The 52,040-nt window shown below is 40.5% G+C and overlaps 1 protein-coding gene across 3 annotated transcripts; it reads left to right on the top strand.

The window, feature by feature from the left end:
• The first annotated feature begins 7,120 nt into the window (after window positions 1-7,120).
• LOC149278770 (ankyrin repeat domain-containing protein 6-like) lies at window positions 7,121-41,319 on the top strand. 3 transcript variants are annotated; one of them, XM_089501754.1, is made up of 15 exons: window positions 7,121-7,240; window positions 11,830-11,928; window positions 13,086-13,184; window positions 14,416-14,514; window positions 15,825-15,923; window positions 18,254-18,352; window positions 18,710-18,808; window positions 20,505-20,582; window positions 21,411-21,515; window positions 23,534-23,671; window positions 31,423-31,608; window positions 36,251-36,403; window positions 39,642-39,755; window positions 39,966-40,284; window positions 40,784-41,319. In XM_089501754.1, the coding sequence occupies exons 1-15, from the start codon at window positions 7,121-7,123 to the stop codon at window positions 41,317-41,319; spliced, it is 2,343 nt and encodes a 780-aa protein (XP_089357880.1). The 3 variants fall into 3 exon arrangements, with proteins under 3 accessions (XP_089357880.1, XP_089357881.1, XP_089357882.1); XM_089501755.1 differs by having other exon boundaries at window positions 39,966-40,128; window positions 40,805-41,319; XM_089501756.1 differs by lacking the exons at window positions 14,416-14,514; window positions 20,505-20,582 and having other exon boundaries at window positions 39,966-40,128; window positions 40,805-41,319.
• The last annotated feature ends 10,721 nt before the right edge of the window (window positions 41,320-52,040 follow it).

Here is a 52,040-nt window from a genome sequence, read left to right on the forward strand (position 1 = left end):
CAAGTGGTCTTGTGATTGGGTTGCTCGAGCAGTTTATAGATTTCTGCAAACTCAATTTTGTTCCTTGGGAGGCTAGACACCTAGCAACAGCTGATGGGTAGACTAGCACACGTCTGGTGGTTCTGAAGGTTTTCAAAAATGTTTAACAAATGTTAACCTTAGTGGGGTTTTCTTTAGCAACTGCCATGGACATCGAAGCAGCTCACACTGAATGTCCTAAAATGGGATGTGCCAATCCATGCCTTTTCCATCCCACAGATAATTCAGCCTCTCAGAGCATTAACTCTTGCTGTCAGTAGGGCTTTCTGTTTGTGATGAATGAAAAAAGTGATTTTATGTCTCAGTGCCTCACTGTATACCCAGCAGCAATATTTTGAGTGTGTTTCCCCACACATACACACAAATATGATAAACCAAAAAAATTTTAATGTACTAAAGTGCACTTAATTGCAAAAATTCTACTTATATGTTATAAGGTAAGATTTACCCCTTATAATTTATCGTGAAAGGAGCAAGGCCTCTTTTGTATCACAATTCTGCAGTATATATGGAAGAAAACACTGATTAAAATGCAATAGTGTAATACTGTGTCAACTTGATGGTATTATCTGTGTATTTTATGCACTCACATATTCCCAAAGGATTACAGTGATATCTCAAGTAGCAGATATCACCAACTGATGTCCCCAGAGAGTTCACACCACCTCCAACTTCACCCAAAACAAATCCCTTCCAATTAGATAAACAGGGTATAGACAGAAAAGGCCATACCAAATTTCCATAGACATTTTTTTTAAATAATTATAGGACTTTGTATGCAAAGCAAACAATTCTCAGATGTAGAAGTACAAAAGGTCATCAAATATCCATAGAAATCCAAATATTGCACAATACCTGTATCTCTACGTGTCTTTTTTAAAATATGATACGGTCTGATCGAAGCCCCAAAGCCCCTTTGGGGCTTCGATCAGACCGTATCATATTTTAAAAAAGGAAAAAAAACAGACTTTATTTGCAAACTTCTGTATTGTTTAAAAAATGTTAAGATTCAACTTCACGGCATCAAAAATAAATGGTCAACAGGTACTGCATCCACCTCAAAGGATTAGTCAAGTAAATGGATAACAGGCCCCAGACTATTTGTAGATAAATCCTTCAGAGGTAGAAGAATCTGCTCTGTATAAGGAATGCAGAAGTAAAATACTAAAGTAGCCAGAGCTGGGAAACCCCTTGTTTTAATATAATGTCCTCTGCATATGATTCCATATGATTTGGCTCCTGATTTATCTCCTGCTAGATCAGGCAAAGGCTTGCAAACCATTATAACACCATGTGATATATAGGTATCCTACCGTCTTGCAGATAGACATTTGTTTTGTTTAACACGTTGAGCTGCAGGAGTTGGAACATCTTACACATTCGCTGGGGAAACTTATATTTGATATATTTTAACATACACATAACATGATATAGTGGTAAACATACAAACACAAAAAATAGACTTTAACAGAATTATTTCCCCATAAAAGGCAAAATAATTTTCTTAAAGGCTTCCACCTCCTCCTTAGTAAATGAATAAAATATGTGGTCATACATATATGCAGATTACACACTGTCACTATGTTATCCAGAAAATAATAATTATAATTTTCTTTTGATAAGTGTCTTATTTAGGCAGCAGCTAAGACTATGGTTTTGTTACATGCAAACTTTAACATTGTACGAACAATTCCTATACAAATTTAAGTTTCCTAATAAAAAAAATAATTATCCATGTTTTGGCAGGTGTTGCAAAACACAGATTAAAGAAAACAGAAAATATATGTTAAAATAAAAAAAATGCATATAACTTGTTAATGCTCCCTTTCAGAGCCTTTACTGACACTAATTCAACTGTGTAGTTGCAGGACTGTAGTCCCTTTCTGTCAGTGGTCAATGCACAGCATACAGTCCTTTTGGGGGGGGGGGGGAGGGGGCGATTTTTTTTATTACTGTGCATCTGGGTTTATTGGAAAAACACTACTTTTAATAGTATATGAAGTCTTTAATTCTGTAGCAAGTAACTTTCCTAGTAAAATGTGCAAGATCCCCCTTGAAAGACCTTCTTACATGTGCAGACTGAGCCTCATTTCATTGAAGGCCATAAAGTCACCTGGGCTTTCTAAACCAGGCTTGTCAAAATGTGATTAATTGCTAGTAATTTATGTGTGTTTTGCCCCTGGGATTGTTTTCATATATTAACACTTTTTAATTTGAGTTATGTTTTCTGGATGTCTCATGTTTCTTCCCCGTATACCCAGGAAGCAGCTTTCTATTCTAAATCGTGGTATTGTGTTTGGGAAAAAAAGGTTAAATCCAGCTTCTGTTGTGGCATAGCACATTCCAGATTTTTCTGTGACAGCGGGGAAGCTCATTGAATTTATTATTATTACTTAATATTTTATATAGCACCATCATATTCTGTAGCATTGTACAATGGGTAGACAGGACATAACAAGTAGTATTATAACAATGTCACTTACAGAAACAACAGGTGAGGAGAGCCCTGCTCAAACGAGCTTACAATTTAGAGATTCTAAATAATTAATTGTGAGGGAAGATTGTGAGGAATGTGCTAGAATTCAAATTTACTAGAGTCTGTAAGTATGGTTACAATGTGTCCTGAAATTTTAGGAATAGTTTCTAAGATTGTAAACTTTAATGAACAAATTGACTTGCTAAATGAACAAACTTATTCAGAGGGTAAGAATGTGAAAACATGATTTGCTGAAGCATAGAATTTCTAAGCTTAAGGTGGGCCAGAAAACATAATTTATAGATTCATATAAAATGAAAATTTGCAACACGTTATTTAAGGCTAATTCAGATGTTGGGCTGAAGCCCATACAAGCTTGCCTAGAGGCCAGATAATATATTATTAAATTGGTTTTATGTAGATTATGGTTTTCTTATGCCAAGCTCTGCACTCTGTTAAAACTCTCATTTTTTATGGCATGGCAGTTAAGCAGAAGGCTTATTGTCATGACGTCTTGTGATAACCCTTCTTTTTTTTTCCCCATTTACAGTTTCTGCCCATATACTACCTGAAAGTGATTTGATTAATATAATTAGATTCACATCTGGTCCTTTTTTCCTATTTGCCAATTTAGAATATTTTCACTACAAACAGGAACGATGCAACATACTAGTGTATTAGGGGATATTTAGAATAAAGATTGACCAATATGCCAACCTGTTTTTTTTAAGGAGCTACAGAATAGCACAGTAAGCTACTGCATTAAAACCATCCACCTTTGACACTTTAGAGGCCTAACATGTGCATATTTGTGAGGTAGGTCACTTGAAGTCATTCATTAAAATCAGTCCAGTATTTATATTTTGTGAGGTTGTTCACTTGAAGTCTGTAATTAAAATTGGTCCAGTATTTCTTCAATGCCCCCGTTAACTTAAATACACACACATATTAATGCATAAACCCACTGACTCTAACACTATACACTTACACATGCATACACACACACTGTCTTCCCCAGCATGAAAAAACTCTAGACTCACCCCTTATGTAAACACTAACACCCACCTACACCCACATGCTAACACCAAATGTGACACACACTCAAGCTAACATCATAGGCTCACACATGCTAACACCATACACTAATCCACACTCTAATGTCGTTAAGTAATATACACTGAAAGTTTTCATGCTTTGGGGTAAGCTTTATGTTCAGTCCAAGTACTACTCATTCATAATTAGTGGGTAATTGAAATGTCAAAAGTATAATTTTTAATGTAATGCAAACCTGTACAGAAATATAAACAGATATTATAATTGGTTTGTACTATTGGCGTTGACCACTTAAAGGAAAGCTGATCTACGTTACTATCCCTGTTTTATTATTTCAACTCTTTATTACTGATTAGATCATCCTTTATTAATGTTGGAAAGATGTTTTACTTTCTAAATGAGGGTATGAATGACTTATACAAGGCTGGAGTTGCATATATCTTGATCTTACTTAGACCCCCCCCCCATTCTAATGACTTGAACCCCTTTAGCTATATCAGGCACTTGGGTCTGCAGCTTTACCAGGCTAAACCCACTTGACTTGAGTTGATGGGGAGTTCAGCTCAATAGTATTAAGCCTGGCACAATTGTATTTAAAAATCTGTGTAAGTTTTAAAGTGGAACTCGCACAGGTTTGTTTTTGGTGAAGGTATAAATCTGTAGTCAACAGGGTACCTAGTGTTTGTTTAGTTACCTAGTGATCGAGAATTGTCTGTACTAGCTTTCACCACACACCAAATAGGGCAGTGACAGAGGCCTCTTACATGTAGCTGCATATTGATAAACATAAGGCCACAACTTGCAGCCTTTTTACACAAAACTGTCTGGCAAACCCTTTCATTGGACAATATTCGACAACCCTATCACCTTCCTGCTCAAACCTCCAGACCTTAGTCAGGGCACAAATTCATAGTTGCACTTGGCTTTAACCCCCTTACCAGCATGACCAACAATTCCTACAAAGGAGCACTCTACCATTGATTTCATTCTGTGTTGTTACATGGCAAACATCACTGTGTAAAAAAAAGTAAATAAAGGATACCAGGGTGTTAACAGCCTAGAAACATAAACCTGATAGGGTTGTTTATGTGAATTTGTGTCATCAATGTAAACAATGCTGCACAAAACAGATCCCGAAGAAAAGTTAGAACCTTTGTCATCAATGTCTAATCTATCTACAGAGGACCTGGGCTTTAACAAGAAAACTCAATGATTGCCCATTGCCTTCCAGTCCCTGTCAAGTGTTTATAAAACAGCAATGTACACTTGTAGGCATTGCATCTGATTAATTTATTCATGTATGTAACCTGATCAGTGAAAGAGCCACAAGGCAAATTCTTTTTAAGAACATGACAATACCTTGTATTAGTCAGAAAGTATTAGAGGCTAACACTGGTAACACATACCTTCATCAAAAGAAATGACACAGCAGTGTGAACACGAGATCCATGGCTAAAGAAACAGCCTGTCTTTGGTTTTTATTCATTAAAAGGAGATTTGCTAGGAGAGTTGTGGTTTTAACTCTCTCTCAGTTAACTATTCATTATGAGACAATCTCACTGATTTCATTATGAATTATACAGGGCCAGCCAAGCTCTTCCTGCAGCAAGTGATCATCTTGGTTGGCCCTTCTTAATCTATAGTGAAGTCCGGGGCGTACCTAGAGTATTTGGCACCTGGGGTAGAGCCTTATGTGGCACCCACACACACACACTTTAAAACTGCATAGCTTCTATTGTTAGGCAAACATTGACAGGGGTACAGCATAACTGTTATCATTATATACTAAGGCAGACATTGATGGTGGTACAGCATAACACCTATCTCTATATACTGAGGCACACATTGACAGGGGTACAGCATAACTGTTATCATTATATCCTAAGGCAGACATTGATGGTGGTACAGCATACCACATATCACTATATACTAAGGCACACATTGACTGGGGTACAGCATAACACCTATCACTATATACTGAGGCAGACATTGACGGTGGTACAGCATAACTGCTATCATTACATACTGAGGCAAACATTGACGGTGGTACAGCGTAACTGTTATTATATACTGAGACAACCATTGACGGTGGTACAGCATAACTGTTATCATTATATACCGAGGCAAACATTGACAGTGGTACAGGATAACTGTTATTATTATGATATACTGAGAAAAACATTGACGGTGGTACAGCATAACACCTATCACTATACATTGAGCCAGACATTGACAATAATGCAGCATAACCCAGACATTTCACACGCAGTCACACAATCACACAAACACAGTCACATAAACACAGTCACACACATACCTGGTCCTGTGAGCTTGGTGTAAAGGAGGGACTCAACATATGAGGAGAGGCTTCTGAACTTTCAGCCAAACAGCATTGTCCTGGATTGAGGCTGCCCGGGACCTAGGATTTAAACTACCATTGTGGGACTGTCTCGGGCAGACCGGAACAAGTGGTCACCAGAGTGTGCGCTTATCTTGCTTTGTTGCGTGTACATGTTGGTCCTTTCAGCAGCACCCCAGAATGTTTATGCTTTTTAAGTTTAAAAAAAAAAAAATCCCCACTAAATTAAAAATTTAACTTTTTAATAATAGATATCTATAGCTTATTTGTGTCCTATATTCAATCCCTAATAAGTACCCTATTTTACATCTAAACACCAGCAAAACCTAGCACCCTGATATCCTGATCTAAGGAGAGTAGTATATTGGTGAGATGCACTGTGTAAGACAAAAAATCTCTGATCTTCCAATTAGTGGCAGCAAAACTGGCCTAATACTAAGGAGAGGTATTAGGGCTAATATAAAAGCCCCAAAACACATTTTGCTGCTACACGTATCTTCTTCTGGTGGACGCCTCAAAAACTGCACCAAGTTTATTCTTTATGCCAATGCTAATGAAGTCCTTTCCATCATGGACTCGCATTAGTCAGAGGGTCTGTCTGGGTGAGTAAGACCAAGATATGCTATTGTTTGCTACAAGGCGTCAAAGCACACATACACATGAAAAATAATCAACTTTCAGAAAACACATTATATGAAATCTTGAATAATTTTGATATAAAAAGTGAAGCATTATATTAAAAAAACATGTTTCTAATTTGATACTCCTGTTAACTTTCTAGGACTCAATCAAACATGGGTTTTAAAGTGCAGGTCTCTGAGACAAAACTATATAGCTGTCAGGAATGCCCATAATGATATTAATATTTATTATTTTCTGTGGGAAGGAATTGTTGTATTCATGCTGTGTTGCACCAGGAGTGTTTGTAAGCAAATTATTGTTGGTAACTAAAGTGTACTTTGAGCAGAAATGTTCTGAAATAAAATTGTTTACTTGTTAATACAACTTCAGTTTATTAGCAAACAACTTTTTTGTTTATTTTTGTCTGTTTAGGTTCACGAGATGGCCTAGATGATTCCAGTGTCTCTGTTATGATTTTATTATCAAGCATGTACGATCTGGAACCAGATTTATGTGAATAAAGGAGAACACCTGAAATTAAACTTCCCTGAAGGACCTCCCTCTTCTGATTCATGAGCCAGCAGGATGTGGTCGCTGTGCTTTCAGAACGCCTTCTTGTAGCTGCCTACAAAGGCCAAGTTGATAATGTGGTACAACTTATCAACAAAGGTGCCAAGGTAGCCGTTACCAAGGTAACAGGAAAACAAATTTTTTTACAGGGTGGCTGGTCAATATGTTTGTGAAATATACCTATATATCAATCAGTTGTCTTTGAAAACCTATTTGCTGTGCCATGTCATGTCAAGCTGACAGTTGAGTTATTCTGGCTAGCTCTACTCAGATAGCAGAGGGCAACTAAATAGCAAAGCTTATAAAATCTTTGGTACAGTCTACAGTTTAGACACTTTGCCGTGTAGCTACAGTGGAGATTATCAACCAGCTGATATCCCCGACTGGCCCATAGTGCTGTAAAATCACTAGAGGTTTGGACTGTTGTAGCCCAGATCTGTATTGCAGCTCCCACATGGCCTCTTTGCAATGCATTTCCACACAGTCCAGAAAGATACCTTATTTGTGCGGAAAGGCAGATTCAAAATCGGCATTACATGCTAGTTGCCTAAGATTTTCCTACAATATCTACACCTTTTTACAGTAAAAGAACAACACAGACACTGTCAAATTCTGTTTTTAAATATATTTGTATGCAATGCCTGACCTGATATTAAGTCATTGATTAAAAAGATATCAAGCACTTAGTAATGCTAGGCCAAATTATGTCTGCTCTTTGATAACAGTAATGAGGCAAAAGGTGGCAGACGGCATTGATTTTTTTTGTGTGTGGCAGGTCAGGCTTGTCATAAGCAGCAGGACAGTATGTAAAGTTAATACACAGTTATAATTAAATCAGTTTAAAGCATGAATCTTACATACATGGTGGCCAAGGCTTTTCTGAAACTAGTAGGTGTCTATTACTCCAAACAGCTTTCCCAATAATTGATTGAGTGCATGATAAGTACTTACGATTATGTATTGGTTTATATACAGTTGTGATCAAAAGTTTGCATAGCCTTGGAGAATTGGTAATATATGTACCATTTTAAAGAAAACATGAGTGAGCAGGCAAAATACATTTCTTTTATTTCTTATGGGATTTATATTCAACTGTAAGTTATAACAGAATGGTACAATCATAAAACAAAACATGGCAACCAAGAAAGACATGAAATGACCCCATTCTGCATACCCTCAGTTCTTAATAACTTAGCATGAATGACAGCGTGCAGTGTTTTGTAATAGTTGTCTATGAGGCAGCAAATTCTTGCAGCTGCCCTTTCATCATGCCTCCTGAATTGCTCTTTTGAGATCTCCCCAGAGAGGATCGATGATATTAAGGTCAGGAGAATGATGGCCACTCCAGAACCTTCACCTTTTTTCTGCTGTAACCACTGGAGGGTCAACTTGGCCTCGTGCATACGGTCATTGTCGTTCTGGAAGGTCCAAGATTGCCCCATCCGCAGCTTTCGTGCGGAATAATGCAAATTGTTTGCCGGTATTTTCTGATAACATGCTGCATTGATCTTGCCATTAATTTTCACACGATCCCTTGTGCCTTTAGAGCGCACCCCCCAAAAACAAACATCAGTAAGCCACCACCATGCTTCATAGTGGGGATGGTATTCTTTTCATTATAGGCCTTGACGACCCCTCTCCAAACACAGCGCTTATGGTTGTCACCATAATGCTCAATTTGGTCTTGTCACTCCAAATTCCAGTGTGCCAGAAGCTGTGATTCGTGTCAAGTCGTTGTCAGGCATTTTGTAACCAGGGTTTTTTGTGGTATTGGTGCATTAAAGGCTTCTTTCTGGCAAAGTTTGGTGCTATTTTGAAAAAAAAAATATTTTTAAAGAAAAAATACACTTTAGTGTAATGGTAAAACAGCACTTTACCAAATGAACAGGAATATATATGTATTTTAAAATTTTTGGTATCTATGATACAGTTAGTCAGCATATGGTATATACAAACAGAAACTTGGAAAACCAATTTAAAAGCCATTTTAAGGTCCCCCCCTTAATTCATAATGCATCTTATATGCCACTCTGCTCCTCAATATGCTTTCTGCCCCCCAGATATGCCACTCTGCTTCCCAGATATGCCACTCTAACCCCCCCCCACCTTACCAATGATCCCAAGACTCCCTGGTATCTAGGCGGGGCAGCCGGTAGACAACCTCTGCTGCTGCTCGCCACTTCTGCCAGGCCTTCTATGCCGGTGCTCCGTTATAGAAGCCTGGGCGAAAGTGCCGGCAGCAGAGGAGGTTGTGTGTATTGTGCATGTGCAGATGTCCACTGGCTACCCGACAGGAGGATCCAGGTCCCTTGCAGCGCTGCGGGGGACCTGGATCCTAACCCTGCTGCTTGCCCGCAGCTGGACTAAATGATAAAGAAAAGAAACAAAACCACCTGCCCGCAGGTGAGCATCCTTACGCTAAACTCCAAAGGGATATTTGCTCTTTTGGCTGATTGGTTGGAAAATACTGTCTGTCAGTGCCTATTTTATTCTTTGTGGTACTTATTAGTTTGTGGGGGTTTTTTTGTTCTCATCTTCCTTTAATTGTTTAGACATGTTATCTAGCTAGGTGCTAATAGGACTACATGTATATCCTTTATGAAATTATTCCACATAAGGTGGATTTCATGCCCACCTGTAAGCCTTGGCTTTTGAAATAAGGAAAGACACTCTACTACATTTTGCATACGCCACTAGATTTTGCATACCTACATTGTAAACAATGTTTAACACTATAAAACTATAACACTAAAACGTATATACTTTGCTGAAATTTGATGTATTCATGTTTGCACAATTTGAACATGGATAAACACAAACCCATGTATTGTCCTTATGAAGCCACTACTAAACAAGGGTCAAGGGCCTCAGGTATAGATTGAGTAGGTGTTTTGTTGCTTAAGTAGAGCCTGGAGAAAAACAAGCCAAATATTAAGTATACAGAAGGTTTGTTATAGTCTTTTTTTGTCTTACACCCTTAAGAGTGTCCAGGTCAAATAAATGTCACAAGTGTAGAATGAGAATTTAAACTGCAAATGGAGCAAAGTTCCATCTTGAGAGAATTTCTGTGTTTTAAGGCAGGGCTTGACAAATTTGTTTTGAATCTAGGAGCCAGCTAAAAAAGTTAGGAGCCAGGATTTTTTTTTTTAACTAACAAAGTTTTATTTTCAACAACAAAAATGAATGATGCCCCAAGGGAATTCCCCCCTCTCCCTTAAATATAGGTCCACTTTCCTCGAACCCCTAACTTTTTTTTTCAAATACTTACATTTTGGCTTTTCTTTTTTTCCCGCTCTCCTCCGACGTGACTTCCTCTCCCCGTCACGAGGAACTTTGCTGTGACCCGCCCCCTTGAGCGTCACATCTTGAACGGGGCGGGATGAAGAGCCTCACTGAGGCACTGCCACTGAGCAGCTCGGTGTGTGCAAGCCGGCCGCCTAACGGCCACTTTAATTTTATTATGAGACCGGCTTGCACACACCGCGCTGCACCGTGAGCAGGGCCGCACATTGAGGCCGCTGACCTAGGCACCAGGACAAAATTCTCAGTCGCCATTGCGACCTGGCGCCTAGGATTTGTCGAGCCCTGTTTTAAGGTGGGTTTTAAATGAATGGAAAATATCCAGCTCGTTTTTGCCTTAAGTGTAGAATTAATCTAGATGGGAAGTCATTGTTTGAGGAATTACGAATTTACATGAAGCTTGTATCACCCCTTTTTTCTAATCGATCAGCTAATGCTTTAACATGGGTTTTATATTTTGAAAGCGTACCTTCTCGGTGTTGGACTGTACAACAGTACCACCAAAAATACACATAAACTTGGTGTTCTAACCACTTACATTTTCTACATCCTAATAAAGCTGCCATGTAGAATGATACAGTAGCATTTTATAATCAGGTGTATGTCATTTGGCATACATGTAATACATGTGTACGATATTGCAGAAACCATTTCTTGTCAAATCCTCATAAATTATGCATGTGGAAAAATGTTGGCTTGAACCATCTAGGCAGGACCTTGTCACTAAACGAACACAGAATAGTCTTAAGTATTTGTGGTCATTTTTGCCATGATCTAAGTAAACTATATTAAACTTTAATGAAAAAGTCAAGCATATGTTTAGAAATGCACATTTGTGGGGATAAGTAAAGGATCTTTAATTTAATGACAAAGTTATTTATTTTAGTTTTTTTATGGTTAGTTTTTGCATCGTGTTCAATCCTACACTGAGAAAACTGTCTGAATACTTATCTACAGTATAGTTCCGATGGTCAATTCATTAACCAGACTGTATTTTCTATGTTACCTAGGAAAACTAGTTACCTTAGTTTACTACATATAGCTGGAGCGTGACTATTTCTCGTGTTGTTCGTTGTTAAAATGATTAAACTGCCTACATATGAACACCCCACTATGAAAGTCATTTGGCCCAGTGTTGTAGACATGCTATATATACAGTCCTGCTATTTAAATGGCTCCTGCTCTAACCACATTTAATACCACTTAGGTATTTTTTATGATCTAAAAGACTATAAACATATAACTTTTCCTACTAGTCACTTAAAATGTATGGAGTAAATGGAAGTTGTGCATTTATAAAGACAAAGTTTCATTGTTATTTTGGTTGGCTTTGTTAATATTTCAGTTACTTAGCTTGTTATTTGAACTAACGTTCCACCTGTTTAATTGTGTTAATTGCTGTTTTTCACAGCATGGAAGAACCCCATTACATCTTGCCGCTAACAAAGGGCACCTTAACGTAGTCCAGATACTTCTGAAGGCAGGATGTGATCTTGACATTCAAGATGATGTAAGTATCAAAATATTCTAATATTTTCTTCAGAGGAAATGACAAATTATTTAAATGCAAAAAAAAACATATTAAAAATACAAGCCAAAGTGCTTTAATATTATTTGTTGGTGGGACTACATGGGAAAGTAGACTGTACCTTTAATTGGACAGCCACTAAATGGTATTATGTCATCTTTATTTTGCAGACAAAATTCTGAGGAATATTATGTTCTATGTCTTTTAAATGGATAAAAATCAATGCATAGTGTCTTAGCCTAATTACTTATAACCAATTTATTAAGCTTTTGGCAGTGGATTTGTTTAACTTATGTAATACTTTATATCTGCTTGGCATGTTTCCCTCTTGATTAATCAGCTGACTTGTCACATACGCGAGACATAACAGTAAACATTTCTTTATATACTCTGTATTTTGTTCAGGACCTGTAAAGTTATTTTGATACTAAAGTGATTGTAATTTTGTTCCAGTTATTTGCCTGTTTTGCATAACCAGTTTTAGTTGTGGTTCTCATGGATGGTTAGTAGTTTGAAGATCATACTTGATGGGTCCTAGTGATATCTCTTCTCCCCAGCTATTAAAACAATAATTCCCCCAAATTAGCTTTAGATGTTGGCCCATGAGCATCTGAGATTAGAGTCTATTAAAGAAAATTCAAAACATTTGAACAATGGCGGAAGTTGCAAGGGAGATCTCTGATCTCCCCAATTGGCCCATTTACACTATTGTGGCTGTGCAGGACCATAATAGACTGCTTTAAATGGTGCTGCTTCGAGATGTCATATCCTGGCACTCCACAGTGAGGAGAGCATCTCTGGAGGTGGCCGGTGGTGGTGCTACACTAATTCCAATATAGGGCAGTGCCCGAGCTAAATACACCTCCGCAAGTGGATATGGGAGGATTCTGCAAAATCTCTCATGCATTTGCAAGGAGGACCACATAAATATATAAATGGACAACGCATCTGTCAAATGCATATAATGGTTGGATTGGCCCTTTATATGGTTCTCACACATTATTTAACAACATTTAACTTTTTTGTGTCATATTGACACTGATATGATTATCATTTCTATTTAGGAAAGAATATATTTATAATCCACATGCAGTTTTTGTAAGTACAACTTAAAGAAATCTCATATTTTCTTCCTGTAGGGTCATCAGACAGCCCTGCACAGGGCAGCAGTTGTAGGAAACAGTGACATCCTTGCACTGTTGATACAAGAAGGCTGTGCATTGGACCGACAAGATAAGGTATAGAAGTACTACAGTTCTGAGTTCTTAGAACCACCAACCAGCCAGAGAATGTTATATGTTGGAACCGGTCCTGCATAATCCAGTCAGATAAATGTGTCTATATTAAGATTTAATATGCTTAGATTTTTTTTATCTATTTTTGTTTTCTTCTGCTTTTAGAAACGTAATTTTTTACTTTGTTTATTGATACAGATTTTGGGAGATAACACATTTTTCCATTTCCTATTGTAGGTGGTGAGTTTTGGTTAAATTACATCAACTAATCAAAAAGTATCTTCTATAATTATTTGTTCCACATGAACAATTCTATTTCCATTTGTAGTGAACAGTGTTTGGATACAATGGAAATGGCATTTAGCTGGGGACCCAGGAGTGAGTTTGTTTGCATTCTTTAACATAACGTAAAAATTCGAGCCCTGCAGATTGGCTCTGTGGGAAATACCGTCATGACATGGTGCTGATGTATTAAATTCTCAGCAGCCAGAGGAGAATGCATTGTTACGAACATGCTACCTGTACATATGTCAAGAAACAGCTGACAGGCAGTGTTTCTTAAGGGCAGTTAGTGTTATATGTAATTTAGTGCGAGTCACAACCCCTTATTTAATTGTTCTCATGATCATAAGTTTCAGTATTGTGATTATTTTTAAATGGTTTATGTTTTTCAACCTTACAGTTATAACAGTTTAGTTATCACGGTCATGGTGTCATTTCATGATATGCATTTTTAAAAAAAAATAAAAACAAAAGCACTTAGGGACCTCTTAGGATGAAGTTCCTGCCAATCAATGGCAGGAAAGCACTCCCATTGTAATCAATGGCAGCACCTTCCATGCATGCACATATTCACTGAGCCTGCGCTGAAGATGGCTGGCGGTAAGTACATTACATGTCAGGAAGTGTGCTTGGCTGAACACATCTTCCGCACAGAAAATAGCTGAGGAAATGGGAAATACATATGAGCAGATTATGCAGAATCCCCCATGTATTTGCAAAGGGGAACATGAATTTAAGTGGACCTTTTTATCATATGTGTTAAAGTGCATAAGATGGCTGGAGGTTTCCTTTTACAGTGTTTATTTCCACCTCCTTTAAATAAAGTCAGCTATAATGGTAAAATAGTAAACTGTATTGGGTGTATCATGGAAATAGTTATTACTCCATGAGTGGTTTTAAGGGAACATTTCTCTGGTCTGCAGTGACTTAATTGCTATCATGTCTCATTTAGGATGGTAACACTGCTCTACATGAAGCTGCCTGGCATGGATTCAGCCAGTCTGTCAAACTGCTTGTTAAAGCGGGTGCTAATGTCCTTGCCAGGAACAAGGTGAGAACTGTGTCACACATCAATCATTTCTCGGCAGTATATGTGTGAAATGTTACTTTTTAAGGAGACTTTGAGATAGAGGATTACAGTATTATATTAGATTTAAAGATACAATTTAGGGCATAGGTTGCTTAATAGATTTAAGTTCTTATGGACCCAAGAGCAGGGTTGGGCTGGCACCTTTTGGCTCAGGGGGCAAGTTAAGCCAAGTGGCCCTCTGCAACCCCCCCCAGGAACTAACTATCACAAACACTAAAATAAACACAGATAAACTTGCACACGTATGCACAGACTAACACATACACTTACTGGCCAATTTATTAGGTACACCTTGCTAGTACTGGGTTGTACTTTGCCTTCAGAACTTCCTTCATTCTTCGTGGCATACTTTCTACAAGGTGCTGGAAACATTCCTCAGAGGTTTTGGTCCATATGTTCATGATGGCATCACGCAGTTGCCGCAGATTTGTCCGCTGCACATTCATGATGCAAATCTCCCGTTCCACCACATCCCAAAGGTGCTCTATTGGATTGAGATTTGGTGACTGTGGAGGCCATTGGAGTACAGTGAACTCAAGGAACCTTGTCATGTTCAAGAAACCAGTTTGAGATGATGTGAGCTTTGTGACATAGTGCATTATTCTGCTGGAAGTAGCCATCAGAAGATGGCTACACTGTGGTGATAAATAGATGTACATGGTCAGCAACAATACTCAGATAGGCTGTCGCGTTTAAACAATGCTCAATTGGTACTAAGGGGCCCAAGGTGTGCCCCCACATCATTACACCACCAGCCTGAACCATTGATACAAGGCAGGATGGATCCATGCTTTCATGTTTTTAGGCCAAAGTCTGACCCTGCCACCTAAATGTCGCAGCTGGAATCGAGACTCATCAGACCAGGCAACGTTCTTCCAGTCTTCCATTGTCCAATTTTGGTGAGCCTGTGCAAAATGTAGCCTCAGCTTCCGGTTCTTAGCTGACACGACAGGCACCCGATGTTGTCTTCCGCTGTGGCCCATCTGCTTCAAGGTTCGACGTATATTGCGATCAGAGATGGTATTCTGCATACCTTGGTTGTAACAAGTTGTAATTTGTTTGGAACCAGTCTGCCCATTCTCCTCTGACATCAACAAGGCATTTTCGTCCTTACAACTGCCGCTCACACAGATTCACTTACTCTGTGCAGAAGTAATCGGGATTGTCACCCTAGGCCAGCCCACCCCTGCCCAAGAGTGTCCTTTATATTTTTCACATATACACTGTGTTTCATAAAAAATGTCAGAATATTTACTTGCTGTCTCCATAAGGCAGGTAACACACCTCTTCACCTGGCGTGCCAAAATGGCCACTCTCAGAGCTGCCGCATTTTACTGCTTGCAGGATCTCGGGCAGATTTAAAAAATAATGTGAGTAAATGATTTATATTTTGTTCTAAGCGATGCTATTCTATATTCCATTTCATTAAACCTCAAAACCAAAAGGTGGCAAGCTGTCACAAGGTCGTGTGTCCCTTAAAATAATTGCTCACTTTTTAAAAAAAAGTTTAATTCCAGGTTCGTAAAGCATGTAGATTTGATGAATGAGGAAATCTTTTCAGTCCATAGTCTCATTCTGTGCACTTAACATAATAAAATAAAACAAAGCTGGACTACTTTGAGACATATATGTAAAACAAAAAAATGGAAAGTGATCACTAAAGTAACTAATTCTTTGAATAGTATGGCTAACAATGTATTCATGTTTGGCGCTAACCTGGGCCTCATCTGCATGCCTGGGAACTTTCTGGATATGCTGACCCATAGACTCTTGAACTATTAAACCCTTAGTAGCCCACCGTGAAAATTCTATGTAGTGACTTGACAAATTGGCCCCTTCAGTCAAACCTTGAGAGTTCCCAGGTATGATAATCTGGGAACTGGGGCAGCAATTCTAGTTGTCTCCCTCCATGGCTTCCATCTGTAATGCTGAGCCATGGGCTTTGGTGATAATTCTGCTTTTCAAATGTCCCTAGATGTCATTGCCGCCTTACTTGTAGATGGGTAGCCACTGTTGTTCATAGAGTTAAATTGCTCCCCCACAGAAGAATGACTCAATCTTCAAAGTCCCAATAATCCTCCTCAAATGAGGGTCCAGTATCTGTTACATTTGTACCCCTTCAAAATTGACAAACCTGACTACAGATTTTAAACAGATGTGTAGCAAGTCTGTCAGTGTCATCAGTGTAAGTGTAAATTGAGGATCCATATTTTTTATTCTTATACTCCATGCTCATGGAGGGGCCACTGAAATGCAGTGCTTGCATTACCAGGCCCAGGATCTTCTTACTTTCTCTGATGCACTACATTCATGTAAAATTCTCCCACTGTATCCCCGAAAACTTCTGAGGATGAGGCTCTGGTACGCTAGCATCTCAGATTGCCTGCGTGGATGAAGTTTTGACATTGCATCTCCTGACACTTCTGACTGTCGTTATGTCGGTATGAGGCTCTGGCCCCTTGCATCCTGGCATTTTTAGATTGTCTCTGGGGATGAGGCTCTGCAGTCTTGCATCCCAGCATTTCTGACGTTGAGTCATTCCTAATATACAGGATTATGGGAGTAGTCTTAGAACAAGCTGCGGATCAGCCTGCAACAGTCTCGGACAGTCACTTCTACTCAGGATTAGGTGTACTCGCAAACCAAAAAGCATCAAGCACAACACATTAGGCTCCAAGCGTCTTCACTTCTCTATATGAGTTCCTGAAGAGTCCATACAAAACAGAGTAGTAGGACAGTATCTACAGAGTCTAAGTGATTACATTGGACCCTATGTGGTTACAATTTGTGCTGTATTCTGCCCTCCAAGAGGCTTCCAGCCCACAGAAACAAGCTTCAAAAATAGAAGAGGATCTTGGATAGGTAAGTATTCAGTTGAAACATAGGAATTTATTAAAATCTTGTTAATTATGCAACTTTTTGTGGCAAATATACATTCCTTACAACTATATTCCTTGCCAGTGGCATTAATACTCGAGTCTCAGTGGTCGCAACTGCTTCTAGGGGTCCCGGGGCGATGACCACTTGTTCCCGCCTCCCCTTTATCGGTTCAATAATGTATAGAAGGTAGTAGGTCGGAAGGGTCCTTTCTAAACTATTTTTAACCGGCACTGGGAGACAGCGACCTATCGGGCTCACGTAACACAGCGAGCAGCCGGGCAGAAAGCTGCAGGAGCAGTGAGAGGTGAGGGCGGACGTGAGAAGTAGGGGAATATGTATGTTTGTATGTACTGTATGTATGTGAGTGTGGATGTGTAAGTGTGTGTGTGAATAAGGCTGTGTATGTGTGTGTGAGCATGGATGTGTGTTTGTGTGTGAGCATAAATGTGAAGGTGGGGTGAGATGGTATAAGTGTTAGAATGAATGTGTGTTAGTAAGTATGAGTAAGTGTATGTAATTTGTGTAAATGTGTTTACAAACGTGCGTCAGAGTCTATGTTGGAAAGGGAGGGGCAAAGAAAGGACAGACAAGTTGTTTGGGGCAATGATGGCACATACAAGCTGTTTGAGGGCAATGATGGCACAGACCAGCTGTTTGGGGCAAAGATGGCACAGATAAACTGATAAAGGTAATTCAAGGAAGGGGGGAAATATTTAGGTTTTTGTCTGTATTATTACTATTACATAGTATTTAACAACTAGCAGCTGACAGAATGCGGTATCCTTAGAGGTGAAATCTTTCAACGTGTTGTGAATTTCAGGTAGGAGATACTTCCTTGCATGTGGCGGCTCGTTACAATCACCTGTCCATCATTAGAGTTCTACTCAGCGCATTCTGCTCCGTCAATGAAAAAAATCAGGTCAGTTTTCATGTCTAAGATCCTACTAAAAGAGCTACTCAGCAACTTGTGTGAGAAGAATTTATTATGTAAAATAATACATGTAGAAAACATGTGTGAACTATTAAAAGACAACAAAGGGTGAAAATTTCTCTTTTTGAGGGCCGCAAATACATTTAAATATATTGAAATACTGAGAAGGATCAGCATTCAGTGGCATGCTAGAGTTTTTTCCCAGGTAAAGTTTTTATATAAATATTTTAAATATAAATATTTTAAATATTTTACTGCTGATTTATACTCCCTCGTGTTTTATTATAGGTTAGAGAATCTGCTGGCTCTCTATAAATAAAATGTAATAATTATAATATTTCACAGGCCGGGGACACTCCACTTCATGTTGCTGCAGCACTCAACCATAGGAAAGTGATCAAAGTTCTCCTGGAAGCAGGAGCTGATGCCAGTCTTCTGAATAATGTGAGTGCGGCTCTGCCCAATTCAGGATATTTTAAGATTTGCATGGGTCATAATCCAGTTAATTGGTACATTAGAATTAACTTTCAGGTCCTTGATGCAAAATTATTCTTGTGCAAATTTATTCTTATAATATACTGTCTTCTTGGCTCTGTCCAATAAACTCATCTGTGGTGTTGCTGCACTGATAAAAATGTCTAGAAAGCCTAAGGTATTTTAATATGTATAGCTTTGAAGAAGGTAGGTAGAGATGGTAAATTATAGAAATGTTTAAAGACTTAGTGATCCCTTACGAAAAAATTACTGCAGTTTTTCTGAAGTAATACTGCAGTTTTTTGGACATGAAAAAACTGTAAGGCTAGGTTTCCACTTGGGTTTTTGTCCTGCGTTATTTTCTTGATGAAAAACGCCAAGAAAACTGCCACTGCATTTACCTGCGTTTTGGTGTTTTTTCTGGAGTTTTTTCTGGCCTTTCTGTGGAAATTGCTTTTTTTGACCTTAGCCAGTTTTTCCAGCCTTTACAAGTTAGAAGTTTCACCCAGCTAAAAGGGATTAGCATAAATGGCAAGTATCTGCCCTCTCCTGATGTCATTTACTTGGTAGAGTTCTACTTAAACACGCCCCGGCGGACCCTTTTGTCTCTTTTCTGTGGTTTGTAAGGCATGCTTTACTCCGAATGTCTGCTCCTCTAGGAAGATTGGCCCCAAATGATGGTGCAAATTGTTTGCTGTTGCTTTTGGCACGCAGGATCTAGTTGGGTATGTTTGTTTGTAATGGCATGTTTGTTCCAAATGGTGTAAAATTCAATATGAACTTTGTTTTGTGTGAAACTGTTTGTTTCCAGCATATTTCTCATAGGACACACAGATACTGGGTCCATCCTCTGCATTGTAACTGTGGAAAAAATGCCATAAAAAACGCCAAGGCAAAAAACCCACATGGCTTTTTCATGGCGTTTTTTCTCTCCCATAGACTTCTATTGGAGAAAAATGCCAAGATTTCCTTGCAAAAAACGAGTGTCAACATGCTGCGATTTTGAAAAACTGCCACAGAGCCCCAAAAAGCAGGAAAACGCCAAAGAGGACTGAAAAAACACCGAACAGAAAAACGCCAAGTGGATATGGCATTCTGCGATTTCCTATTGAAGAACAGCTAACATCTGTCTGCAGCGTTTTTTTGTGAAAAAACGCTGCAGTCAGATGTGTTGCTGAATTGGCGTTTTTATGGGCGTTTTTAGCAAAAAAAACAAACAAGTGGAAACCTAGCCTAATACTGCACTTTTACTGCAGTATTACTGCACATTTACTGCAGTATTACTGCACATTTACTGCAGTTTTACTGCATTTGTACTTCACTGTACTGCAGTTTTACTGCAGTTATTTTTGTACGGAAGTACAAATGCAATAAAGCTACAGTACATTGAAGTACAACTGCAGGTTTGCAATATATAAAAAAAAAGTGCGGTAAATGTGCAGTAAAAGTGCAGTATTGCAGTTTTTTCATGTCCAAAAAACTGCAGTATTCAGAGAAACTGCAGTAATTTTTCGTAAGGGATCAAACAAAGTAAAGATAGAGACTTACAGATAAAATGTGTCCAAATGAGCAAGATATATAATATTCATGTTACCACAGAAGAAATTGTAAATATTGAAAATGGATTATGTGTTATTAATGATTAAGTTATTTCATTTTGGTATAGGCTGGCCAGATTGCCCTTGATACAGCAAGGAACAACAATAACTGTGATGTGGCTCTCCTGCTCACCAAGGCACCGCAGGTACTCTGCCTCACATTCCCCTTAGAATGCCTTTGATGTTAGCTCATAAAAAAGTCCAAGAAATGTGTAAAATACATTATGTTTGTAGAGTATGTCTCTGAGATGCAGTGTCTGTTATGGATACATTGTGTGTAGGAGGATATAGTGTTTATGTGAGTGTGTGAATGGTGTATTTGGCTAAGAGTTATTAACATTTTGTGTAATGTGACCATTACTACACACCAAGTCTTTTATGAAGTCCAGGGGACGTCTTCTGAGTTATGATATGAATAAAAAGCTTTTTGCCACTTTTTTTTTATATAGAAAGCTTGTGCTTGCCTTGTTATAGAATTGCTTGAAAGCTCTGAAGAGCAGACTTGCCTGCTGAAAATAGTTTATACTGGCACTATCCTATCTTGCTTTCCTCCACTCTGTCTCCCTTACCGGGGTGATATGCTTAACTATCAAATGCCTTCTTCAAATCACACAGGGCCCAAAAAATGAATGGGTTTCATATGTTTGGTCCTGTTTGTTCAGGAATTCAATTCACAGATGAAGTGGGAAAAAAGCCCCTTTACTTATCTGGCAATGTTCACTTCTTACTGTGAGCCTCCTCCTTGTTCTTCATTGCAGGGTCCTGTGTGGTCAAAGACCAACTCAATTTAAATCACTGAATAGCTTGTTATGCTATGGCAGTAACTGTGTGTACCAGTATGTAAGAAATAGCATAAATGCAGTATATGTATATGCAAGACAAAATGATTATCAATCATAGTTTACATGCAAAAGTGATCTTTATACAGAGAACAAGCATTTTTTCTGTGATTTTAACTTTTGGAACATATGTAGGTTCTGCGCTTTAGCCGTGGCAGAAGTTTAAGGAAAAAAAGAGAGAAACTAAAAGAGGAGAGAAGGGCTCAATCTGTGCCCCGAGAAGAACTTGGAGAGAGTAAGGTATGAGCATTATTATTACTTATTATTAATACAATGACAACAGTTCACATAGTACTTTTTAAGTCTACATGCATTTAAAGGGTATGACAACATTAGAATTGACAGACTAAGACATCTTACAGCTTACAGCTTACATCTTACATCTAGTATTGAGAAACAACTGAATGTCATCTTATAGTCTTAAAGAAAAAAGTTCATTATTGTAAGAGTAAAAATAGTAAATATAAAATAATTTGTGCTCTTTGTGTTTCTGTTCTTTAATCAAACCTGCCCCTGAATGACAGGGTTTGGGCAGTTGAGGAGAAGTACTGATAGAACTTGATAGAAGTTTCCAGTAGGTGTATAAAAATACCTAGAAAACAAAAATTGTTTCTTGTTTTCCAAATATAATGTTACAACACATTTTATTAATTACTAATGTTACAGGGCTTGGTACTTCAGATCCCCCACATGTTACCGTAGTACTAAATCAATGGAAATCCTTTTTTGTCCCACCTCAGAATATGCAATCTCTTTTATAGCTTTCCTTTTGGCTTGTATGAAAGAAAAAACATAACATCCTTATAGATTGGTCAGCTAAGTGGTTCTTGGAATGGATTGAGACTGTGTACTATAAAATGCCTATATTTGCTTTAAATAGCAATACTGTTCTAGCTGTGTCATACAACTCTTGTGGTTGCCCAATGCTGTGTTGCTGCCACCTATTGGCCAATAATTGGAATTTCCTTGGAAAATTTGGATATCTATTTTTATTAGCGTTAAGTTGTATTCAGGCTGAGGAGGTATCCCCCCCATTACCCCTTCACGCTGCTCTGGTTTTATAGGTCTAAGCTTCATCTAGAGATTGTGATATTTTTGTTCTTTCCTTAACTAAACGGTGATAGAAGCAATTTAGTAACATTCTACCTAGTTTTTGTTTTGTAATTGTATTGAGTAGATACTGTTGGCATTTACTGAGCTAGTAGGAGAATTGTATGGTGTATGTTTGGACCAGATATTTTTTACAGCCATGCAAAATAGGCTTGATTTTTTTATTTGTAGTGGGTCCATTTATAATATAAATGACACCATGAATAAACCATAAATTACGTGCTACTATAGTGAAATGTGGTGAATAATAAATAAATCAATATGCAAAATAATACTTCCCAAAAATGACCGCAGCTGCCCAAACGACACTCTTCCTCAAAGTGTAAAAGTATAAACGTCCAATATAGTGATGAAGTGATATGTTGCACTCACAAATAAAGAAGGTGATTCGAACCCATCAGCATGGACTATGTAAAATCTTTAATGTTCTTCATATAAATCTAGAAAACAAACTAAAAATGGTGCAATATCTTTTGGTGGACTTTTATATCAAACGCCTGCATATGCACTTTTGTGCATGAAAAATTGTGAGTGCATTCTTATTGGTACACCTATACTTTACCTTGAGATATTGCACCATTTTTAGTTTGTTTTCTAGATTTATATGAAGAACATTAAAGATTTTACATAGTCCATGCTGATGGGTTTGAATTACCTTCTTTATTTGTGAGTGCAACATATCACTTCATCACTATATTGGACGTTTATACTTTTACACTTTGAGGAAGAGTGTCGTTTGGGCAGCTGCGGTCATTTTTGGGAAGTATTATTTTGCATATTGATTTATTTATTATTCACCACATTTCACTATAGTGAAGAATAGTGAAGAATCACCTTCTTTATTTGTGAGTGCAACATATCATGTCATCACTATATTGGACATACCATCTACACTATATTGTGTTGTTTCTTTTTTCCCTTTATATGTACCTGCGCCCCATACAATTTTGGTCCATTTATAATATCTCTACTTAATCTAAAAACAAAATGCATAATATATTTGTAAACACTTACAAAACACTTATTGAAAGATATTGAAATTAATTGGCATTATGATTGTATACGGGTTTCCTCCCAAAATAATCACTTTTGTCAAAGTTTGAAACACATAGCCCAAAGTGATTTGTGATATTTAATGATCCTTGCAGGGAAGTATATCAGCAGCTGATGATACTCAAAGCAGTGAACATGCGGCTTTCAAACAAACTGAAGGGAAAGATGAGCATCGATCCGCTGTCACAGTGTCTAAACAAAGGAAAGGCAGAAGGGGAAAGCCAAAAGAAAAGGTACCACATGTGAGTTCCCTTTCTTCTGTGTCATAGAAACAAAGAATTTGACAGCAGCTAAGAGCCAGTCCTCCCATTTTCCTGATGTAAACACTCAGGGTTAAATCGGTCCTTGGTCTTGTCTTAGATTCAGGATAGTCTTTTTGCCTGTCTAAGGCATGGATAAAATCTCTCACTGCATTAGCCTCTATCACTTCTGCTGCAATGCTGCTTAATTTATCTACCACCATCTCAGTGAAGAAAATCTCCTTAGCCCCTAACCCTCTAGTTTTAGACTATGGCTTCTTGTTCTTACATTCCTCCTACTTTTAAACGAACTTACCTCTATGCTTTGTTAAATTACCAAGAATTTAAATGTGTCTACCGCCCATGCGAACCATTTCCTCTGAACACTTTCAATATCCTTCTTGAGATGAGGTCTCCAGAGCTGTACACAATACTCTACATGAAGTCTGACCAGAGATCTGTAAAGTGGCAGAATCACCTCTCTTTCTGCTACGAACTCATCTAGCTATACCACCCAGCACCCTGCTTGTTTTTTCCCCAATACTTTATTGCATTGCCTGCTTACATTTAAATCCGAAGACATAATTGTGTTTGACAACATTTTGACCCGAGTGCTATATTCTCCCTTTTTATATTACAAGTGGATTATTTTACATTTATCAGCATTAATCCCTTTGCGCTAAATGACCAGAGCAGTTTTTGTGTTTTTGCTATGTCTTTATTCAACTGTGATTGCCCACTAACTCATTTAGTTCACCCCCACAAAATATATATTGCCTTTTTTAAGCACAAGTAGGGCTTTCTTATGAAATAATAATTTTGTATATAAACATCATTTAGTATTGGTATTTTAATTTATTTTGGCACTTACAGGGTTAAATATGAATGACACGATTCATATACCCCCATATGCATGGGTAGGACATGTATTTTAGGCGCTGCGGGTAAAAATTGGAACATGTGCATTACAGTTTTCAAACATGGAATTTTAACCCCATGCAACTACCTTATTTCCACATGTATAAGACGCACTTTTATTTTGGGGCCCGAAAACTACACTTCTATCATGCCCAGGATCCAGGGTGAGTGTGATGTTAGCTGTGCTGAAATCTGGGTATGCTTGGGCATGATAGGAGTGTTATTGCTGTTAGCAATCATGTATATTTCATATAGCAATTAGTCTCCTATCATGCACAAGCAGCCAACACATGCACATCACTTTCAGCCTCCCTGTGCCCTGCCCCCTACTTACACATCCATGCTATAACACACACATATTCATTCATTCTCTCATTCACACAGACTCATACACCCTCCCCCACCCTTACCTGAACTGCAGATCTTCTGGTGCCGCTCGCAGACTTTGTTTCCCCCTGCGTTGCTCGAACTCTGAGTGAACTTCTCTTGTCCCGCCCAGGGGAACAGAAATGGAGCGGAGTCATGTGATGTGATGTACATTCACGTGACTCCACTGGATTCCTGTGTCTCCTCAACGAAACAAGAGACGCTGCTGAGCAACACAGAGGCAACCACTGTATAAAACACACCCCACATTTTTTTTTAAAAAAGGTGCATCTTACACATGGGGAAATACGGTATATATTTTCAAAAACTAGACTGCTTGGGGAATCTAGTTAGGGTCATATTGACTTGTGTCATGCAGCATGTCTCACACCAGCACCTTTGTCTAACAGTAAAAACAAAATCATTTTTCACATCCACTTTGCAGTTTCACCATGTTTATTTTGTTGAGTGCATATGTGACAGAACAAAAAAGGTCTTGATTTGTGTTCAGTAATAGCCCTCGAGTACAGCAGTATCCCATATTCATGGATAAGTATGTTTCTCAGACATTGTGGAGTCAAAACTGGAACATGCGCATTTAAGTTTATAAACTTGGAATTTTCACAGATCACTTTACTGGGCCCATGTCTCATTTGAGTAAAGGTCCTAAATATAAATTTAACCCCATAAAACGATATATTCCCTGAAAGCACAAGGCCCTTAAAGTCACCCCCTTACCTTTCAGTTTAGTGAAAAAAAGGTTAGCCGATAGCATGAGGTGTCAGACACCACTAGGTGTCTGTGTTCAGTTCGGAGAAGGAGCCCAATATGCAGGACGACCAAAGGAATAGGGACGCAAAAACAGGTGTAGTTCAGACTCACTTTACTAGGTAAAGTCCAGGGTCTGGATCAAGCACAGGTACAGGTGACGGTACAGGCGCAGGCACAGGTGCAGGTGACGGTACAGGCACAGGTATAGGCGCAGGCACAGGTAAAGGCACAGGTATAGGCGCAGGCACAGGTAAAGGCACAGGCACAGGTGCAGGTATAGGCACAGGCAACGGTACTGGTGCAGGCACAGGCACGGTAGCAATACAGGTGCAGGTACAGGTATGGTTAACGATACCGGTTCAGGCACAGGCTCAGGCACAGGTTCAGGCACAGGTTCAGGTTCAAAATAGGGCAAGGAGCACAGCACTTGGGACGCTATGTAACATACAGAGCGTCTCAGAATATCTGAGCACTGCTGAGAGGGTGCTTGGGGCTTTTATAGGGATCACAGGTGTGCTGTATGACGTCACGCCTGTAGATCCCGCCCTAGTACCGCCCTCTATGTGAACTCTAGAGGGAGACGGCGCTGGAAGCGCCGCCCCTCTAGCAACAGCCTCCTCGGCATCACCTCCCACCTTCTCCTGCACACAGACGGCAGAAGGAGGAGGCCCTCTCTTGGCACCCGACGCCGCTCCGTCGCCATCTTCCCCAGCTCCCCACGTGGATGTGGGGAGTGAAGAAGCAGCCGACCGAGACGACGCCAGCACCAGGGATGCGGGAGAAAGCCGGCGCCGACCCTGCGTGCCGGTACGTACGTGACATGAGGGGTAACACTAGGATCCAGTTGGTGGATAGTTATAGGTATGGTTATATGTTAGGTTACAGTACTGTATAGTGTTTGTGTTAGTGATGATGATCAGATTAGGTCTCTGGCTATTGAAGTGAGATGAATTAATGATTAATGACCAAAAAGGTCATTAATCAATGGTCACATAGCATTTTATTAGATTAAATATATATTGTATTTTTTGTATATGTATAGCTATCAGATCACTTGTAAGTGACAAGTTTATGCCACTGACATTGATCAGGGAGGCTGATCAATAATCAGTGACCTAAAATGTCACTGACAAGCGATCAGGTAATAATTTTATCAACCCCTGCAATGCTGCGATCATTTCATACACAATCGTGGCATTGAAGGTGTTCATGCTCCACGAAACTAAACCAGCAATTGCGGGGAGGAGCCTCTATGATCGCTCCTGTAGGCGTGATCAAAGGGCTCGTGGGGGCTCTTTTTGCTGTTGCTGGTTTGTCAAGATGATTTTGGGGATGTGGGGAAATTTTTTTTGCATGATGACCCGGTAAGTCACAGAACCAATGATCCCACTTGGCAGTGGTGTCCCCAGCTTTCATATTTAGGGGGGGCACATGGGGAGACAGGGACCCAAGTAGGTGGGGGCAATTATAAAACGCTATATATAGATAGATAGATATAGATATTAAGCGCTGCGTAAACTGTTGGCGCTATATAAATAAAAGATAATAATAATAATAATAATAATTATGCGTTAGACATGCATTTTTAACTACATTACTTATCTCTTAACTACATAATATGTACTTATCTGATTGAAATGTGATTTCAAAATAACAGCTGAACTTGCAGTTATTTTTCATTCTTTAATATTAGCTCTTGCTGCCAATATATATAAATATTAGACCCTGCTGACAATATATATATAAATATTAAACCCTGTTGCCAATATATTTTATATTGAAAAATTTGGACCCCAGGAAAGCATTCATTCTTTCACTCATTCACACAATTCATTCACACAATCATTTATTCTCTCATTCTTTCACACAAATTATTTACACATATTAATGCATTGTCACAAATTCATTAATTCTCTCACTCATTCACACAATAATTTTTTCTCTCACTCTTTACCCAAATTATTTACACATATTAATGCATTCCCACAAATTAATTAATTCTCCCACTCATTTACACAATTCATGCACACATCAATTCCTTCATCCTCTCACTCATTCACACAATGCATCCACACAATTCATTCATTCTCTCACTCATTCTGACTCTTCATTTCAATATTCTTACTACCCTCTTTTCTCACAATCTACCCCCTCTCCCCTTCTTACTATCTACCCCTCTCCCCTTCTCACTATCTACCCCCTCCCCCATTCTCACTATCTATCCCCCCTTCTCACTATCTATCCCCCCTTCTCACTATCTACCCCCTCTACCCCCATTTCCCTATCTTCTCACTATCTACCCCCATCTCACTATCTACCCCGCTCTCCCCTTTGTAGTTCACTTACGTTGTAGAAGTCCTGCGGCAGGAGCGCGAGGCCTCTGTCTTGCCGTGGTGCGCGCTGCTTCACTGCTGACAGTCGGCACTGCTACCAAGACAGAGGTCTCACGGAGGAGAGTGAGGGGCCCCAAACGGTTGCTGAAAACTTATTCCTGAGCGACCTCTTGGTGCCCCTCTCTCTCCTCCGCGTCAATCACGGCTATACAAAAAAAAAGGCCATTTCAGTTGGGGGCACACAGGGGGGCACAGCATGATGTGGGGGGGGCATGGCCCCCCTTTCCCCTTCCCTGCCGACGTCACTGCCACTTGGGCGTGATGTACCTGGTACGTCACCTGATGTGAAGGGGTTAAACTGTAGCAGTCACACTATTGACCATTCTTTTACTTAAATTATTTGCCGTTTGGCTTGTTCCACCAGGAATATCTAGCCTGTTGCAGACCTTACCATTAAGACCTTTTGTAATATGGCTAATAAAAATATTTAACATAAACTGGGCTAGACTAAACGAAAACCAGAAGCAAAATAATATACTCCTTATAAGGAAAACTCTGCAAGGACTCCTTCAATCCCAAAGTAGTGTATATAAAAATACAGAGATTATCACCGTCTAGTTCCAAGACATAATATCTGATCAAATACCAGGATATATGCATAGGAGGAGAAAAATAACCATAGCACAGCACTGTATAGTACAAAAGTACGGTAGCAAGATGATTTTTATTCCAAATACACTCACAAATAACATAAGATCCAGTCCAAGTGCAGGTTACCAGTACACTGTCACTTAAGCAAAGGATATCAATGTTTTGAACACCTTTAAATCTTTCCCAGCAGAAGAAAAAGTGTGTATCAGAGACCCCACTTGCATTGTCAGAGGGAATATATTGTGTCCTTAACCGGAACTCATGCACGTAAAATCAAGACATATTGTCAATACCCTACATGTTCCATGGGGTTTACCAATTTCTTCAGGGGCTAAATTGAATGCTATATATGTAATATAGCATTTAATTTAGCCCCTGGTGAAGTCTATTATGTGCTATGTGTTTTTTCTACTTCCCTCCTATGCATATATCCTGGTTTCTAATAAAATATTAAGTGTTGGAAATAGATGGTGTTAATATCTGTATTTTTATATATAATAAGAACAATATCTGTGATTATGGGTCCCAATGTGGATCCCTAATAAAGCCACAAGATGCACCCAATGCAGGGGTAATTGCCCCCCCCAGGGCTGCCCTTAATCTAAACAAAATGGCCGTGTAGCCGCACACTAAGGTGGCCGATGCGGCCGCACAACCACCATGGCCGTCTTTAATGCCGGACAAAAGCCCGCAGCGACCGTGATTGCAGAGTTCGCAACCATCACTTCTGCAAGGGGCCTGCTGCTTACCTGTGTGTTGCACATACACACTGTGCGAGCATTGTCTCTTTTTCCGCCCAGGGGAAGCAAAAACCCAGCGGAGTCGCGTGAATGTATCTCGCGTCACATGACCTTGCTCTATTTCTGCTTCCCCTGGGCGGAACAAGAGAAGTTGTTCGCACAGAGGGAAGCAGGGGCAGTCTGCAGAAGTCTGCGTGCTGCACCGAGATCTGCAGTTCAGGTAAGGGGGTGGAGGAGGGTTTTGAACCAGTATGCGTGATTGAGGGAATGAATGAGTATCTGTTAATGTATGTGAATGAGTGAATGGATAGCATGTATGTGTAAGTGGGGGAAAGCATGGCACAGGGAGGCTGTTTGAGGCTAGGATGCTACATGGAGGCTGTTTGAGGCTAGGATGCCACAGGCAGGCTCTTTGGGGGAAAAGGTGGCCAGCCCTATGCTTCCAATCTGGGTATTGGTCACATCCTGTGAATGCAATCAGGGTGCCAGGTCCGACATGATACTAAATGGGGGGCATTAATTCACAAGGGAGTGCTGGCTGGGGGCATCACATAAATCAGTACTAAAGGGGGGTCTGGGATAAATATACAATGTGGAGCTAGCTGGGGGCAATACACAAGGGTGTGGGTGCATTTGGGTGACCACATCGGCCATGTTTACCAAGACTTTTACATATTGCTGAGAAGCCCAGATAACGTGCTGCCGTACAGTATGGGGGATGTATATCTGGTTCATTCTATGAGTCTAGTCAGATATACATCCTCGATACTGCAGGGTAGCATTTTATCTGGGCTGGCGGCATCAATACACAAGGGGGCAGCTGGGGCCACTACATAACCCAGGCTGGGGGCATAAATACATATAGTGTCGGCTGGGGGCGATACACAAGTGGGCAAAAACACAAAAAGGTGGGGTCAACGACAAAGCAGTGTGGAAAATATTTATTTTTTTATTGTTGTAGCTTAGCCCTTCTGGATGTGGGTGTCAATGTGACAAAGCCTGTGCTGGTGTGTGTGTTTGGGTGTCGGTGTGGCAGAGCCTGTACTGGTCTGTGTGTTTGGGTGTTGGTGTGGCAGAGCCTATCCTGGTGTATGTATTTGGTCATCTGTTTTCTGGCACTTTACTTTCTGTAGGAATAAATTGAACTATTTAATTTTTACTTATCCAGAGATAAAACCCCCTCCTGAATTTGTAGTCACTTAAGAGGACAAAACTTTCTAGGCCCAGAAATCATTGAGAGGAAAAGTAAAGGTTTTGTGTTATTTACTTTATTTCAATCCCCATATTTTATTAAAAGGGATTAGTGGCACTAAATTGTGGCTTCAGGCATCCCATGTATGATGACTTTTTGTTAGTGTACTGATGTACTTCCAATCCCATCACATTACATCAATATGCGTTAGAACATCTGGAAAAGATGGACATGGATGGTGGGCTGATTCAATGTTGCAATGGGCCACTTGACTAGACTTGCCCCACCAGGCCTTAGGCTGCCAGCCCTCCCCTAATCCAATGGGTTTAGTGTTAAAAGCCAATGGCATATACTGAGAGTTCTGAGAGTGGTAACATGTGCTGCATTGCAGTGAATTAGTGTAGATCAAATTCTTACATATATAGCTATGAATAGATCATGATGTGTTGCCTTTTGCCATATTTAGCATGTTAGAATGCTGATAAATGTGAATAAAAACAGTTCTCAGTGCAGTAGGCAAGCAGCCTTTCCCTGAAATCATGCTTTGGTGCTTACCTCACAGGCAGCAATGCTGGTTATCCCTGTGGAAATTTAAAAAAAAACTGTATCCAAAGTGTTTATATTTTTTAAAAAATTATTTATTTATTTAAAAAAAGTCATACAAAGCTGACCAAGAGAATCTAGTTTAGATGTCTAGTTTCATAGATGATCCAGGATCCAAACCCTGCTACTCTGGATTTATGAATCTTTTCCTGTCCATTTCATCCTTTGCAGGTCTCTGCTCTTTCAGACCCTACATCTCCAGCAGACCAACAGCCCCTCTCAAGTGTCCAGTTAACCAGTCATAATCATAGACGAAGGAGCAAACACAGAGCTTCTTCTCCAACTTTACCTCCTCATGAGGCCAGGGCATACCAACTTTACACTTTATACAGGGGGAAAGATGGCAAAGTCATGCAGGTAACGTTATTGGAGACCACTATGAATCAAGTCAAATGGCCAAGGTACATTCAACCAGTTCTAAGCTGTTGTCCTTAACGTTAAGTTTGAAATATTGAAACTGACAGAATGAGCCGCATATTCCTTAGTTGAGCAAGAAATCAATACACACCCAGTAAATACCATTTAGAAGCACATATCTGAGGCATAAATATTGGGGATCCTGTCAGCAATATATGGCCATATATTGCTTAACCCACCACTATGTGCCCCTTGGGAAGTCCTATCTAATGTTTCATAGCTATATTGCTTACCACGGAACTGAATCTGTGCAACTGCACTGCCTTTTAACCCCCCTGAGACTCTCTGGACACCATTAATGAGGAACCTGTATGACCTACAGGCTGCTCAACCGTAAGGTTCGGTTATACAGAAAGGGGATCACACCCGACAAAGCATACACATTCAGATTCCTGGGTTGCTGCTAAAATTACCAATATGTACAACCCCTGGGAATATGAATGTGTATGTGTATTAGGGTGTGCTTCCATTTCTCTATGCATAAATACATTGTTTGCCTATCCAGACTTATCTGTCAAAAATGTACTTATATATAAAAAGTTCCCTTTTTTATTTTAATCTGTATGTGGAAGCTGTTTGAGTTCTCTGTGGACTTACATGCCCTTGCAAACAATTTACATATTAATGAAAATATGAGTTGTTTTGCAACAGTTATCATGCAAGGGCAAGAATCTTTAGTTTAGTATGGTCAGTCGAGTTAACCCTTTACCGTTCACTTGTGTTTTCCTCCACACAGTGTTGGCACTAATATTTTCTTATGTTGTTGCCTTGGAGAGATGTATGGTCCTTGCAGCCCTAGCTTTTATAACCATATTCAAGGGGATAGCAAAAAAAATATAGAGTATAGTTACTGACATCTTCATGTACATGGTATATCAACAGAAGGGGCGCATGAACATGTGGAAAAAAATAAATACAATACAATAGTGTAATAAATTCAAAAAATTTTGTGTAGTGAATAATATATTGCACTCACAAAGGTAACTTGAAAAAGAGGCTCATCAGACAAAAAGCTTTTCTTCATACGGTTTGCAATGCAAATGAAAAAGCCACAAATGGTGCAGTATTGTCAAACGAATATTTAATAAGAAAAAAGCGGATCAACTCAGAAATAAGTTGGCATAACGGTAATGTTATGCAAAAGCGCAATATAAGGATAAAAGTCCAACGAGTAAAGAATGTCCGTGTAGCACAAACTCGATCTCTCGATCGCAAAGCGTTTCGCCAAACTCCGCTGGCTTCTTCAGGAGAAAAGATATTAAAATACAAATGTATATAATAAAGCTGCAGTCTGTGTATCCTCATCCTTGGGTCGTGCTTTTAAAGGGTTCCCGGTAGCGTCCTCGCACAGCGGCGCATTGACGTAATTGCATCATTGCATAGCCGCATGCTGACGCGATCACGTTTGTAACACTCCCATCATCCCTTCATGGTTCTACAATGATCCCTATCTCCCCCTAGATGTATTCAATAAAGTTTGTTCAAATGGGCAGAGAGTGTAGAGCGAGCCATCTTTGTTTATTCGTCATTAGACTCTTTCATTGAAGGACGTCCGACATCTCGGACCCGGATGTTTTGAGGAACACCCCGGACAAGGACAAATATAATTAATATAAATCATTAAATAAAAATCGTATGTGTATATTTTTGGTGTATAATCGCCCATGCATTAGAGGTAAGAGAAGATATAAAGGTATATAGGAGTATATGAGAAAAAATATATACCGTATTGGCCCGAATATAGGCCGCACTTTTTTCCCCCACTTTAAGTCTTTAAAGACTGCCGGGCAGGCAGCGGGGTTAGGATACAGATCCCCACGGGGGAGTGCCGGCACGGGAGATTGTCTAAGCGCATCGCGCAGACGTTCACCAGCAGCGGCGATGCACGTAAACAACCCCCGCTGCCGGCACGTCTGCTCGGTGTGCTTTTACAATCTTTTAAAGCACATCTTGCAGACGTGCCGGCAGCGGAGGTTGTTTATGCTCGCATCTTCCTTGCCGGTACTTCCCACGGCGGAAGTGCTGGCACTGGAAGTTGAATACGCGTTATGCGTAGATGTCCCCCGCCGGCCCCGCAAGACCCCGTGGAGTCTGCACCGATAAGTCTGGTGGGGGGGGACATCTTGGGGGTAGAGTGGCAGCATATCTCGGGGGGGGGGATAGAGTGGCAGCATATCTCGGGGGGGGGTTAGAGTGGCAGCATGTCAGGACCAGGGCGAGCAGGTCGGGTAGGAGTCCATGTGCAGGGGATACGGGGAACTCTGTCTGTACCCCTTTATGCATGGTGACAGAGAGATAGGTACAGACAGAGTAGCAGGACTGGATAGGACGAGAGACAGGAGCTGAGGCAGGTACAGGCTCGGGAGCTGAGGCAGAGAGACGGGAGCCGAGGCAGGTACCGGCTCGGGTGCAGGCACAGGTACAGGCTCGGGAGCTGAGGCAGAGAGACGGGAGCTGAGGCAGGTACAGGCTCGGGAGCTGAGGCAGAGAGACGGGAGCTGAGGCAGGTGCAGGCTCGGGAGTTGAGGCAGAGAGACTGGAGCTGAGGCAGGTGCAGGCTCGGGAGTTGAGGCAGAGAGACGGGAGCCGAGGCAGGTACCAGCTTAGGTGCAGGTACAGGTACAGGCTCGGGTGCAGGTACAGGTACAGGCTCGGGTGCGGGCCCACTGGCAGGTAAGCCCACAGGCAGGTTCAGGCACAGGTACAGGTACAGGCTCGGGTGCGGGCCCACTGGCAGGTAAGCCCACAGGCAGGTTCAGGTACGGGTCCAGGTACAGGTTCAGGCACAGGCGAGGCCCACTGGCAGGGCGGACGGGAACGGAGGCCCACTGGCAGGGCGGACGGGAACGGAGGCCCACTGGCAGGGCGGACGGGAACGGAGGCCCACTGGCAGGGCGGACGGGAACGGAGGCCCACTGGCAGGGCGGACGGGAACGGAGGCCCACTGGCAGGGCGGACGGGAACGGAGGCCCACTGGCAGGGCGGACGGGAACGGAGTACTACCGGGCCAGGCACGTGTACAGGTTCATGCACGGGTACGGACTTACGCTCGGGTACTGGATCATGCACGAGTACCGGCTCAGGCACGGGTACAGGAACGGGCTCAGGCACGGGTTCGGGCTCAGGCACGGGTTCAGGCACAGGCACGGGTTCAGGCACAGGCACGGGTTCAGGCACAGGCACGGGTTCAGGCACGGGTTCAGGCACGGGTTCAGGCACGGGTTCAGGCACGGGTTCAGGCACAGGTTCAGGCACAGGTTCAGGCACAGGTTCAGGCACAGGTTCAGGCACAGGTTCAGGCACAGGTTCAGGCACAGGTAGCGGCTCAGAGCAAAGGCAGTCCTACAACTTCAATGCCAAGGCCCTGACTGAAGGGCAGGGCAGGTCTTTTAAAGGCAGGGCTTCACTCAATTCATAAGGTGCAGCTGTACCTGATAATCAGGTTCAGATCACTCCAGAGGGTGGAGAGTGGCCACTAGTGGTTGCAGATGTATTAACCTGAAGTACAATTCAGCCATGGTTCAGGCAGCAGAGAGTGGATCCTGACACAGCATATCTCGGGGGGGGTTAGAGTGGCATCATATCTCGGAGGGGGGCAGAAACTTTTTTCTTTAAAAAAGCACCTAACTTTTAGGGTGCCGCCTATATTCGGGTGCGACCTATATCCGAGCCAATACGGTATATATGAAAAAAGGGGGGGAATAAAAAGAAGACATCAAAGACCTACATAGAATGGTGAATTGGAGATATATATTAAAATCCCAATATAAATCAGGGATACTTGTATAAATTAGAATTAAGAAAAATATATATAAATATGAATAGGATTTTAAGAATAATGTATATAAAAAATAAATATGTAATAAATATTATAAATTAAGAAAAAAAAAAATATATAAATAGGAATTAAGAATAATGTATATAAAAAATAAATGTATTTCTATATTTATACAAAAATGTATATATAAAAAATATGTAATATCAAAAATATATATAAAAATATATTAATAAATGGGAATTTAAGAATAATGTATATAAAAATGAATAAATAAATATTATGAATTAAGAAGAATGTATATAAATATAAATAAAAGTTAAGAATAATGTATATAAAAAAATATATATTTATTATGTATCAAAAATAATTTATATATGAAAAATATGTAATATCAAATATATATATGATTAATAAATATATTATAAAAAGTTTTAAATAAAAAAAAAAAATCTTTGCTGGTGAATTACCCTTGTGGCTTGATTAGCTATAAAGTAATTTTTTATGTAATGACATTCAGTAAAATATCAAGAGGGAGTAATGGGCATTAGGGCTCAACACAAGCAATTTGTATCTTATAATCACTATTACAAGGAACAAAGTTTTTAAAGAAAAACACTGAATAATTTTTAACTTGAAACTATTACTATTCCTTGAACATGCTTTAGTAAGAATTATCTGATTATCAAATTTCTTGCTAGATGAAAAAGCACATTTTAATGACAATATCCATGCTTCAGTATTAAGGCTTCAAATAGTTTTTTGTTTTTTTTGGTTAAGATAATATATCCAGTCTATTTCCCCTAGGCCCCAATCAATGGATGTCGCTGTGAACCACTCATTAATAAGCTGGAGAATCAATTGGAAGCCACCAAAGAGGAGATAAAAGCCGAGATTGTTACAGTGCAGGATCAAGTGAATGCAAAACTAGGACAAATGGATGGCAAAACCCAGCACCAGGTGCATTACAATGCGATTCACCCTGAGGTCATGAAACTGAAGCTTCTAGCATTTGCTTAGACCCACAGCATGCAATTTGTAGGGGTTTATATCTAAACAAGGACAATAAGAAAACTTTGTATACTAAATAGGTAATCAGGGCACTGAATTTAAATAACAAAATATATGTTTATTTGCTGTAAAGAGAAACTCTTTTTTTTTGCTTTTGTGAATGGCTGCATATAAACAGGAATTTGATTTATGGGGATATTTTGTCACTGAAAACCTCTTAAATCATGTACGGGCTTTGTCATTAAGGGGTTAATAGGGGAGAGATAACCTAATGTTGTGGTTACTCCATTTTACAGCATGTACATCCTGAGAACAGGGAATTAACCCCTTAAGGACCAGGCTGTGTTTTACCTTTTGTACCATTGGGACCGAGGCTGTTTTAACACTTTTGCGGTGTTCGTGTTTAGATGTAATTTTCTCTTCGCTCATTTAGTGAACCCACACAAAATAATAAATATGATGAAAAATGTAAAAAAAAAAAACCACATTTTCTGACTTTTACCCCAAAAATCTTTTACTCATCCAAAAAAGCTAATGAAAAAACCTACTAAATATATTCTACTATTTGTCCTGAGTTTAGAAATACCCAATGTTTTTATGTTTTTTTGCTTTTTTCTGCACGTTATGGAGCATTAAGTACAGGTAGCGTTTTGCTATTTCAAAACCATTTTTTCCAAATCTGGTAATTCTTCCCCCCATGTGCCATTTCGGGTATCTTTGAAGCCGGCCAATGCAATTTACCCCATCAAATCATATATTTTTGAAAACTAGACACCCCAAGGTATTTCAAATGCTAGAATTTTAACTCTTTCCATGCACTAATTCTACCACCAGTCTTTGTCAAACTTTGTGGTAGTAATTTATTTTGTGTTTTTATCGCTAAAATTGCTCTTCAGGTATGGATTTACAGCTCCTGGTATACATCACTTTCAAACAACACCCCAATATGTGTTCAGCAACATCTCCCGAGTACAGTCATACCCCCCATGCATGGGTTTGTCGGGTTGTTTGGGAGGTAAAACGCCACATTTAGGAAGTGCACATTTTTTAACTTGGAACTTTTACATCTGGTCATTCTGCCCCCATGTCCTAATAGGACCATCTTTGAAGCCGGCACATTCAATTTACCCCATCAAACCATATATTTTTGAAAACTAGACACCCCAAGGTATTTCAAATGCTAGTATTTTAACCCTTTCCATGCATGAGATTCTACCACTTTGCCACACTTTGTGTTAGTATTTTTTTGGTATTTTTTTATACACAAATTGTACTTTGGGTATACATTTATAGCTCCAGGTATACGTCACTATCAAACAACACCCTAATATGTGTTCAACAACATCTCTCGAGTACAGTGATACCACCCATGCATGGGTTTGACTGCTGTTTGGGGTTAAAAGGCCACATTTGGGAAGTGCGCTTTTTTTTCCTATTTTTGGTCAGTCTGTGCCTATGCCCTATCTTTGAGCCTGGCCACTACAATTTACCTCATAAAACCATATATTTTTGAAAACTAGACACCCCAAGGTACTTAAAATGGTAGTATTTAACCCTTTCCATGCATCAGATTCTACCACCAGCCTTTGCCACACTTTGTGGTAGTATTTTTTTTTTTATTTTTTTTCACACAAATTGTACTTTGGGTATAAATTTATAGCTCCAGGTGTACGTCACTATGAAACAACACCCTAATATGTGTTCAGGAACATCTCCCGAGTTCAGTCATACCCCACATGTATGGGTTTGTCTGGGGTTTGGGGTTAAAATGCGCTTTTTTTTACCCCATTTCGGTCAGTCTGTGTCTATGCCCTATCTTTGAGCCCGGCCACTCCAATTTACCCCATCAAACCATTCACTTTTTAAATTAGACACCCCTTGGGTATTTGAAATGCTTTTATTTAAATTTTTCCATGTCAGGATTTTTGGGAAGATACAGCGCTAATTTTAGCACTTGCTCACAATAATAAACTTTATTTTTTTATTTTATTTATTTTACTCTTTTTGGACTTTTTTTTTACATTTTGCTGGAACTGGATAGTTCCTCTAAAGCATAATAATTTTTAAATGTTACCATGTTTTTTTTAAGCTTTTTCTTTTTTTCCTTTTAGCGAACTTTTTCAACTTTATTATTTTTTTTCCCGGGCCGCCGCCATCTTGCGGATGGCGAAGTTTTCATGCAGCCCGCCCTGGGGTAAGTATTTGGTGTCGCTGGATGCCTCCTGATCGAGGCATTCCAGCGACACCATTGAAGTTTAGGAGGTGATCGCTTTTAAAACGGGCGTCGTTGACGCCCCGGGGAGGGGCCAGACATGGCCCATCATGCCGATCTCGGTGTTGCTGAATGCCTCGACATCGAGGCATTACAGCAACACCGGTTAAGCTTAGAAAGTGATCGTTGATCACTTTCTAAGCTTGTTTAAGTCTCATGACGTGTCAGGCACGTCATAGGTCGTTAAGTGACCGTTAAGGGGTTAAAATAACTGATGTCCCATAACGTGAGACTCTATTGTATATATTACCGTATTTGCTCGATTATAAGACAAGGTTTTCTTCAGAGCAAATGCTCTGAAAAATACCCCTCGTCTTATAATCGGTGTCGTTTTATAATCAGACCTCAAACAGGTCTGACTATGAGACGACTAAGATCCAGATCCCCTGCAGAGCTGCAGGGGACCTGGATCCTCTTGTCTCCCCCCCCCCCCAACATTTGCATAACTGGGGGGGGGGCTGTTGGAAAATAGAAGGAAATAAAACCAAAATATTTTTCTCAATCATAACTTTTATTAAAAAAATAGTTTGTATGAATTAACATTTACTGGTAAAACTTTTTTCCTATGGGGTCGTCTTATATTCAGGCTTTTTCTTTTTTCCTAAATTAATATTCAGATTTGGGGGTTGTCTTATAATCAGGGTCGTCTTATAATCGAGCAAATACGGTAGTTATTGTGATACATGAACACCAGTACTTAGTATTTGTATTCAGTGTCAGGAAATGAATAGTGTAGGGTTTTGGAAAAGTGACAGATCTGCATACAGCAGACCTGGGGTGCTTAACTATCCTATGATCTAGCAAACTAGTCACTCACCTAAAGAGCCCCTTTTTTAAGCTACATGGCGGTTTCACCAATTTGTTTGGCATGTGCTGTCATTAACACATTTGATACTTTTGTTTTTTAAACTGTAGCTGCGGGTTCTAGACAAGCTGATGATTGAAAGGATGTCCGCAGAAAGGGCCGACTGTATTTGCCGTCTTCAACAGCATACAGATGTACAGAAAAACGAAACTGAAAAACGGCAGGTAAATAAAAATTACTCTCGCATCAAATACTGTCCATATTTCAACAAGATTTGAAACCTGCTAATGTCAGGCCTTTCTTAATATTTTCAATACCCACTTCAGTGTGGATTTGCATGAATTTATTTATATATTAGATGAAATTTTACTGATTACGGTTTTTATTCACAACACATTGCTGACAAATATGGCCAACTTGAACATTCTCCGCAGGTTTCTGTTGTGAATGAACTGAAAACGTGGTGTATGCTAAAAATTCAGACTTTGGAGATGAAACTTTCTGGAGAATCTAGACAACTCAAGGCAAAATCATCTCAGTCAACCTGTGAGTCGGTTGATAACCCTGTTTCTGAAAGTCATTGCAGCAATAAAGATTGTAACAGCACTGAAGCATCAGTCCCTCCTCAGTCCTCTACGCAACTTTCCTATGCCACCCAGAGCAGCTTATTTGATGAACTGGGAAAGGAGCCAGTAAGTTCCATAGAAGACAGCAGCCAAAAGATTTCCCAACCTGAATCAAATCCATGTACAAGTAAGTGGGGCCAGTGATCATTTCATATTACACATAATACAAATTGCATGGGAGTTGCATTCTCTCCCATTCTTAAAACCTATAAATCTAATCCTCAAAGCTCCTATTGGTTAGGATAACAGGACTGGCTATATGGCACACTGTCAAATGCCTGGTGGACCGGTGGCTGATTGAGCTGCATACTTATGATACTGCCAGCCCAGCCAATGGTTCCTGTAGTGTGCCACTGGCCTTAAAGTGTCAGAGCCACTTAGTCATCCGTAGTCTAAACTTTTGATGACCTGTATTCCCTAATGGAATCCTCAAAAATCAATATGCAGCACCCATATTTTAAGAGGCAAAGTATAAGTTATGAATGTACTATGTACGTTATTTCATTGCCCTGCAGAAGGTTTTACTTCCATTGGACATTAACAAAATTGTAGACCCTACTAATGTCCTACCAAGCTGAAATGCAGTAGATAATGTAAGAGTTTCTGTCTACATCCTTTCTCCTTAGCCATGGAACAGCAGTCTGTAGCTGCTGCCCCTCCAGTAGTGAGACCCAAGGAAAAAATATCGAGCTGCCCTCATGTTTGCCAACTACAGCAGGGTCTGTCTGCATGCAACCAGCCAGGTTCTAAACAGAAGCATCCTAAAGCGGCCTTCACCCTGAAGCCCTCAACAGAAACCAAGAAAGCTGAAAAACTAAACAGGAATCTCATGGATCGAGGCACTCAGACAAGGAAATGTGCAAAAAATGGTCAAGGGAAGCAGCGAGTTCAAATCCCTGCCCAACACCATCAGCCCCCTTCCAGTATTGGAGAGCAGGGAGTATCAAATACCAGAGACACCTCACAAGCTCTGGAAATTACTCAATATTTTTTTGAGGCTGTATCCACTCAGATGGAAAAGTGGTATGAGAGGAAAATAGAAGAAGCCAGATCTCAAGCCAATCAGAAGGCTCAGGAAGATAAGGATGCCTTGCAGGAACACATACAAAGCTTAGAAGAAGAATTAATGAAGCTAAGAACAAAACTGCAGAAAGATAGCTAGCATCAACTGTTTTGGAAAATAAGCGTGAGAACAAAAGGATAATGATGTCACATCAACAGAGACATTTTTCATTATAATATTTTTTATTATAATTTAATTTGCTGAAATACAGATCTGCGTCGAATAACAAATCAATAACTATCTGTCCGTGCATGCATAGAAACAGTCTTAAAGAACTTTTGTGTTGTGGTTCCTGACTGGGAATGAATTCCACAAGAACATTTGTTTGCATGTGATAACCCTTGTGAAACTATGTGATAAATATCACAGTGCCATAGATTCCGGCCTATGTTGTGTATCTGATGTAGTCATATAGTTATTGCATGTATAACACTGCATTTGCATATGTTAGGCCAGAGAGTCTTACAAGGCAGTCACTGTATGTTCTGTTAGTACTAAAGGGCTTGTAATCAAAGAAACATTCCAGTGTAAAGTGAGTAAGGAATGCCCTTTCATTTTGAATAGTCACTAATGCTTAATTACCATACCTGGGAACTCTCCGGGTTTGACCCGGAGATTGCCGGGTGAGCGCTGGTTCTCCGGGTCAAGACCCGAATACTCCGGGTCATATCCCGCTCCCCGCCCATTTTTTTCCTTTACATGGGGGTTTTCCCCCGACGTCAGCGGGAACCCCCCGACATCAGCGGGGCCGCACACCGACGTCAGCGGGGCCGCCCACCGACGTCATTGTGCAGTCCTGGCCACGTCCCGCAAGGGAAGGCCCCGGGTATGTTAATTACATAGGATTGCTAAAAGATGGATAATTGTGAAGCGTGCTGACGCTTTTCAAACAAATGAATAATAAAGGGGGAGATTACATCAGTATTAGCAGCACTCAAATGGTTGTAAGTATTTATTTTTTTTACTCCTATAAGTAGTTAACTTTCTTAGCATGCCCCCAGACCCACTTGGCCGTGTTTTCAAAGAAAATATGTAAATCAGTTTTCTTGGCTTTTGCCGCTACAAAAATACTATCTGTGACATTGCAGGTCCATTGTGATGTGACATCACCAAAATGGCAGTTCTTTACAGAAGATTTGGGCAGTTTACATCAAGGTTACAGCTATTTGAATTATTCAATCCAATATATTCAAAGCTGGAACCTATAAATAATTGGCCATAAATTTTTCTCATAAATGCGTATAATAGCTGTGTTGCCCCTTTAAATGTTTATGGTGTAGCTTTTGCAAATGCATAGGGAGATTCCCACATGTGCATTTGCCCTTTTCCCCACGCCTCAGCTAATTTCCAAGCAGGAGATGTTTTTGGCGGAATATATCTATCTAATTAAAACAGTATAGCAAGGTGCACTCATCTTTCAGCAAGTAAGGAGGGACTACACAGTACAGTTTAGAGTAACCCTCTAAAAGAGGCAGTGAATATGATATATTGACCCCCAGTCAGCTCTAGTGCTGGCACAGTGAATGCTGCAAGCAGGGGTCCATTCAGTATGTGCTTGTCATATGTTAACCCCCTTCACTGCAAAAAGTCAACAAAATGCCTTCATGAACGCCCAGTCGCCCACATTTTATATTCTGAAAATTACCTCAGTATTTGTATTGGATTATGAATGATATTATTGTGTTATGTTTTGATAATACTCCTGATGTACATGTATTTATTAGTTTTTATTGTATCTAGCAATATTCTATTTGTGTATGAATAAAGAATCCTTCCTTAGTGAAAATAAATGCTTCCTTAAGTTTATGACAATATACATACCCAGGTCTAGCCGGAACGCGCCTGTTTTTTTGGGAGGCACTAGGCTGTGCCTAGTGGTGCAGGGAGAGCCACAATTGACCAGCTAGGGAGTGGGAAGTACACAGAGGTCAAATGCCCCACCAAGAAATCAAAGGCTTCCAACCATGGTTATATAGTCCATAATATTTGTTCAAAGAAATAAAAGGTAAGTACCAGCATTTAACCAAAAAGAATCAATCTCCCCCTCTAAGTAGGGTTTGTCTTTTTCACCTTTCATATTGAAAAGCACTTGTTTCCACTCTGGTTTTAGCTCTTGGGCAATGGTGTTTCCTCAATCTTCGTTTTCCCCCCACTGTCTGTCTTCTTCAATAATAATGCGCACTTCTGTCTGTACACCAACTTTATTTTACATCCGTTTTCCATATATTCTCAGACTTACACAAATAAAAACACGGCACTATGAGTTAATTTAACCCTTTAAGAACACGGTTGTTTTTTTAATCGCGACAATGGCTGTTTCTGTGGTCGTTATATTTAGCTGTAATTTTCTTTTCATTTACTGAACCCCAGTGGTGACACTAGGAACAACGTATAGGGGGGAACACATAAGACACGGTCAAAACTGGGGGGCACTAAATCATACCAATCATACCATTGTGTTCGGTTTTGATTCCTGCCCTTCCAGGATCAGAGAGTGCAGCCGACCTTCCGGACCCGAAAAGGAGTGCAGGGAAGACTGGCAGAGCCAACGGATCTCAGATTGGAACCAAGGCTGGGACGGCTACAGAGTCCAAGTGACATCCCACTGCCCCGAAGCTGGTGAATAACCCGGGAAATAAGAGTGAACAGTGGAAAAGCATAAGCCCCTTCCTGAAATGCGTTCATCGCCAGGTCCCCCTGATCCAGGAGCTAGCTGAAGAAATCTGACGGTGTTGTCTGATGGTTGGTCTTGGAAGAGAAGTTCGAGGAAAATCTGACTGTGGAGCCTCCAGTCGCTGGCATCCCTCCAGTGTATGCAAAACCAATCCGCTAACTGATTGTCCGCACCCTGGAGGTACTCCGCATGGAAGGAGATTCTGCGAGGTAGGCAAAACAAAATCTCTTTTGTCAACTCCTTGAGGGGTTTGGACCGAGTCCGCCCTAAGTGATTGATGTATTTCACTGCCAAAACATTGTCCATCCTAAGGAGGAGGTGTTGATTGAAACACCTTCTTCATTGATGATTTGGCTCTGTTCCACGACGTCATCCTTAACAAAGGAGTCACTAGAGAGTAAGCCGTTAGCAGCTGCGCCTTAGATCCTAATTTTGCCAGACTTGCATCCATTTTCACTCTGTGAAAATTGTCACGAGGGTCCAATCTCATCAGTTTAGGATTGAGAACAGAGCCCTGCAGAAGGGCATGGTCCACCAATGACAGCATGTGGGTCACCAGACCCACCAGATCTAACAGCTTGTCCTGTGCAGACTTAAGCCCATGCTCAAGGCCCTTCCTGGGGTCCCATTTGTTCAGGTACAGGAGAGTGACCACATTAAAGTCAAACCCAGGGGCAACTGCCACTTTGTCAGGGATGGTGGGACAAGTGCATTCTGCCTTTAGTTTGTTGTGCACCTCTTTTTCCAGAGGGCAACAATGCCATTTCTGCAGATACAGACTGTTGTGCTCTGGCGGGGCCCAGTCAGTGGCCCAGGGGTGCCTCATCACCGTGGGATCAAATAAAGCCACTCTGGCTGGGTCTAGCAGCGGACCGTCTAATGGGGCAGGAGGGGAAGAGCTGGGTAGTAATGGGTGAATTACTCACCCACGGAATTCTCATGGACATAGCATGAGTCGTGCCTTCACGAATGGTCCAGTGCATAGCAAACCTCTGAATCAGAGGACCCAGCGCTCCTTTCATCTAGGAGGGTAAGTGGACCCTCAGCAGCTCCCTTGTCCGTGCACACAGAGGGGTCTGAAACCCCAGGCCCCCCTGGGGGGTTGCATTCATTCAAGGACGCTTGGCTTGAGCCTTGCCTTTTCCAGCTGACACGTCACTCCCTTTCCAAGGGCATTTGGACCCCTTCAGACCTGTCAGAATCAGTCTCAGGGGATCTCCAGAACTTTCTAGGGGTTCTGGTACAGAGCAGCCCATGGTAAATTGAGCCATGTTGGCAGCTAACTTAGAGAAGAGGGACTCCATAGAGCTGAACAGTTTTGAGTTAAACCAGGAAAAGAGGGCCTCCTGTGAAGGGTTAGGCTTCATAGACATCCTGGCAGCAGAAAATACACCCAGTGGGCAGGAGAGACTGACAGGAGAATTGCACGAATAGGGCAGGAGCTCACACTGAGCGAGGCAAAGAGACAGGCAGGCTAACTGGGGTCCCCCTGTGAATGGCACTGAGGTAGGTAGTAGGGCAGGGGCTCACCCTGATGAATATTAAATGCAGCTAGTTAGATACATAAAAAATGGCAGGGGCCATTCAACCCTGCATAGGAATAGGCAGAAAGCAACAGGAGGCAAACTGAGTGAAAACTGGAAGCAACCAAGATGGCGGCCATCATATAAAAAAAAAACACAGAAAGGGTGGAGGAACCCCTAGGAAGGGGTTAGGACCCCCAAGAGAGAGCCCCGAACCCCCCCACGCAGAAACGAGGGAGAGGAAAAGAAGACTGAACAGACGCTCCATAGGAAAGAGGGAAGGACAAACGGGCCCAGGAGGACACTCCCTAAACAAAAAGAGACCCGAAATGTTTAAATAAATCAGAAAAAACGAGCAGTAAAACAGTGGGTGATCTGACCTGTTCAGTGAGCAGCAAAGAAAGAAAGAAGAAAGAGTTGTTAAGGACTTAAATGGCCTCATCTGTGTTCTGATTGGTTTACAAATTTAGTGATGTTCTTATTTCTGGTGTCAGTAAAGAGAGATATGCAAATATGAGCCTCTTGTCTTGCCTTAAAATTAGTAAAGTGACGTATAACTTTGATCCTTGTTTATGTGTTAAAAATTGGTTGTAAGTCATCACAATTGTAACACAATATCCATATTTTTTGCATGTTGCCCTCTTAATTCAAAATTATTTCTCTCTTCTCTTTTGACTTGAAACGGTGTAACTGATTCAGTAGGCTGGCATAGCATCATGTTGAACGGGAGCTGACAAATTCCAATCCTCAACCCGGTTACTAGCAGAGAAAGCACTGGGTGCTCAGTCTGACTCTGCATGCCAAGAGGCGAACAGCCGCCAATAAATGAAACACACTGTCAATAAAAGGGCCGCATCAGTGACATGAACACAGTCTACAACATTGATGCATGGTAAGAAAACAAAATGGCAACTATTGCCACTTTAAATTACCCTCAAACTATTTACCACTTACTTACTGCACTAAACTTACTGCAAAATATTCACAGCAATATAACTTTGTAACACTGTTCAGAGACTGAGTGCAACACAAGATACACTTAATACTGGCACTATATAATGACATAGGCCAAGTCCACTCTAATACAGACACTTGGCTCTTTTAAACAGATGGCTGCCATTTTTTTTAACACTGTACTCTAAAATTACACAAACACTGAATTAACAGAGTTATGTATAAACCACACTTTGGCACACATACTCTGCCCTTACCATATTATTCACATATTTTGTCAGATGTCAAGCCTTACCATTAACATACACATGCAATGTTATATGAACACACTGTCATACAAAACCAATATACCGCTCTAGACAGGGCCGGCCCAAGTGCCGCCTGGGGCGAAGTTTGAAATGCCACTGCTCATTATCTACCCTTCCTCTCCCTACCTTCTCATTATCTACCCTCTCCTTATTATCTACCCTACCCCCCCCTTCGTACTTTACTTACCTTCCAGCAGTCCTGCGGCGAGAGTCTCCCTGCTCTGCCGCGGTGAAATGACATCATATTCCGGCGCTCAGCATTACAAGCCGGCATTGAGGTAGAGGGCTCGCAGAGGAGAAAGAGGGGTGCCGAGCGGGTACTGACAACTCGGCGCCCCTCTCTCTCTCTCTCTCTTCCGCTTCAAAAAAAAAAAAAGGTGCTTGGGGCGGCAAAGTGCCGCCTCTTCAAAAGTGCCACCTGGGGCAATTGCCCCACTCTGCACCATGGCAGGGCCTGGCCCTGGCTCTAGATTACATTAAGGTTTTTTTGCTATCTATGTTAAAAGCCCTACATGTTGTGAAGAGGGGAACCACTTAAGTCTTTCAGGATATATGAGTAAAGCACTTGTTGCAGGGCCTTAGGAACTACATTAATGTTTAACTCCTCATAAATTTTAAACCGACCAAAAAGAACGTTATCGATGAAACTCTAAAAAATACAAACTTAAAAACATAGAATTTGATGTTAGATAAGAACCATTCTGTCCATCTAGCCTGCCCATTTTTTCAGATGTAGAGACTCAAACCTTAATCAGTGATCGGTCATGTCTTACATACTGGATATCTTTATTCCTATCCCATGCACCTTTAACTTATCTCACTATTTCAGCCACTTCTACAGGGAGGCTGTGCCATTTATCTGCAGCCCTTTCATTTAACTAATTTAATATGCATTATAAGTAATAAATCACATTTGCTCATCCTGCTACTTATTGTATCTGTATGTCTTCTGTAATTGACTTAATTGTAAGCCCTACTGGACAGGGACCTCCTATCCTTATGTATATGTTAATGTAATGCCCCGATTATTCCCAACCTCCTATAATGTATTGTTAAGTATAAATTACAAGGTTAATTACCAAGATTGGTTGGCTCTCTAGAAATAAAAATATATCTATACATAACCCATGTAGCAAAGCTTCATCTCACTGCAATTCGGGGTGTTGAGACCCACCGTTTTCACACCAAATATATTGTTTTACTTTACAAAGTAACGTTAATTCATTTTTTTTTATGGCTGGTGAACTTAAAGGGGACAATCAACTCACTATACTCCATTAAAGGCCACTGCACAGTTTTCCCAATTTGGTGAGGCAATTAGAGGGTTACTTAAAATATCAACTAACAACACATGAGTTGAGATGCATGACCCTGTGACCAACAGGACCATTTGCTGTGAAACATTATCTTAGCCAGTGTTTGGGCCAGTGTCCAGAGCTAATCTTTGGACACTTGCTAGTCCTTGCAGGTGTTACAGGTGTCTATTTTCCCTGCAGTTGATCAGTGTAAAAAATTTTGTTTTTACATTCAGTTTCACCCTCTAATTTATTTGCAACCACCACTTTTTTTTGCAAATGCTGCAATTCATAGTGAAACTATATCTCTCACTAGGACTAAAATGCATCTCGTTTTTTCTCAAAGACAATTGAGATGGATCAAAACCCTCTTGCGATGAGTTTAAAATAATAGCTACAAAAGAGTGTGTGATAGGTAAACAGCCCCAGGATTTGGAATGGGACAGTCAGTTACTCAAGTTGAATCAGTTAGGATGTGTTCATTGTTTTGGCTGTAGAGAGACACACCAGGGTTTATCGATAATAAGCAGATCCGAAGCAGTGTTATCTCAGCAGCAACCAATGGAATAGTCCAATCATTAGGAAACTGGCCATTATACATATCACTTTAGCATCACTCTTTAAAACTAAATGAAACAAACCAAAATCACAGTTGCCCCAAAGTCAGGTATTATTTGTCCATCTCTGGGATGTGGGTGGATTTCCAATAAGGTAAAGTAAACATATCTAGGGCATATTAGGATTAAGTTTCCTCACAAAGAATTCATATGTTAGTGAATTACTCCTAAACTGTGGATTTTTGATAGACATATAGGGGCACTGGTGTAACTGCAGGGGAACCGATTCAAAATAGGTCAGAAGAGCCCTTTTAAACCATTTTGAAGCTGCACAGGGAGACGGGAACGTATCGGGTCACATTACATCACGTGACCCAGCAGTGAAACTGAGGCTCCCCGCAAAGTGTGCGAGAAGCTTCGAGATAGCAAGTGGCAGGAGTGGTCACAGGTAAGCGGGGGTGGGAGGTTGATTGTATGTATTATTGTAAAGCATGGTTGTGTAATTATGCTTGTGTGTGAGCATGAATGTGTAACTGCGTGTGTGTGTGTGGGCATGGATGCGTAATGGTGTGTGTGTGTGGGCATGGATGCGAAATCGTGTTTGTGGGCATGGATGTGTAATCGTGTGTGTGTGTCTGGGCATGGATGCTTAATCATGTGTGTGTGGGCATGGACGTGTAAGTGTGTGTGGGCATGGATGTGTAATTGTATGTGTAGGTGTATGTGTGTTAGTGAGTATGAGTAAGTATATGTAACTTGTGTAAGTGTGTTTACTTATGTGTGCCAGAGTATATGTTGGAAAGGTGGGGGCAATGCTGATGACTGAGGGTTAATTTAATTAATTTAATAAAGTTAACTTAAGGTGCAGTTAGAGGTAAAGGGGGGAAACTAAGGGGAATCTAAATCCTGTATTTATTTTTAAAAGTATTGTGTCAGTGATATTCTCTGTAAGATTCGAATCTTTGTAAGATTCGAATCTTTGAATCATTCGAATCTTTGAACGACTCTCTGACTATGAGTCATCCTTCCTCTGTGAATCAATGAGTTGTATCCTGATCCCAGAGTCTGTGTCTGAGTGCTGTGCAGATGACTCACTCAAGGATCAGGTTACAACTCATTGATTCACAGACTGAACTGCTACAAATGAATCGTCCAGTCTACTGAACCGATTCATCCGGATCACTGAAAAGAATCGGATCAAATGAACGATTCGTTCATGATACAGACACCACTAATGTGCAGTTTCATCTAATTTTATTGGATTCAAATTACACATATTCTTATTACCATATGTGTTTCCTGTTGCAAATAAAAACAATGGGGAATGAGAAAGAAGATACCAGATTATGGATTGAAGATAGAATTTAGAAGAAAGGAGAGAAGGGAGAAGACAAAAGATGAAAAGAAATATGCAGAAGAAAGTGCGGAACCCGATGCAGAAGCAGTCAGCAGAGACTGCTTTTAGTCACAGTTAGAACGAGAATTTTCGACCAAACCAAATGGGCAGGGAATTATTATTTATTTATTTATGGCCCATTTAAAATCATCCAGTTTCTCATCAATCTGTGCGTTGCCAAAGGATTTTGAGCAGGTTCTCCAGGGCACAACAGTTGTTCCAAATCCAATGGCAGTGACCCAAATCCCTTTGGCAAAATCATGCAATTTTAATGCATTAACTGGCTATTACACCTGCACTACTGAACACTTAATAAGACATTTTTAAGATTGTGTAATTATAGATTATAAAGAACGTTATAGAGAGAGAGAGTTGATACATACCAGGGTTTTTACGTGTTTTCAAATGGGTAACCTGTACCTCTGATTTGGAGTAGTGTTTAAGGCATTGGTCTTCCACCATAAGGCCCATAAGTTCAACTGGCTTCTTCCCACGCCAGTGACATTTTAGTAAACTAAAAAAGTTGCGCATTACTCCGCTGGCTTAAAGGCCAAAGGGAGAATAATAGATGGGGTGATCTCTACACTCTGGCATGGCAGCTAAGTAATACTGTGTCATAGTGGGGTGGGGGGCTGCAAAGGTAAGCGAAAATGAGGCACCCTGTGTAAGGTGTTTTCAAGGTCACCACCAGGCAGCTAGCTTTGATGTATCCCTTTTAAATGGATTCAAAAGAGGAGGCGGCTTATCCATGGTGAATGGTTTGCAGGAAACAATTTACTACAAAGACTAAATACATATATGTTGGGATAAATATACAATGCGGGGGTAATTTTTAAGTTGATGATTTTGTATGGCCTGTGAATGATGATATAAATATCCAAATGTGGGGAAATGTGGGGGAGTGACCCCAATCCCTTTGACTAAACCATTCAAATTAAATGCATGAACTGGGTGGTTTGGTCTACCTGGTTGCTAACAATAGCTGTTTTCTCCCTCACCAAACAAAAAAAAACAATGTTGAAGGGAGCTGAGAGAAAGTTCAAGCTGGAGCACAATGGAAATGAACCCAGTGCCTCAAGCATGCTAGCTTAGCTCCTTAACCATTACTTTACATAGCCATATGGCAGCCAGAGCCTCAAAAACTAAAACCAACAACTCAATCATTGAACCACAGAGAACAGGTATAAGGCCCTATAGAAACAATCCTTTAGTTTTTACAGTCCTTTAGCTAGCCTGACTCCCAAAAGAAACGCATTAAATAAACTAAAGAAGGGTGGCTTGTAAGGGCAAGACAAGATGGCTTATGTTTTGGTCTATGTGCTTACTTAAAAACAAAAAGAAACCAAACAAATACAGTCGAAGCCTTAGGGAATTAAACTCTGGACCTCAAGAACCCAAAGGCCAACCACTTAGCCACTACGCTACAGGGACCGCACGTTAAGAAGCAGTCCTTTAGTTTTCACCCCAATACAGTCCTTTAGCCGGCCTGACTTCCAAACAAACACACTAAAAAAAACTAAAGAATGGTGGCTTGTAGGGGCAGAGACAAGATGGCTTATGTTTTGGTCTACGTGGTGATCCACGTAAAAAATAAGCCTTAAGGAATTGAACTTGCAACCTCAAGAATCCAGGTCTAACACCTAAATCAATACACTACAAAGACAGTTGCAGTCCAGTATCTCTTGCTTGGAGTTGTGGTTAAGGTGTTGGACTTTTGCCCCATTGCCCGTAAGTTTAAATCCAGCGACGTTGAGCGTAAATTCTCTGTGGTAATTTTTAACCGTGTTGCAATTACCTTGGTGGCCATAAATTCAAGCAACAAAAAAAATTGTTTCTCATAATTAATTAAATTTAATAAATCATAATAAATAATAATAATATGAAACCTCTATCAGTGACATAATGCGCCAATCAGGAGGCTACGGCCTCTCTCTAATTGGTCAGCTCTGGTCAGGTAACACCACCCACCAATCAGGTGGCTCGGGCTGAGGGGCAGCCCCTGATTGGCTGAGCCTAGTCAGCTGACTCCAGCAACCAATCAGCAGCCTGCCCAGGTTTACCTCTCTCTGATTGTTCAGCCCTGGTCAGGTGACACCACCCACCAATCAGGAGG

The sequence above is a fragment of the Sceloporus occidentalis genome, unplaced genomic scaffold (assembly GCF_023333645.1).
Source record: "Sceloporus occidentalis isolate IW3139 unplaced genomic scaffold, rSceOcc1.0.p SCAF_181, whole genome shotgun sequence".
In the NCBI taxonomy this organism is placed as follows: Eukaryota; Metazoa; Chordata; class Lepidosauria; order Squamata; family Phrynosomatidae; genus Sceloporus; species Sceloporus occidentalis.

Coding starts and splice junctions, on each gene's coding strand:
- LOC149278770 (XM_089501754.1), top strand. CDS start 7,121: ATGAGCCAGCAGGATGTGGTCGCTGTGCTTTCAGAACGCCTTCTTGTA. Junction 31,609..36,250: donor AAGATGGCAAAGTCATGCAG/GTAACGTTATTG, acceptor TATTTCCCCTAG/GCCCCAATCAATGGATGTCG. Junction 36,404..39,641: donor ATGGCAAAACCCAGCACCAG/GTGCATTACAAT, acceptor TTTAAACTGTAG/CTGCGGGTTCTAGACAAGCT.